This window comes from Labrus mixtus, chromosome 17, assembly GCF_963584025.1.
Source record: "Labrus mixtus chromosome 17, fLabMix1.1, whole genome shotgun sequence".
NCBI classification, from domain to species: Eukaryota; Metazoa; Chordata; class Actinopteri; order Labriformes; family Labridae; genus Labrus; species Labrus mixtus.
The window spans coordinates 19,301,382-19,371,921 of record NC_083628.1 but is presented as its reverse complement, the minus strand read 5'-3'; the positions used below and the strand labels follow the sequence as shown (position 1 = coordinate 19,371,921).

General features: G+C 42.2%; 4 protein-coding genes across 5 annotated transcripts; 2 read left to right on the top strand and 2 right to left on the bottom strand.

The window, feature by feature from the left end:
* The first annotated feature begins 12,631 nt into the window (after positions 1-12,631).
* ntmt1 (N-terminal Xaa-Pro-Lys N-methyltransferase 1) lies at positions 12,632-17,617 on the top strand. Its single transcript, XM_061061215.1, has 4 exons — positions 12,632-12,765; positions 14,960-15,119; positions 15,219-15,471; positions 16,487-17,617. The coding sequence occupies exons 2-4, from the start codon at positions 14,961-14,963 to the stop codon at positions 16,741-16,743; spliced, it is 669 nt and encodes a 222-aa protein (XP_060917198.1). The 5' UTR covers positions 12,632-12,765; position 14,960; the 3' UTR covers positions 16,744-17,617.
* A 1,142-nt stretch (positions 17,618-18,759) lies between these two features.
* On the bottom strand, positions 18,760-27,561 carry ndor1 (NADPH dependent diflavin oxidoreductase 1). Of its 2 annotated transcripts, XR_009676295.1 has the most exons (16): positions 27,463-27,561; positions 26,458-26,597; positions 26,260-26,337; positions 25,083-25,180; positions 24,904-25,002; positions 24,598-24,699; positions 24,286-24,480; positions 23,248-23,375; positions 22,779-22,990; positions 22,380-22,487; positions 21,264-21,378; positions 20,604-20,750; positions 20,375-20,493; positions 20,043-20,137; positions 19,006-19,431; positions 18,760-18,861 (listed from the first exon to the last, which is right to left on the bottom strand). XR_009676295.1 is itself a non-coding variant. In XM_061061214.1 (15 exons), the coding sequence occupies exons 2-15, from the start codon at positions 26,590-26,592 to the stop codon at positions 19,287-19,289; spliced, it is 1,776 nt and encodes a 591-aa protein (XP_060917197.1). In that variant the 5' UTR covers positions 26,593-26,597; positions 27,463-27,561; the 3' UTR covers positions 18,962-19,286. The 2 variants fall into 2 exon arrangements, 1 of the variants encoding a protein (XP_060917197.1); XM_061061214.1 differs by lacking the exon at positions 18,760-18,861 and having other exon boundaries at positions 18,962-19,431.
* A 413-nt stretch (positions 27,562-27,974) lies between these two features.
* lrsam1 (leucine rich repeat and sterile alpha motif containing 1) lies at positions 27,975-43,612 on the bottom strand. Its single transcript, XM_061061007.1, has 25 exons — positions 43,433-43,612; positions 39,208-39,389; positions 38,976-39,032; positions 38,593-38,637; positions 38,205-38,282; positions 37,631-37,699; positions 37,445-37,529; positions 37,243-37,364; positions 37,024-37,114; positions 36,686-36,795; positions 36,543-36,572; positions 36,170-36,292; positions 35,915-36,054; positions 35,740-35,784; positions 34,594-34,664; positions 34,043-34,142; positions 33,852-33,939; positions 33,685-33,759; positions 33,037-33,117; positions 32,624-32,719; positions 32,369-32,467; positions 32,156-32,287; positions 31,449-31,515; positions 30,973-31,181; positions 27,975-30,647 (listed from the first exon to the last, which is right to left on the bottom strand). Exons 2-25 carry the CDS (start codon positions 39,277-39,279, stop codon positions 30,525-30,527), a joined length of 2,208 nt encoding a protein of 735 aa, XP_060916990.1. The 5' UTR covers positions 39,280-39,389; positions 43,433-43,612; the 3' UTR covers positions 27,975-30,524.
* A 2,496-nt stretch (positions 43,613-46,108) lies between these two features.
* On the top strand, positions 46,109-62,331 carry lmo4a (LIM domain only 4a). The gene is made up of 5 exons (XM_061060633.1): positions 46,109-46,426; positions 55,055-55,302; positions 58,181-58,277; positions 58,388-58,546; positions 59,750-62,331. The coding sequence occupies exons 2-5, from the start codon at positions 55,061-55,063 to the stop codon at positions 59,756-59,758; spliced, it is 507 nt and encodes a 168-aa protein (XP_060916616.1). The 5' UTR covers positions 46,109-46,426; positions 55,055-55,060; the 3' UTR covers positions 59,759-62,331.
* The last annotated feature ends 8,209 nt before the right edge of the window (positions 62,332-70,540 follow it).

Genomic DNA, 70,540 nt, shown 5'->3' with positions numbered 1-70,540 from the left:
TGAGTAGTCAGAAGACTAGAAAAGTGCTACACAAGCTCAAGTCCATTCATCCTTTACTTTCTCCTCTTTTGGGACTGATGTGGATAATAACATTTTCTCCCCTCAGTCGATAGTTTAACTCTCCCTCTTTCTATCGCTACCTGCCCACTTTCAGTCGGTCCTGACAGCCCAGCAGGACAGAGCATATACTGTATGTGTTCTCTGGTGTGTATTTGTTGGTATAACCAGCAGCAGTTACACACAACCCAAAAGCCCTGAATGCACACACAAACCTGTCAAACCTCCCGTCCCAAAGCCTCGCAGAATGCTTTCACACAGACACAGGGAGAAGGTAAGGTGTGTGTGTGTGTGTGTGTTTAACAGGGGAGGGGAGAACATTCCAGAGAAGGTAGACAAAAAGAGAAACAGAGAGGGACAGACTTCATTGTAAAGACTGCTGCAACTCGATACTCTTGCATACTGAATATTCCCCCAGAGGTTTTTTTCCATTACCCCAGAACGGTGGAGTCGTTTAGCTGATCCAGCCCAGCTTTTCCACTCTTTCTTTTTTCTTTTCTCCCTCCCTCCCTCCTTTTTCTTTTGCTGTATTTTCACAGACACATTGTGCAAATGTAACCTTTTGCAAGCCCCAACTCCCCCCACCGCTCTCCCCACCCGTCCCCAGGAAGTTGGCTAGCCACTTTGCTGCCAAGAAATATGAAAAACTGGCAGGCTGCCCGTTTCATCTGCAAACACACAGCGGAAAAAGGGAGGGCGGGAGGATGGGAGCAGCAGGAGGGAGGGAGGGAGGGAGGGAGGGAGTGAGGAAAGGAGGGGGAGATTGGAGGTGACACAGAGGAGAAGGAATACTGCTGCTTTGCTTGCCACGAAGAAGAAGAAGAAGAAGAAGAAAAAGAGGAATGAAACGCAGAGCAGAGAGAAAGAGCTGCAGAGAGATAAGGATGGATTTTTCTTGCATGAAAAGGGGCCACATTACTGAGTGAAGATAAATCATGTGGAACATTTTCTTAACAGCAGCAGAACGCCACATGGCCGCTGATGAGGAGAGAGAGCCGGGTTAACACATGCACACACACGCAACCCAGCCCTCTGCGTGCCATGTGTGCAGTGGAGACACATGCACATACACGTCCCTGCATAGACATGTATAGAAGAATAATAAGCCCCTATAGGAGTGCTGTCTGACGTGCTTTACATAATAAGAAAATGTACAAAGCTGTAGCCCATAGGCCAAAGTATTAAACTGAATTTCTCTAAATCCATTCTCTTCACTTTACTGGTTCGGATGCATCTTCGCAGAGAGCATTGTGGGGACAACAGCTTGGGAGGTTGTAAACTTTACAAACTAGCGGTGCTTTCACACTTGCACAAAACTCCTGAAAACTTCCTGAAATTTTCAGGGAGAGCTGCATGTGTGAACGCACATACCCAGAATGTTTCCTGCCAGCCCCCTAGTAAATTTGCCGTATGAAGTCAGATTGAGCTGGTGTGAGAAAGCAGCAGGAAATTCACCGCAAGCGATAGGGCGATGGTAGGGGGTGAAGACGTTTATATCTTGCGACAGGCGCTCGACTTAATGCATGCTTCCAGTGAGAGCTCTGTGCATGTAATGAAACTCCATTATGTTTTCTATTGGCTCTTTGTTGACTGTGAATATGTGGAACTACCTATAGCACTGATATACTTAGATATAAATGCAAAAATTGTGAGCAATTCCTCATAGTTCTTTAAATGTCATGTCCTGCCTCCTGACATACCCCACCTTCCCTACCCCCAATGTCCGACAGGGATAGTATCTCGCTGTGAGGTGCATGGAAGCCGGCTTAAGTTTTCTAGAAATTTCAATCCTCTACGTGAGCCGGTTCAGCTTTTCACATAGTCTGTGCAGCCAGCACTGGAGAGGAGCCGTCCCCTGGCAGCCCTGCAGTGTTCTCTTCCAGAGAGCTGTCCAATCAAGAGGATGTGGGCACGTGGGGAGGCGGGCCTTAAAGTGACAGCACCTGAAACAAACCATTTTAAGACGAGGCTGAAATGACGTTTTTACACCAGTGTGATGACATCAGTATCAGATAAGTATGGACTTTTTTTGAGGAAATCATGCAAAGCCACTCTTTAGCAGAGTCCTGCACCGGGTCTGGTACCTGTTGGGTAACACACAAAAGGATTCTGTAACACGTAAAAAATGTAAAACGACACGGGTACGGACGTGGGTGAAAATGAACAGAAGGCGGGTAGCTGGTGAGAACAAAAGCAAAAACAACATCAAAAAAGAAAAGTGCTGTGGAGTCTGTAAGTAAAAAAAAGTATAACATGGGATCTTCAAGTAATTTAAAACAACAGTGACATGACTTAGCACAAGAACAGCTGAAGGGTCCTTCCAAAAAGAAGTTGGAAGAGGTTTTCAGAGGTACAATTTTAAAAACAAGTATCTAACAAGTACAGGACAAGACTGATATTCTAGTGTTGAGATCCTGTGATTGCTTTACAACAAGACACTCAGTACATTTACATGATTTGAAAAGGGGAATTTATTTTTGTCAAACTCACTAGACTGGACTTTGTTATTACATGTTAACATGTAAGTCCTGCTGAAATCGTACTATGTTGAATTTCTAACAAAGCTAGAAAATGCAGTTTGGGGTTGATTTACTCTTTCATGTGTACACCTAACAGTAGTCTGCTCCAGACTGGCCTAGGCGTCCTGAGAATGCTCCACAGTAACACGCCAGGCTTTGACCCGGAGGTCAAACAGCACAAATGTGTAGAGGAGAAAACAAGCCGTGCAACTCATGTGTACCAAAAGTAAAGAAGCAGAAATTAAATGGTTTGAATAAAAACATATGGATGTAAGAGCAGTGCTGGAGTAAACAGAATGCAAATAAACATTTAATACGCATGTAGTCATATTATTTTGTATCAAGGACAGAGCAGAGAGAAAAAGGTTTTTCTGATTCTTCACAGAGACTCTGGTTCCTCCTCTGAACGTCTGCATGATTCTGTCTTCCTGCGAGCTCTTCCTGTGGTTTTGACGTCTCCAAGTGATGCTCTTCCTGTCTGTTGCCTGGCAACAGAAGGGAAAAAATAGATGAGGTGATGAGTGAAGGTGAGCCCGAGGGAGAGGAGGAGGAGGAGGAGGAAGGGAAAGAGGAGAGATGGTGGGGAGGAAAAATGCTGGTTTTTATTTTCTCCTTTGCAGGATTGTTCCGTTTTTGTTCTCCAACGTTCCTTTTAAATGAGAAAAAAAAAACTAGGTGATGTGCTGCGCTGCTGAGTGCAAGGCTGTGAAAAACTCAGAATGTGATAACAGAAAATGTTTGACACTTTTGAAAACAAAGTTTCTTCCAAATACAAGGTTTTATTGACATCAGTGTAGAAAACTGGCTGCATATAATCGTATATCTCTGCACTCTCCTCTGATAGATTTCTCTCTGTTGCTGCAAAATCAGGTACTTTAGTTACAAATACTATGTGTTTGCACAAGGGAACATTTGTTTGTAAAAATAAGTTGAACCTTTTAGAAACTTGCAGTGAGGTAGAGATTAAGTTCTTATGTGGTGTGAGGACAATAACATGTTTTTTGGCCCTTAAACTAACCTGAAGAAAAATATATTACTCTGGAGGAGCAGCTTGCAAAAAAGTCTTCTGTTCACTTAAAGACAATTAAAAAACTTCAACAACTGTATTCTGTTTAGAAATTTGCCCAGTACAATGAAAGCTTCAGTAACATATGTGCCACTAAGACCCATGTAAATCAATTTGCATATAACAGAAGCCCCTTTCACACATGCACTACACTCCTGACAATGTCCTCATATTGTCCATGTGGACTACATGTTTGAACTCAGAAGGCAGAATCTTTTCTCCCTGACTTTAAGCAAACTTTTTTCATGCCAGGCCCCTGTAAAAAGTTTTTCCACCAAGCAGACCCGTTTGGTTCAGTCAGTCCGGTCCGGTAAACCCTGATGGTGATTGTGTTTCCACAGCCAAACCGTACCCTTACTTGGTAAGCAGAGTGCAAGTCAGATAGTGATAGCGGCGTCAGCTACATAAAAGTGGGAGATCACAGAGTGACAGAGTATAGCCCGCCTTTAGATTCAATGAAGAAGAAGAACATGACACAGTAAACAAAGGGCAACAATGGAGGATGTCCAGCAGAGGTCGTTACCTCCGAGGAATGTGTGCCTGGAAAAAAAAGTTTTAGTCAAAAAGTCTTCGAGGTGCTTTTTAAACATGTCTGTTTTTGTTCTGTCACATGTTTTTTACCGTCTGAGGTCCAAACTGCACAATGTTGCATTCAATTAATCTGATTGCTTGAAGAGTTCCTGAAATGTGGGTCATGCAGGAGGTTTCATGAAGGAGTTGGTGGTGGGGGGTCCTGGGGGTATACTAGTTAAGAACCACTGGTTTAGACTATGGACTGCATTATAAGAAGAAGAAATCTGCATTCTTTTTATTGGCCAGCAGGGGGACACTCCACTGGTTTTTACGATTCGTCCTGTTCAGCGTCGCGGGGGGGCTGGAGCTGATCCCAGCGGTCATTAGGCGAGAGGCGGGGTTACACCCTGGACTGTTCTCCTGTCAATCAAAGGGCTGACATATAGAGACAGACAACCAGCCACACTCACATTCACACCTACGGGGACATTTAGAGTCACCAGTTAACCTAACGAGCATGTGAGGTGACAGCGCTAACCACTGCACCACCATGCAGCCCTATGATTTTGTTTCCCTCACATTTCCAAATTATTTACAGTCTCAATGTTTAGTTTGACATCTTCTCCAACACAGCATGCTGTCACTTAAACATGGTCCCATTTAGAGTCAAATAGAACATAAAGCAGGGGACGATTAAGGGCGGGGCTACCTGGGTTTGAAACTCGTTGCCATGGCAGTCTGAAAACATCTTTTAGTGTTTAGTACTAAAAGACCCAAAGCTAGCATAACAATGACATCACAGCCACCGTCAGCTACGAGTGCACTCGGCTTACCACCCCCCTAAAATCCAATCTGCACTCCTGAACATTTCTAGAAAATTTCATGCAGGCTGCCCCCTGACAGTTTGCAGCTCAGGGGGCAGTACATGACGTAAAAAAAAAAGACGCGATGCGAAGCAGCAGAATCTGACGCTGTGATATTTAATACTCACTGATTCATACAAACACAGAGATACTGCAGTGCAGTGATTCACCACAGTGACACATTTCTGTTGTCTTAATGTGAGTGTGCCTGCAGAGTAGGGACAAACAAGTCATCATTACATGTTCAAACATTACTGTGCAGCAATTACCTTCAATTTTGTAAACAGTTATGTGGAAATGATAGCCAGGAAATTATATATATTCATCTTATTCCTCATTAAAATAACATTTTCAAAACATATTTTTTCCTGTGGTAAAAGATGAGCTCGATTATAGACACACATTTAGTCCTCAAACTCATCTGTAGTTGTTGCATTATTTCTTCCATCCTCAAATCTCATCCTAACATGGAGGATGCAAGTGATGAATGCAAGGATGCATCGATGACAGGAACCCTGATAGACAAAATTCCCAAGAGTGACAGAAGGAAAGAGAGAAAGAGAGAGGAGGACTTAAGGATAGAAAAGGAATCACCAGCAGGGAAGACGTTTGGTCCCAGAGCTACAGAGGGAGAGGAGGGGAGGGGAAGGGGGAGGATGGGGAGGAGAAGGAAGGATCAATATCTAATTTCAGTGCTGAGTTCACAGTGGACGGTTTTCCAATAAGAGCGGGATAAAACACCCAAGTTTGAATAGTCGTGCATCTCTGTCTGACTCGCTGTGCATCTCGCTCTCTCTCTCTCTCTCTCTTTCTCTCTCTTTCTCTCTCTTTGTCTTTCAGCCTGACTCTTTCCACTGCAAAGCCAAGATGTGAAGTTGTTTCTGACAAATAATTAAGTAGCACCTACAGTACTTTTAACTGCGGTTAATTACAGAATATATGTATGCATCACAGGTAAACATCCTGAACCCTCAGTTCAAGAGGACGTCACAACCTCTCTGGGCTTATTCAACTAGATCATTTATTTAAAGAGGACATATTCTCCCCCTTCTCCACCTTTTCAAACAGTCCCCTGTGGTCTAAATGAAACATCTGTGCTGTGCTTTGGTCAAAATATAACATGAATCAAGCACCAGAGGAGGTTTGAGACCCTGTATAAACCAGCTCTCTCAGAACGCTCCGTTTTGGTGTGTGTGTCTCTTTAAATGTAATGAGCCCCCCCTCAGTTTTCCACGTAGACATCACTCCTTCACTAGCAAGAATTAAAATGGCGGACCTGCACAAACGTTTTGTTCTAGTCTGGGGGTGGAGTCCATGGGTAGAGATACAAGGGGAGGGGATTTTTTTTAACAGAGTCCCACTGTGACATCACAAGGAGAGCACATTCAAAACTGAGCATTTTCCTCTGTGTTGTAAGATGTATGCAGACCACAAACAAAGGACTGGATGTATTTATTTCACATTTTATGTGTCTGTAGACACTCAGGTTACCAAATATATGTTCAGAAACACTGTAGAAAATGATTTTTTGTAAAATGTCCCCTTTAAGACTTAGCTGAAATAGATTAAAGGACAAGAAAGGAAAAAAGAATGTGATACAGCATCTGTGATGTCCTGACTTTAAGTGTATGTGAGGCTAGGAAAACCGCTGTCCTAACTCCTCCTACATTTCCTGAAATTCAACCATTTCTGTTGGACTCTTCATTCCTGTAATATCAACATCGACATATTAAAACTACTTGCTAAATTTTGCGGTCAGCAACGGGATTTTCTAGAGCTAAGATTTTCAGCTAACGCTTGTACCTTTGTTAGCAAGATGCGTCGTAATTCACAGTAACTGATGCTTATTCCACATGAAGGCTGGTATTTCGACTTTTCTGTGTGTTTTGGTCTTTCCTATGCATGCCTATCCTTAGCTTACATATGGTGCGTTCCAATTTGATAACTCCTTTGTGACCTTTGTGGGTTGGAGGTGTGTCACTGGAAGAGAGTGGAGGCTTCGGGATGGAGGAGGTGTGGCCTAACAGAAGTTTGTTTTGGTTTCATGCTGGTGCTCAAGAGCGACATCTACTGGATCAAAAAGTCACACGTTGTTCCTTTAAGAAACTTTACAGTGAGGGCTGGCTCAGGCTTGGACCAGCTCTCAGTCATGGCTTAGACTGCCGGAGGATCTGACACCCTGAGCTCTTCTCTCTCTCTCTCTCTCCCACTCTCTCTCTCTCTCTCTCTCTCTCTCTCTCTAGCCCAAGATTGAAGAGAAACCAATGGGCTTGGAGGTTAAGAGTCACAGAAAGAATAAGCATTGTTGTTTGATGTAAAACATAATAAAAATAATTTCCTTGATAAATCTAGAGACTAAAATGCGATGGATCCACAAACTCTCTGAAAGCACTTCAGCATGCCATGAAAAGAAAAGTGTAAAAAGAAAAACTGTAAATGGTTTTCAGATTGTGCACAGAAGCAGTTGTCTTTTAAATAACGTCAGATCGTACCCTAACAGTAGGTCAATTTATTTTCTCTGCCGCTCCCTCCAGTCAGTGAGTGCAGGATGGAGGTGTTGGCGGGGGAGTTTACCTCCCTGAAATATTGATGAGAAAATGCACCAATGCAACTTTGCAGCAGCCTCAGAGTGAGGCTCTACGTCTCTGCTCTCTCGCTCTCTTCCCGCCATGAAGTGTGTTTCTTAAACCTTCCTTTATCAAATGTTATTTTCTAAATCATTCAAATGGATCTTAATAAATAACGATCACTGCTTTTGTTGCCTTTGGTTTCTTTTCGCTCCAAGGAACCACAGAGGCGATACTACATTTGTTGTGTTCTCATTGATTCTCATTACTCTCATTTCCTGTTTTACTTTGTTACTCACCCTCGTCTCTGTCTTCCAGATCCTGCTCCTCATGTTTCCCGCCTTGTGTGTAAGCCCCGCCCTCAATGTGCTCACCTGCGTCTCGTTACCTCCAGATTGTCACTTTGCACTTTTAGTCTCTGGCTGAGTCTGAAATCACACGCTCATTCCCCTCCTCACTATAAAGTGAGTTATAAGTAGTTAACTATATCGTGCACTCACTCAGGAACATTTAAAAAAAACATTTCAGACACTACTCGCTCACTCGCCGGCCGCTGACAGTGATGTCATCAAAAACGTGCAGCTTAATAACCATAATAACGGTAAATAACAGCATTGGTATCCTAGCCAAAATTAGTAACCCAATTACAACCCAGCCCAATTAAAACATCACAGTTGTCATGAATACTGATGCACCTTGATAACCGAGCTGCTGACTTGGTGTCTCCAAGCCCCTCTCTACTCCTAAGCTTCACGCGTCTTGTTCAAATCACTTCGTGCTCCCCCCAAAAAAATCCAGACTGCAAAGGATAAAATGCCAAACTCAAGTCTTCAAACAATATCCCAGCTCTAAAAACTCTAAACCAGTAATGCAAAGTGGTTAATTAAGCTCAAATAAACAATAAGTTGGTAAAGGTTTGGGTTTCATGCCTCTTGGTTAACGCTGTTTTGGAGAGCGTTGGAGACAGTAAGTTAGCCAAAAGTGCACAACCACACATGTCAGGGGTTTCCACAATGCTCGTCATTTATTACTAACAATATAACAAACCTCACAAAGCCCGGTTGTACGGCTACTATTTTAATCATACATGAACAGAATAGTGTCCACACGAACCCTCATGACACTGTTGAGTTGAGAGGCAAAAGTCAAAAGTAGGAGCTCGGTTACAGGAATCCGTCCATCGCAGAAGTTCAGCTGTGATTTTAGAGTCTTTTAAATTCATTTTGGGGCCCCTCCAATCAGCATTCATCACCTTTATTTCTGCCAGTGTCTAGACACTTTCTCTTCATTCTCCTTCAGTGAATAACTTTGGTTTTTCACGGGAATGATGCAACGCTTAGCAGGGCAACGATTTTGAGTGTTGTCAGATGCAGGGGCCCCCTTAGGGAGGTTTCCTACTGTCATTGCGAAATTTGCACATTTGGAGCCACTGCTGTGGTTGAAAGTTTGAAAGGCCTTTGGGGGACCTCCTACTGGTCTGGGGCCCCGATCAGTTGCCTGCCTTGCCTCTGCAGAAGTTGCCGCTCAAAACTCATAACTTCAAGGATAAAAAAAACGAGATGCCGTGTAGTGACGTCACTCCCCTAGTAACTTAGCAACACAGTATTTCTTAAAGGTACATTACACAATTTCAACTGTTACAAGTTCCTCTTTGGAAACCAAACTTTCTCTCTGTATGAAGTCAAATTGGCAGTAGCATGTACACGTCATGGTTTATGTAACATCTTTGCCTGTTACACTTCCAAACCATTACAGGAATTAAAAACCCTGAAGGAGGACTCTAAAAGACCAAAGATTGCAGAGTATTCGTTTTGTTGCAGCGCTTTATTACCCGTGTTTATCGAGGTATTTATTATTGTCTTGTTTTTTGCCTTTCAGCGCTGCATCATATCTATACTGCACATATGTCTGTCATCCAGGTCATGGTAAAGCGAAGCTTGATCCTAAAGGCAGCTGGACTTGGTTAAAGATCTTGAAGACTTTCCCCTCTCCTAGTTTAGAACTGAAGAAGCCTTTCAGAGGAGCAGTGCAATATCTTCAAGATCTTCAACCAAGTCCAGCTGCCTTCTGGATCAAGCTTCGATATGCGGCACACACAAACATGCAGAGTGTTCATACAGCTTTCATGCTTGCTCGATTTCTCCCTCTCTCCAACCAGCAACACACTCTGTGTTCAGCACAGGAATGAACAAATCCTCAACACCAGAGACTGAAGATGAACTGAATCACATCACCGCTGCCACCAACAGATACAGAAACGTTTTACACTAGAGCTCCCCTCACTGGAGACAGATGGTACTGACATTCAGACAACCCAGCCTCGTTCTTCTGTGCGGTCCTCACTGCTGAAGAGCTGGATGGGAAAAAGCAAATACTGTCGTCTCTTGCTGAGTTGTACCGAGCTTGTAGGTTTTCTGAACTGAATGCAACACACTGAATGTTGTTAGAGTCAAAGAGAGAAGAAGGAAAAAGTCAATGCTGTCAGAAGCAGCTCCTTAAGGCTCCAGCATGATTCAACAAAGTGCTAATAAGATGAGGAAAAGCATCTGAAAGCCTCTTTTTCAGGAGGGAATTCCTGTGATAATATTCATAACTTTTTCAAAATGACAATCTGATATTTGTCCTTTTACGTTTGCATGAAAAAAAAAAACTCTAAAAAGGCAAAGACAGGACAAACATGACCTAGAGGTTAAGTTCAGTGAATTAATTAGCCAAGGTGTCACTGAGCAGACAGCTAGCTGCGCCCAACTTTTAGTCAAAGAGACCACGCCCCTTATTTTGCAAAAAACTGAATGTCTTCATATAAATTAATTATACAAACATTCACATTCATTCGGTACAGTCGTCATGAAGAGAGAAATGATCTATAGAGACCAAGACATTTCTACCAGGCTGTAAACATGTTTATTTATGTTGTAAAGTCTCTTTTTGAATGCTCTATGGAGACAGACCAAGCGGTAACCTTGTTGAAAAATAAAGCCAATGCGGAAGTGCGAAATCCTGCAGTTCATTGAGTGTCCACTAGAGGCTGGCTGCAGGAACACCGGAAGTCACATACACACCCATTCAAAATAAACATGTTTACAGCCTGGTACAGAAAACTAAATAGGTCTGATAAGTTATTGTCATCACTGGCGCACACTGTACGGGGGAGAATTTTTTTAAATGGCTCCGTTTTGATTTTATGAACGATACATGTTATCTATAGTTAGGCGTGTAGCTGACCTGATTGACAGGTGGGCGGGATGTAACGGATCTTCAAGAGGTTTAAAACCCGCCTCAGCTCCAGCTCTCAGCCTGTCGTTATGTCGACTGAAAGTTAGACTGAGACAGGATTTACAACATGGCGGCTGCTGCTGATGAGCCTCCAGAGCCCCCTGCAGGAACAGATGGCTGACGTCACTCAGGTTTCATCTGTTAATATTTACAGTTTATGGACTCACATATGGATCCAGCCACTAGTGGCCACTTAAGGGACTGCAGTTTTTGATACTTTCACTTTGACTATGTTTTTAATGCAGAGATTGCGTCTTAGATTTGCCTCACTGAGATATCTGATTATATCTGAGTTTTTACTGCCCCCTAGTGGTAGTTTTAGAAAAGACACTAGCAGATAGTCCATGCACAGCAACTGATTATGATTTAACTAACTAAACTAACTAAACTACAGTCATTGGCATATCATAATTCAATCCATCTTATCAAGTTCCTTTTTATCCGCAAATGAAACTGAATGCAAATCTTTTAATACCACAGTATGATTCAGTGAGGAAACATGAGTAAAATGATTCATTTCCACCTCTTATGTCTGATGCATTAATCATTATTATTGTAAAAACAAAACTCGTATTTAGACATTTATAATTCCTTAAATTCAATAACACGCACTTAACTTGTGTTTATCTTTTGTTTTATCCTGTTTTGTGACGCCTGAACTAAACTGCATCTCCTCTGTGCAACCATCCTTAGAATAAAATAAGAAGTGAAATAGTTTAGACGAACAGTATTTGACCGATCACTGAGGATAAAGACATATTTATAGAGATTGAGCTCTTTAAACACTGAGACTGGGCATCCAACCATCCTTACCCGAACCCAGCAAGACTTTGATGTGTTGTTGTTTTAGACAAAACAATGAAGGAACAGAGGTTGATCATTCATAGCTCGATACCACATTGCCCTCCTGTGGATTGTGTACGACACTGCAGCCCTCGCGCAATCATCACCACGCGACTGAGCCTCTGGTTTGTAGTTTGTTTTTTCATATTTATTACATCCCGTTTTTATGGTTCATTTAAAAACATATTATTTTTACATAGCGTGAGAAGATGCAGGTTATTAAATGTTTTAAAAGATGTATTTCAGCGCATTTTCAACGTGTCTTGTGTGTTTATCAGGAGGCCTACTGTTATTATGGAGTGATAATGATTTCTTTAATGTATATATGTGCATCTTTATCTACGTGTGTCGGTGTTTTTTCTTCCTTAATTAACATTAAAGTGTACTTGACGAGTCTATTTTTATACTTTATTTTTGTAAACAAACGTCAGAAAACGTCAAAATATTAAGATATGATGTCACAAAAGAGCAGGTAAAAGACCTTACTCTGTGTTATATTATCTTTAATGATTTGTATTATCAACATTAGCCTAATCCACCATGAGCACTAAGCAACATTTAGCAAAGTTACAAAGGAGAGGAAAAACTTCCTCTAAGGTCTCCTCCCAGTTTGGCCGAATTACTGGGAATTTCCAGAACATGTGAAAGTGGTCTGCCAGTTATTCTCCACATTTCCTCTTACGTAATGTAGACCCCTTCCAACCTCAGCTGTCTGTACACTTTGTATTTTAGGGGTTTTAAAATACCTGATATAATACCTTCAAACAGACCTCAGCTGGTGGAGGTGGACTGTACAGAGAACTCATCAAAGCAGTCTTCACGAGTCTTACTCAGACTGTAAATATCAGGGTCTCCACTAACCTTTCACCACCAGGTATGAGCACCGTGTTGGAGCGCAGTACAGAGTTCCTCCAGCAGGGGGCGTTGCTGTCTCTCCTCACGCTCAGAAACCCAAATAAGGAAATGACGTGGTGCGCGTGCAGAGATGGTCCCAAATAGAAAAGTGAAGCCGTGACACCGGGTCGAGGAGGGTGCTCGGACCTGGAGCTGAAACGAACCAGGTTAGTTTGATTGAAAATACTTTTATACAGTTAAGAAACACCTGAGATGTATATGATTTAACCGGAAAACGGAGGAGTTTGTTAGCGGCTAGCTTAGCTCGTCGGCTAAATGCTAATTACAACATCTAACTTGACACGTGTAGCCAGGGCCTAAAGCTTTTAATTACAATAAACAATAAATAAATACATTATTATCACTCGTATGTGAGGTATTAAACTCATATCATGACAGTTAAACGAAAAGTTTGGTTATTTGTCATCATTATTGTTAGCTTATAGCTTATTTCAAACTGTTAAATTAAACATTTTTATTGAGATTTAATTGCAGACAAATCAAAGTTCAGGATGTTTTAAATAGCATCAAACTGTGTGTAAATCACTGTAAAGATGACAGGGTGTCATTTAAGGACTGGTGCACTCGTGTTGATTCATAAAAGTGTTTAAAATTGCATTTAATTTGTGTTTAATGTGAAGATAATTCACAGCCCAAACACTGTATGAAGACACGTGTAGAAAACAAAGTTAAAACACTAGAAGCAAAACTAATACTGAACTTATAACAGGCTAAATCACTTTTATATCTAGAACAACTTCACAAAGTGGTTATAAACTAAAATAGATCAACATTTAACATAATGCAAACACACAACTAAACAATGAAAACAGTTATTAGAGAGCAGCAGATAGAAAAACGTGATCTGTATCTTGACTGTAAGAAAAGGCTCATGTAGTAATGTTGACACACGATTTTCCTCCTGCTGTGTTGAGATCACTATTCTTATTTTTTCAACAAAGACATGTCCTGCACTCTAATAATAAAAACACATGCTGTGAACAGACACATTATGATAAAAAGCAAGATGTTAAAGTTGACTTAAACTTTAAAAGTGTCCTGAAAATACAGCTCAAATCCTTTTTTATTTAACAACACTAAACGTGACTAACTTGTTTGTATGGCTTTAATTGAGATTGGGATTGAATCATGTAGCCTTATACATGAGAAAACAAACTTTCTAGTATCCAGACTCGCTGTGTGTCTGTAATGTTGGTCAGAGCCTCAGAGGGAATGTGTGCCCTCTGCTCTGCTCACCAGACGGGCGCTGACAGCTGAATTAGTGCCTAGTGTTGCCCAAATTTGGCTGCAGTCACCGCCTGCCCGTGTGTCTGTGACCTCTCCACCTGTCCTCCTCTCACCCTCTCTCTTAAACTTGTTGCAGTGGGAATGACAGAATATGGATGAATCAGCTCACGTGAAACATTAAGTCACCTGAACACAACACAGACGACGTCGGATACTAAACGCTTTCGCAGTACAACAAAGAACGACATGTCATTATTTATTTTTGGGCTTCTTTTGAGAGACAGGACGGTGGATAGATTAGAGAGAGAGAGAGAGAGATCTGAACCCAGGGCGCCCGCTTGGAGGACTGCAGCCCAGCGCCCCAATTTCACAGTTTTGTTGTTGTTTTATAAAGATATTTGTTGGGCCTTTTTGCCTTTTTATTAGACAGGACAGCTGAAGAGAGACGGGAAATGTTAGGAGCACAGAGCGGGGGGGGGGGGGGGGGGATGACATGCAGCAAAGGGCCGAGGTCAGGTTCAAAACCTATGGCCCACTGTGATGAGGACTATAGCCTCTGTACGTGGGGCGCGATACATAACCGCTAGACTATCCAGCGCACAGCGACTGTACAGCTTGTTACATGTTAGGGCTGGCCAAGTACTGTATCTCCATGGCAATAAAAGATGACACGATGCATGTCTGTAAAGAAGCAACAAAGTCAGCCTTAAGCCAGGTCTTCATGGGCCACTTTCCTAAATGTCACACAGGCACTTTTATTGACAGTCAGCTGCACAACGTCAACATGGACATGGGAATAAACGACCTGTTTGTGAAAAAAATTAATAACATTAAATAAAATGCTCCTTAGATTAAAAAACAGTACCTTTCCTTCTGCTGTGTTTGTTTTGAGTTTTGCTCAGAGAGGGAGCGAGGTGGAGCAGGGTGAAGAGGGACACACAGTGAGAGGAGAACTGGAAAGTTATTGTAATGTAACATAAAACTGTATTACCCTATGTCCCTTTTGAACTTATTTAATATCTCTTATAAAACTCCACATATGGGCATACACATATTTTACTTTGCAGTAGACAAGAAGTCAAATGTTACCGTGTTATTTGTGGACTCTGACAGGATGGGGGACATCGCAGAAAATGAGGGCAGCTTCTACTCTAATGCAGAGGGCTACTGGAAGGAGGTTCCCCCCACCGTGGATGGCATGCTGGGAGGATACGGCAGCATCTCCAGCATCGACATCAACGGATCCAAAGCTTTCCTGAACAAGTTCCTCGGCGTGAGTAACTCTTAAAAAAATAGTTGTATGCCGTTTCAAAGCCTTTCTAGTCGAAGGTAGCCGCTTGTGTTCACACATCTCTCTGCTCTTCGTTCTAAGGAAGGTGAGGGGAAGACGGGTACGGGCTGCGCTCTGGACTGTGGTGCCGGCATTGGGAGGATCACCAAGCGCTTACTGCTGCCGCTCTTCAAAACCGCTGACCTGGTGGACGTGACGCAGGAGTTCCTGGACAAAGCCAAGACGTACCTGGGGGAGGACGGAAAGAGGGTGGGGAACTACTTCTGCTGTGGACTGCAGGACCTTGTACCAGAGAGTGGGCGCTATGATGTCATCTGGATCCAGTGGGTCATCGGTGAGTCTCTATATCCGTGTTTCCATACCTGATGGTTGGTCATGACTCGGGACATGTTTGTCTTGACTAATCAGGACTTGACTTGATCTCAATATGTGACCTGACTTGAGACTTGTTAGTCCTGAATTAGGACTTGTTGGTGTTGACTTGGAAGCTGACCTGGGTTTTGGTCTTAACCTTGTCTTTTGCTTTGTGTGTCTTGACTTTGGTCTTGACCTGGGACCTGTTGGGTCTATGCTTCAGACTCGACGTCACATAGGCATACTTTTCTTGACTGTGAACTTTAATTATTAGTTTTTTGGCTGTTCTTCAGACTTGATATTATATTATATAATATATTGAGATTTGTTGGTCTTGATATGGGAGTGACATGGGGGACTTTTTCTGATTTCCTGGGACTTGGGTCTGGATCTGAGAAATGTTTGTCTTGTCTTGGGACTTGATGCTCTTTACATTAATCAATGATCTGCTGGTCTTGACCCAAAACTTGACATGGTTAATGATCCTCTCTTTGGTCTTGAATTGGGAGTTGACTTGGGACTTTTGGTTTTTGATTAGGGACTCAAAAAGTGACCAGCTAGTCCTGACTTGCAATATCATATTGTACTCTTAGGTCTGGATTCGGGACTTGATTTTTGACATATTGTTCTTGACTGAACTCTTGATTTGTTGCTCTTTACTTTGGACATGTTGATCCTCTTTGGGGTTGATTTTTGGCCTTGACTAGAACTTATGTTTGGATCTGTTGGTCTTGATTTTGACTTGAGCCCTTGGACTTGTTGATCTCCAGTTGGGACTTGATTTAGGGGTTCATTTTTCTTGACTTTTGACTGAACTCGGGATCTGATCCTGACTTTGGAGATGATTTGGGACCAACAGGACTTGGATCATGTTGGTTTTGACTTCTGACTTCTTCTTTAACTTGAGATTTTTTGATCATGACTCAGACCTTTTGGACTTAAATCTTAGACCCCTCTTCTCCATTAAACACCTTCCCTCCTGTTCTCCTTGTCAGGTCACCTGACGGACAATCACCTGGTGGAGTTCCTGCGTCGCTGTCAAAGCGCTCTGCAGCCGAACGGCCTCATCGTGATAAAGGACAATATTTCATATGAAGGCGTGGTCCCTGACGAGGTGGACAGCAGCGTGTGCAGAGACCTGGACATCGTTCACAGTCTGGTGGGCAGAGCGGGTCTCCGCATCGTCCACGAGGAGCAACAAATGGACTTCCCAAAGGAGATCTTCCAAGTCTACACTCTGGCTCTCAGATAGAGGACTTCAGGAGGAGGAGGGGGGGGGGGGGGGGGGGGGGGGGGGCATGTATACGAAGTGCTTCTTCTAGTCAGCGAGTCATTTATTATCTGCAGAGTGACTCGTTTAACTAGAACCGTCTTCATGTCTGGTGCGCCTTAAAGAGAACATTCAGGTGTTTTTAACCACAGCCCCATTTTTCCATACTTTGACGTCTAAATCAAGGCTGCCAGAATCTCCGATACTTGGATACTTTTTCATATCGCATAAATCCAAACTGTCCACTTTCTGGAGTTTGGTTGGACAGTTCCTTTAGTAATCACAGTTTCATATTCACCTTTTAAGCTTCTGCACACGGACAGTCGGCCAATAGGAACTCTTCTGCTGTTTGGAAATGGAGACGTCTCCTTCTTCCAGCTCTGTCGTCACCAGACCACAACCTGCGGCATCAATCTTACAGACTGTTTACACACTTTCATCACGCCACTCTGTATTTATTTATTACACGTGTTCAGTGTGGTGCCAAGTTCTCTGTCAGGGTGTGATGAGCTTCATTGGACTGACGGATGCTGGAAGCAGAGAGCGAGTCAGCTGCTTGTGGACTTTTTAATGTTGAACAGCTTATTGAAAACAGGTCAGTTTAGCTCTATGTTCTAACTCAGACTTTTAATTTTTCCTTAATTATTATTTATCTGTAGACACTGATGCTCGTCTAAAACTAAAAATCTAACTTAATGTTGATGACTGAATCAAGCAAAATGTTTTACATCCAACTTCTAAAGGTCCTAATTTAAACAAACTGTTTATATAATCAATGACTGAACTCATGAATTTTATGAACCTTGAATGATTCGTATGATATGGATTATTTTCACCAGTAAAAAATAAGAAGCTGCCTTGATGTTTTATTTGCTCATTTCCCCTAGTGTTTAAAATGAGTACTGCTGCCAAATTCAAAACATTGTAGAAAGCTGTCTCCCCTCACCCCCTCTCTAGAGTCGATGCTCACACAGGTCACCATGTGGTGAACACTGAAGCTTCAGTGTTTATCCAGCTCTGCATCAGTCTGTAAACCTTTCTGTGTTCTAACCTCTCTCCATTTTTCAAAAAGCATCTCCAATATTGATCCTAGTTTGAGCACGTTTCTGCTCGTGGAGCTTATTAGAAACATGCAGAGGCTTTTTAGGTCGGGTACAATCACTTCTATCTGAACCACTTCTCTTGCCCGCTTCCATCACTGCAACACCTGTTGACCTGATAACTGCTCTCATATCTGGCAAACAGAGGGGCGTCCAAAACAGCTGTGTGGGGGCGCCTTAAAACCGTCTACCTTCTCTGGTCCAAACAAATCCAGATCATTCAGGACCAGAATCTAAAGTTAGAAGGAGGACATACTGGCAAAGTTTACCCCAGTCAGTCAGGGCCAACTAGAGAGACTAGAGGGATGTCAATGTAGGAAAGTTTAGAAAACAAAATAATGAATAATCACATCAGCCTGATAATAATTAAAGATTATTTATTTATTTCATAGACTTAAATCAGATGTATGCTGCTTCATCATTGGTTCATTAGAGTGTTTACTCTGTCATCAAACACGTTTACATCATTAAGTTACAATTCAGTCACTCTGTAAGGTCATTTAGTTCACCTTGTTTCTAATATGTTTAACATTTTATTTTCTTCTTGGCATTTTTAGTAAATCAGTTTTAAATACAAAGAGAACGCCTTTCTTCTTGAGTTTCTTTATAAAGATTTCTTTTGGGCGGGCGCCTAATAGCCTAGCGATTATGTCAAGAACCTCATATACAGACACCTATAGTCTTCTTTGCAGCGACCGTGTGTTCAAATCCGACCTTGGCCCTTTGCTGCATGTCATCCCCCCCACTCTCTTGTCCCAACATTTCCTGTCTCTCTTCAGCTGTCCTGTCCAATAAAGGGAAAAATGTCCCGAGAAAATAATTAAAAAAAAAAAAAAAAAGGCTTTTTAAGCCTCCAGTGTAGAGGCAGGACAGTGGACAGAGTGGGGAATGACATGCAGGGAAGGACCCACAGGTCGAATTCAAACCCGGGCCACCTGCTTTGAGGACTACAGCCTCTGTATGTGGGGCGCGCACCACAACCACCGGCGCCCCAATTAGCCTCTTATTAGATGTGAAAATCACACAGCATATGAACATTTGACAGATGGTTATTTCTCTGGATTTTAGCTTCTTGTTTGGCAGACTGAAAAAGGCCCCTCACTCACTTTGACTGTTTTAAATCACGCGTCTCCATCATGTGAACTCTGAACAAGTTACTGTTTAACAATAAGTTGCTCTTTGGCCGAGTATAAGACACCTGTAGGAATATTTCTGATACCATTTGTTGATTATCAGACACTTCTTAAATAAGGCAATACTTCAAACTTTAACAGGGAGTCTCTTAAAGAGAGAGCAGTGAGTCGGACGGTATTTCCTCGATGTAACACATTTTTATCAAACGTGTTCAGAAACCTGGAGGATTTTACTTTAAATGTTTTGAGCCGTGAACTCAGCAGCAGTTTAATGCGACTCAAAGTGGTGTAATCAGGACCAGGTCTCACTCTGGAACCGGCCCGTCCTCTCCATGACCTCCAGCATCCGCTCGGCGTCCTCGGAGGAGACGCCCCCCTCCTGCTGGAACACCTCCTTCAGAGCGTCACACACGCTGTTGGGCATCTGTTTGGCATTCCTGCAGAGAAAGAGAAAGACCAACGTCGTGTTTTTTACAGTCACAGTCCCCTTTTGGACACAATAACGGAGAATCTCTGAGTAACTTTAAGATATCCTATGATGGGAAATTTAGTTTTACACTCTGTTGATGATCATGCTACACACACAGGCTGAAACACACAAACAGGATCCTGTGGACATGCACTGACGGAGAGATGTCAGAGTGAGGGGGCTGCACACAGCGAGCGCTCCTGAGCTTGCTGTCCTTGGTGGTGCTCAGGAAGTGAACTGTCACCTCTCCATCTACCATACCAATTTCCAGACTTGGTCCTTGAACCAGCGACCCTCCGGTTCCTAACCAAAGTCCCTACAGACTGAGCTGCTGCCGCCCCTTCAGCATGAAACACAAAAAACCAAAAGACTATCTTCATCTAAAAAATAAAGTGACCAGCTTTCTTTTAGGGATTTACTTTCGCTTAAATCTAAAATAAGGAAAAGAAATGTGTCACATTTCTGGGAAGATATCGCTTCATGTCCAGCGTGAACGAGCACGACCTGTTTCAGAGTTCACCAGACCAGAACCAGAACAAAATCCTGAAACACTGAAGTACAGCGACCCTTCAGACTCACCCTGCGATGTAGAAACAGGCGTTTTGATTGGCGATCAGGTTCCACAGAAGCTGAGCGTTTCCTCTCACTCGATGCTGCACGTACACCTTGTCCTCCTGGAAAATATTCAGTTTGATTATTAACAGAGGAGACTCAGACACCTCCACTGGGCTGCAGCAGGTAGCCAGGTGGAGTCAGTGCTGTATTATATTTTAAATATTGAAGTTTTAAAGTTATCACTGGCCCTTTGCTGCATGTCATCCCAACATTTCCCAGGGAGAAAGAGAGAGAGAGAGAACGGGGAACGACGTGCAGGAAACTGACATGTGTGATGAGTGTTTTATGGCTCTGACCTGATCTCTTGAGAAAGCAGTGAAGAGCGTCAGGTGTCCGGCCTTCGTCATCTCCTCCCACTCCGACCTGAAGTAGAAGTCTTTGGACTTGGAGCGACAGCCGAAGAACAAAACATTACCTTGACAACGAGGGAGACAAAGACGAGGAGCGTGAGGAGATTAAATTTAGTTCCAGAATAAATTTTAAAAAACGAGAAAAGTAAAAAAGACTGAAAGTAAAAGTTCTCACCATGTTTGCCCTCCGCGCTCCGCTCCTGTACAGCCGACATGAACGGAGCCACACCGGTCCCCGGGCCGACCATGATCACAGGAGTGTCTGCGTCTTTAGGGAACTTCATAGTGCCCTTCTTCACCCACAGAGGAACAAAAGTCTCCCCTGGAAGAAAGTTTACAACAACACGATAAGATCTCACAAGGTTTTCATTTCATTTGTAATGCCAAGTTACTGTAAACTCAGAAGGTTGTTACTCTCCAAACTATGCAAAGATGACAACATATCGGTATTTAAAAATGGCCCTCTTCTCATCCTGCCTGGCCCTTGTGGGTGTCATTACCCAAAGAGACCACACGAGGGTGTCAGCGTGCCAGCGCTCATCTCTGTCAAGTACTGATTGGTCTGTTGTCTCTGACGTCCTCCATCTGTTGTTTGTAAATGTGTGCATGGTCTGCATGGACTGTGGAACTGAATCCCCCTCTGGGATAAATAAAGTCTAAAGTCTAAGTGAACAGCTGATTCCAGTACCATCTTAAACTCCTCCCAGTGAGTGAGTGTGCAGCAGAAACTGTTCATACGATCTGTTCCTGCAGAAGCTGCTGCAGGGAGAGTGTTGTCATATCTGTGTGTACGCTCGTATGTAACCAACAGACCAAAGGGGGCATGCTGTGAGACCTTGTTCAGGGTCCAGGGAGGCCAACCAGGTGGAGCAGAGACCTGTTCGTGGTTTATGCATTTTGGTTTTGTAGCGGACTACAGCGACGAGAATCTGCAGCCTGTTTGGATGAGCCTGAGGAGAGAGGGAACAAAAACAAGATGTCACTGTGATTTATCGTGTTTCAATCTGTGAATCAATAACTTTTATTTACATGTAATTATTTTTTTTTTTAGAAGTTAAAGGGGGAGTATGTTGCTTTTAAACCTGGGCCCCATATTTGATTTATTTTGGGGTCTAAATTACTTACAGGTAAATTACACACGAGGGAAAATTTTGGGTGAGTTTTCCTGCACGTTAAAGTCCCCAAATAAACGATTCACTTGTGCACAGAATAATAATAATAATGGGAACTCCTTCAGGCTCAATAGGGTCCTCACTCTGAGGTCAGTGCTCGGGCCCTTAATATATCATCATCAATAAAATAGACATCAGCATCCAAACCATCCTAAATATCATCATCATCAATGTTTTTTTTAGCTTTTCCTAAGGTTCAAAGGGACTCTGCAGATCGAATGGAGTTTGGTAGTTTGTTCCACCACCGGGGGGCGACAGAGGAGAAGAGTCTAGCTGAACGCCGATGCGGAGCTGGCTAAACACTGAAGCTTCAGTGTCCACCACATGGCAACATGCGTGAGCATCGACTCTAGAGAGGAGGGGGAGGGGGGAAACAGTTCTCTACAATGTTTAGATTTTGAACTGCAGTACCAATTTTAAACACTAGGGGTCAGAGTTACATATTGCTCCTCTAAAGAGAGCTTTGTGACAGCTGTTTCTGGTTAAGAATAATCATCTCCCTCTCAAACACAAAGGTGTATCTCTGTAGGGATCCTTTAGTTATATATTTCAGACACTTAGAATAACAATCTGAGCCTGTCAGGGATTTTAAACAAGTTACAGCCACTACAGCAGGTTTTGTAGCCGCAGGCTGAAACATTCAACTGGAAAAGTTACAAAAAAATGTAGCACCTTATATTTATTTAGTCCCCAAAACATGTAAAAGAAAAAGAAACATAAGGCCAGGTTTAAGGAGAATATAGTTCAACTTTGAGTATTTCTCTTGAGTGGTGAAGTACCTGCAGAGAGGAGGCGATGGAGAACGAGCGAGGCTGAATCTCTGGGAACAGATCCAGCAGGTAGTCTGCTTTGAGTTCTGCTGTGGTGTGTGGGAAATCTGACAACACCTGCAGCAGAGGAGGAGAGAAGAGTATGATACGCTCAATAAGGATGTCCATCTTTCAAAGCCTCTAATGGTTCAAATCTGTAGATCTGGACATGATTGGCTCCCTTGGGGGTAGTTAGTAAGATGTAGGGGCAGAAGCCAAAGATGGCTGAATAAATACAGACTTTTCTGATTTAAAGCAGGAAGGAATATTTTCATGACATCACAGCAATTAAAAAGATACAAAAACACACAGAGGGGCTGTGAAATAAATCAGAGTCACTAGACGTCACAGGGTAACGGTAGTCATCACCTCCAGCGCGGTGCGTCGCAGGCGGTTGCAGTATCCGTGCAGGTCGTCTTGTCCGGCCGCCGAGCTGAACTCTTGCAGCTTTTCTCGCTCCAGCTCGTTGGTGGAGAAGGTGGACAGCAGCTCGAAGAAGGAGCGGCGAGGCACAGCGGCGATGTCCAGGTATGTCTCCATCAGGTGGCGCACCGAGCACGGCTGAGGGAGCCTGGCTGGAACTGAGAAGAAAGATACAGAAGAGATTCATCATCATCATGAAACCATTATGTTACCATCAAGAGTTCAATTTATGCATTTTTAAACAGATCAAGACCGTCAAAGGGAATAGGTTTCCACATTCTTGGAACGCTCTTACTGCTCTTACATCTGAATCCAGTCACAAGTTTACTCATGAAGAGATTCTTTACTACGAACACAAAGTTCTGAATTATGCACACTGTGAAACAAAAAAAAAAAAACACAAAAACATCCCAACCTGCCGTGTTGTCTGCGGCTCTGATGGTGAATCTATCCTCTGGATTTAATCTCAGCATCTGACAAAACAGCTCGACGTCCTCAGGTGAGTTATGAGGATGCATCATCACCACGTCACCGGCAGTAAACCTGCATCGCAAAACCACAACGAACACAATGAGTCTGAAGAGGCTTTAAAACTTTTACTTTGTGTTCAACAGATGAAAGAAGTAAATGAAGAATAGTTTGTGTGCTGCATCTGCCAAATATGCTACAACGCACCCTTAAAGGAGCATTATGTAACTCTGACACCAAGTGTTTAAAATGGGTACTGCAGTTGATATTCTAAACAACATAGAGAGCTGTCTCTCCCCCCTCCTCTCTAGAGTCGATGCTCACACAGGTCACCATGTGGTGAACACTGTAGCTTCAGTGTTTATCCAGCTCTGCATCGGTCTGTAAACCTTTCTGTGTTCTAACCTCTCTCCATTTTTCAAAAGCATCTCCAATATTGATCCTAGTTTGAGCACGTTTCTGCTCGTGGAGCTTATTAGAAACATGCAGAGGCTTTTTAGGTCGGGTACAATCACTTCTATCTGAACCACTTCTCTTGCCCGCTTCCATCGCTGCAACACCTGTTGGTTTGACCTGATAACTGCTCTCATATCTGGCAAACCGAGGGGCGTCCAAAACGGCCGTGTGGGGGTCGCCTTAAAAACGGCTACCTTCTCTGGTCCAAACAAATCCAGATCATTCAGGACCAGAATCTAAAGTTAGAAGGAGGACATACTGGCTGCTGCATTGTTGTCAGAGAAGCCAGCACTTCAACATGTTTCATTAATGTCTGATCATATAGTAAGATCACTTTATCATCTCACTCACTACACATCTCACTGGACCTTTAATTAACATTTCAAAGACTGCTTCGGGCGATATTCAGAGCTGAGTGTGTCCCAGATTGTGTCACAGTATTTCAGCACCTACAAACCTTTTTTGTTTAGCAATAATCAGAAACGTAAAAAGTTCATTACATGTTGGTGGCAGATGTTGTGTTACTCACTCGATGTTGGATCCGGTGATATCAAACTCGATGAGCCTCACTTCCTGAAAGTGCGACTCGGCTGTTACTCGTCTGTTTGACACAAGTCTGCAGGGGAAGGGACGAGACTGAGAGGGGACATCAGGACTCTGCAGCCGGTCTTCTGTCTTCTCGTTCACATCATCCAGGAAGTGGAAAGTGTACGACGGAGGGAGTCTGACGCAGAAACCAAGAAATAAACCCAACGGATTAGAAGTTAACAGGAGACAATGATGGGACAAACTTTCAAACTGAACATGCCACAGCAGACGGAGATATCAGTGTGAGACTCACGGTTCATCTTCCCTCAGAGGGGTCACATCAGACAGAGACGGGTACACAGCAAACACCTTCACCCAGAACGATCCGAGCCACGGGTCGATCACAGCGTCCGACCTGATGCAGACATATCAGGAGGTGAATAAGACACAGAATCCCAGAGAAATGTCCAAACGTTTTCTGGCACGACACCGCCTTCATTGTAACATGTTTGTGTAGAACCAGAGAGGACTGTAAGTCTGGAGTTTGGAGACAGATGTTGTCCAGGATAGGCTACTCTCTGACATTTCTTAAAGGTCCAATCAGTAAGATATTTCTCACCCGAGGTCGTGCTGGTCGTCTGCCAGTCCAGCGGGCAGCAGAGCGCTCGCCCCGAGCTGCAGGAGGCGTTTATGAAGCTTCTTTGCCACAAAGTTAAACCTGACGACACAAGAGGTTAATGCTTCTATAAAAACGAGGACAGTGAATGTGTGCGGAGAGAACACGGGAAGAGGACTGACTTGGGATAAGAGGAATCCCCCAGACCCAGCACGGCACAGTCCAGCCGGCTCAGAGACCCAGCAGGTAAAGACTTCCTGAAGACAAACCTCCAGAAGTTCTGTGACGGGAGAAGACATGGACAGAAAACAAATGTATGGATATTTATATCCATATCATATTATTATATTTGATGTATCTGTCTTCATTTAAAAAAATAAGACATTTTTACAAACTCAAGAAGTGAAGATTGAAGCCGCTGGGTTGTCACAAATGAATACCACAATTTGAACTTTGATACAATTTTATTAAAAAATCCAACAATATCAATAACTGACTTGATACCATGGCAACGAAACTTGAAGTCCTGGGCACCAACACTGAGTCATTTCTAGTTTTCAATCAACAAAAATTGCAGGTGAACTCCTGCACATTGTCTAAACTGCACAAAAATGTCGGCAAGGTTTGTTAATGAAACGTGGCTGACATATGTGAGAAATTTAGACAATAATCACTCGCCCTCTCTCTCTCTCTCTCTCTTTGGCCACGGCAGCTTCTGGTCAAAATATGACTCAAGAGTTGAATTTACTTTTAAAGCTTTGGTACTTTTTTTTATACTTGTTGTTAAAGTTAAAGACTGTATCGTTTTCAAACACGTGGTACTGAAAGTATCAGAATATGAAGAATTTAAACAACTTTAGAAACACATCCATATTCAAACACATCTGAGCGTTTCAGCGTTAAATTCTGATCACGTCTGGGTTTCAAAAAAAAAAGTTGATTCAGATGACATCACTGCATTTAGCTTGTGGGGTTCAAATATCTGCACAGAACGTTTGGTGCTTAGCTCAGCTCTGACGTGCAGATTTACCTCTTCAACTTGTACAGGAGCAAGCTGTGACAACGCTGAGCATTAAGAACAATCAACAGCAGCAGGGCCCAAAATAGAGGCAGCTAATATAGCTAGCTAGCTTCTCCTTTTCCTTTTAACTTTCTCTGTTAGAGTTTAATGCCCCCTAAAAAAGTGTTTTTGAGTGAATATATTCTATTTTCTTTCCTCCTCTGACAGCATCGACGTCATCTGTGTCTTTTGCGAACAATCACATTTATAGACCAGACAACTAATCAGTGGATCGAGAAAAATAATGAGAAGACCAAAAGTTAATGAAAAAATCATCGTTGCAGCCGTCGTTTCTTTACCTTCATATTGTCTGGAGGGTCTCCTTGTCCGGTGGTGGAGCAAACAAAGACAACCAGAGACTCTGAGATCAGGTTGGCCTGAGTGAAGAGGAAACAATGAAGAGAGGAAACATGAGGGGTAACCTGTACATGATCTACACCTGACCGTCCAAACAGATGAGTAGAGGGTGAAACCCCCCTCCCCCACCTCACACTCACCACGTTGTAACCGTCCAGAGGAAGAACTTGAACCTTCATCTTCCTCCTCTGAGCCTGGCGACCGATCCTCTGAGCCGTGTCCTGAGCCGTCCCAGTCTGACTCCCGAACAGGACCAGCAGAGTCGGCGTCGACATGATGACTGGAAGAAAGAAAAAAAACAGTCATAACTTAATAAAGGAAATGCCTTCATCTTTAGACTAGTTCTCAGGTTTTTCACTCTGCCTCATTTGTTTCTTATAAGACCAAACTCGGCAAAACATATTTAGATCATAATTCATGTTCAACAACTTCCTGACACACGATCAATAAGCAGTAATTAGGAGGGAAAACTCTTAGTGAATGACCTGTTAGCTATTTATTATGGTAGAATAAAGTGCTAATAACCCCTTAATAATGACTAATAAGGAGCCAGTATGGTACTAATAAGCACGCTAATAAGCAAGTAGTTAATGGTGAAGTTATGACCATAATAGTAATAAGGATGACAACAAATGTTCATTTATAAATAACTTAAAATCATAGAAATTCATCCAGCAAAAGTGTTTAATATTAAATAAAACAAGTGGAACATCCTTTCTTATTATTAATAAACCATTGTCCATAAACTACTGTCAGTATTTTAATTAATCTTTAACTTGATTTAGCTCTTTCAGATGATCATCTGTTTGGGGAACTCTGAAATGTAGTTTTATAATACATTTAGAGACTTTTCTCTTATTTTCATGTGTTTTCCATGACTGGAGAATTGATTTAACTGTTTTATAAGTCTCCCAGGACGCGTTGGGACCTTGTTTCTAAGATGACATGTCTTATTATAGTTAATAAAAGACTGAAACGTAGATAAATAACATCCCGCTTACACAACATCACTGAATGGTTAGCAGTTAGCTGCTAGCAGGCTAGCTAGCTGTCCAGGAAACATGCTGATTAATATTTGTTCGCTTGAATATTTTCTACAATAAAATCATCTTTAATGAGAGAATCACATTCAATATGATACTTACGCTGACTGTCGTCGTCAACAAGAGTCTGAAAAGATTATAAAAGTGATAAATAACTCTACTCACTAAAGCAACGGGCTGCTCTTACAACATGAACGTCACACTTTACGGCAGCACTCCGTGATTGGCTCTTCCGTTAGTGGTACGTTTATGTTGCACAAGGAAAATCGGAAATTTCTTTGTGGAAATTCACGGCAGAAATTGCGTTCAATGGCTCCCCAAATATGCGGTTTAAATACATTTTTCATGTAATGACATATAATGAATGTATTTATGATGATGTTGCCCTTTAATGAGTTAGTGATTAAAACATTGAGTTGGTTGTTTGGGATCCCACCCAGAGTCTCAAGCCCTCTTCAGTAGACACAGTAGAGTAAGAAACCAAAAGTGATCAACATGGGGCTTGTTCTGAAATCCTTACCTACACAAGGTGAAAATATTAAAGACAGCAGGTATCCTACTGTATAAAGTATTCATATATATTGTGTATAAAAGAGACTAAACAACACATACAATATGTTTATATTCGGTTTATTGAAGTACATTTCCAGACGTGTTCTCCCGTGAAGGATCTGTGAATATTTTACAACACAAAGCTTTCACATCAACAAGGTGAGCACATGAAAATGACGTATATGTTCAGATTTATATAGAACAAAATCTCTTAAACGTTACATTAAACACACATATACAAATATGTAAAGATATTTCCTGAAACATGCTGAGATGTTGAAGTTAAGAGCACTTGGTTATAATTGCATTAGTGAGAGCTACACACAGGCGATGTGTTGTTAGTGAATACATGATTTTATGCATCGTATATAGCAGTTCAAAGACGAGTGACATCAGGGGATGTGAGCAGACAAGTGGAAGAAACACTAAAGTGAGGTACAGGCGTGGATCACGACAGGATAACCAGGCGCCTGTGCAGGAGACTCGCAGGAGAACAGGTGCAGCTGGACTGTGTAACAAATGATTGTTGTCGTTTGATTGTAACGTCGTGTGTAGAAATAAGAATATATGCATCACTTCACAAAGTCGGTCCTGCTTTTCTGTCTGATCTTAAATTCAAAGGGGAACCTGTGGCAGAAGTCTAGTTTCAAAAGACCACTACGCTAATTTAGAATTGCACATAAAAAAAGATAGAAAACTAAAGTAATAGAAGCTGAGAAAACCAGACTATCCGACCCTACATTTCCCACAATGCAACGCAACAGTGTGTTCTAACAAAGCAGCAACCCTCATCGAGTGTCCACTAGAGGATGGCTGCAGAACACAGGAAGTCACATACACACCTATTCACTTAAGCCTGTTTTTACAGCAGAGATTAACATGTTTACAGCCTGGTTCAAAAAAACAAACAGGTCTGATTAGCTCATGTCTCGATCGACACACACTGTACGGGGGGGGTGAATGTTTTTTATAACTCATCCATTTTGATTTTATTGACAATACGTGTTATCCACTAGTTAAGCGCTTAGCTGACCTGATTGACAGGCGGGCGGAGTGTAACCGTTTGTGAGGAGGCTCAAAACCCGCCTCAGCTCCAGCTCTCAGCCTGTTGTTAGGTTGACTGAAAGTTAGACTGAGACAGCATTTCCAACATGGAGACCGCCATCGATGGGACTCCAGCGCCTCCTGCAGGAACAGACGGGTGACGTCGCTGAGGCTTCGTACATTAATATCCTACCAGTCAGAAAAACTCTCCTGATACTATCCGGCTTATTATCTCGAATAAAACAGTTCCCTCAAGAATAAAACAGTTCCCTCAAGAATAAAACATAACTTAGTTAAAACTTTTTTTAAATCACAACTTAAAAAATAACTTAAATTAAAACAAAATAAAAATAAGCCTCCCCTAAAATTTTAAATGAAACAAAACAATAAAACAAAAACCTTTCTTCAGAGGCGCAGCCATTAGACTACTATATACATTCATATTTCAGGATAACAAAACTAAATCTGTGTTCTTTGTGTTTCAGATTCTCACTCTGCAAACAAGGGGCCGTAAACTACAGTATGGAATGTAATAAAACATAACCGGTGATGCTAACAGGGGTCAAACAACGCAGAGTGTGTCTCCCTGTTTATTATCTTAACAGTCATTATTATATCATTAGGATTTATTTTGCAGCAGGCACAGAGCGACCTGGATGAGACGAGACAGACGCCTCACCCCTCAGAAAAGGGGAAACAAAGCTGCAGAAGTGATGCAAAGAAAAGTCGCAGCGATATCAAAAAGGAAAAACACTCAACAGATGATGTGTTAGTGAATGAGTATTACAACAGTTTGACCAATACAGAGGTCGTCATCAGGTGTTATAATCCGATATGTTCAGCGTATGTGCCTTCATGAAAACATTTCTACAGAACAAAGAAAGCAGAGAACAATGTTTGGGGTCTTTTAGAAATGATGTGGACATGTACTTTATGCAACAGAGCGCATGTTGAATAAATAGTTTACAATCCTCTCAGCACTGTCTGCAGCACACGAAGCAGAGCGTCACAGCTGAATGTGAAGTGAATCATCATGTTTCATATCCTTTTATAAAGACATTAGTCTGAGAGAGCAGCCGTCAGAAGAATTCTAAGAGTCATGTCGGGGCAAAATAAGCGCTAAATCCACAATCTGACTTTAAATACTCACAGTATTTGTGAATCGGTATTCCCTTCTGAATCAGTATCTCCCCGGTCTGAAATACCCTGTACAGGAGGGACTCTTCTGTAAATGTCTGACGTGTTACTTTGGTTGACAAGAGACGTGTAATATTATTTAAAGGAAGAGATTTCCAGAAAAAGGCACGCAGCGTTTAAGAATCTATAATAAGGCAAAGAACAGTTGGTCTTTAAAAAGTGAGGAGTGTAAAACACTTGGCTCTAAATATATCAAACAAACAGAAACAAAAACAGAGTAACAGCAGTGAAATTAAAACACATTAACTGTCTGGTTAATACAGGGAAGTGGCTCAGCTACAAGCTCGTCTACATGATGGCAGGTTCGCTCACAGCAGCTTGATGACCATGCAAGGATATAGAGAGCTGTGGTCAGACGAGGAGGAGGGGCTTCAGCTCTGATAGAGGCGTATACGCTGAGATATGTTGCTACGACACAGAGGGCAGTTCTGCATGGCGTCGCTGCACACCTGACAGCAGCACACGTGACCGCAGGGCAGGAAGATGACCTGAGACTGAGAGACGGGAGGAGAACACAAGGTCAGTGCTCTTTTTTTGTTTGCTTGCAGTCAGTTATTGGACGGACTTTCAAAGGTTAGGTAGGGTATAAATCTCTTTAGTAATTGTTGAACAAAACTCAGCAGTTAGAGAGTTGAGTGTGGTATCTCTTTGAAGTGTTACAAAATCAGAAGTGATAAAAGTTTAAGTGTGAGGAATTAGTCAGGGTGTAAGTTTGTTCTAAAACAGGGATTCTCAAAGACAAAATCAAAAGAAACTTAAAATCCTTAAAACAACAAAAACACAAAAGACTGAGGGTAATACTTTGAGGGTTTTTCTTACCCCGGTCTCCATGCACACCACACACTCCGAGCTCCCTGGACCCTCCACAGGGCTGGGTGCTGAAGGGGTGACGGGGGTCCCCGGGGTGAGTGGAGGGCTGGGGGTGTGGATGGCTGAGGTGGTGGGAATCGATGGAAGGGGGGAAGGAGGCGGAGCTGAGGGTCTGACCTCTGCCTCCTCCTCCTCCTCTGGTGCAGCCTTACAAGCTCCTGGTAAAGGAGGAGATAATCAACAGACAGCAACAAGAAGACTTTTCAATGACATCACTAATACGTTTAAATGACCAAAACATTGATTTCCCTTTCTTTTTAATCTTAACTCTCTTTCCTGTTTTGTTTCAGCACTTTGTGTTTGTCATGATTGTTGAGGCTGCATAGATCACCTCTTTGCTGTTTTTCTTTACCAGTGAGGGCAGAGATTCTTATCGGGGGTTTGAAAACACTCACATCAGGTTTGTCACAGTATGTAAAATGTACCTTTAGGCTTGTGATCTCGAGCCCATTTCAGGAGAGCTTTCTGGATTCCTACTTCGTTGATGCCGAGCTGAGAACAAAGAGAAACAAACTAAACTGATTATTCTGCACACTTAACATTCTACTTTTTCCTGCATTATTTTCTTTGGCTACTTGGGGGCAGCACACCAATCTGTTTTTAAGCAGATGTGGCTCACATGTAACATAGTTATGATCAAATGTTGAAAAGAGCTGCTTTAGAAACATTTTTCTTTCGGTTGCAAAGTATTGGAAAAGACAGAAAAGACTTTTGTTTCAGAGTAATATTTGTGGAAATGGTTTACAGGAACATAAAAAAATCTAGAGCCATGCGGATATCCAGAGGTCTTTTTTTGCAGACTCATGTCTTAACAGAAAAACGTTTTTTTTGTTTTTTAATTGTTGCTGAAAAATGTCCTATATCAGCTGATGCATGGTCAGGATAATCAGAGAGTTGTTCTCCTCTAAACCAGAGGTGCACTTGATCTCCTACTGATAAATCTCTCATGATATTTTTCTAAAAAGCATTTACTTGATTCAGCTTTAAAAGAGAAGAGTGAGAGGAGTATGAGAGTAAAAGTGAGAGATAAAACAAAGGTTTCCAGGTTAACAGCTGTGTTCATTCAGGCTGGTGTTCAATCTGTTCAAAGTGAAACAGGTCAAATGTTTTAGTGATGATTTAGCAGACAGACCTTCTTGAGGTCCGATGAGTTCATGTGGCGAAGCTCCTCAGTGGTCACTCTGTGGTGAGCGAGGATGGGCAGGTAGTGCTGAACGGACAGTCTGCACAGCAGGTTCACTAACTCCTTCTCCACGCCCGCTTCCTGCAATGAGAAGACAGTTAAGATTCATCACAGGTTGGTTTCCAGATGATTCTGTGCCTCCCTTCTGCTCTGTAACTGTACCTGCATGCGCAGTGAGAGCGGCTTGGCGTCCAGCAGTCTCTGGTACTGAATCATCCAATAGTTCTGCTGGTTGGACTCTGACTTCTGCTCCATCTCCGCCTGAGGAACACAAACGACTTTTATTTAATGACTTATATATTGAGGTTTAAAATAACCACTAACAGATGTTTGATAGCATTAATACAGATGTTTGTAATAAGCTAAATTTAATCAAATATGAAAGATGAATGGAGGTGAAAACAGCGTTTTCCTCACCAGAACCACCCGCAGCTCCTGCTCTCTCTGGTCTCTCTGCTTCAGCAGCTGCTGCAACAAATCACTGAGAGCCGAACGCTGCTCCACCAGAACCTCCTGCACACACACACACATGTACACAAATACACACTTATAGCGTCACTTGAGGTAGGAGCGAAAATACTCACAGATCAATAAAGACTGTTGAGAGCTTAAACATTAAAAAACACAAGCCTGGCTCTGTTCTGCTCCAAAAAGAATAATTAATATCCCTTGTCGTATCTGTTTAATTGTGACTGTTATTTGATCCTTAGTGTGTTCAGTGATTGGTTATTCCCATGGAGTAATGACATGAAATTTGCCAAAACAAAATAAGAGGCAGAAAATAAATCTGGCAATGTGGGAGGGCAAAGTAAGAAGGCGGTGACACGCACCTGCAGGTTCTCAGCGTCCAGATTTCTTCTTTTAATCTCCAGTTTAGTCAGCTGCATTAACTCACTCTCTATGAGTTTGATCTGGGGACAGTGGAGAGGCAAACATGAAGCGAGCAGGGAGTCAGGATGAAAACGTAGATGAAATGATTTTCTGTCCGTGGGAACTGTTTCACCCAACCGCTAACCAAAAGTATAAAACGTATTTAGCAAATGTGAGTGCAGATGAATTAGTTATGGCTGGATGCAGCTGAAAGACACAAAATATCAGAACAAAAAGAACAGACTTTATTCTTAGTCTGTGCAGGTTTTATACTCTTCTTTACCTGCAGAACTTTGTCACTTTTAAGAGCCAGAGAAAAAGCAAAAACCAGACCCCTAAATCATAGACTTTATACAGTGTGCTAAGTTCAACCTTTTTTACAATGACCATCTTAGTTTTTTGTAGCCAGAACTGAACATATTTCTATAAGACAGTATGCATTTCTTCTCCTTGATTTACCAATCCCTGTCCCATAAAAGTAGGAAGAAGAATATGTACTTTGAGTGTTTGTTGAGGTTTTCCAGCTTGTCTCAGACTACCATTAAAAAACCAGAGACCAGTGACAGATCTGACCCTCCCCAGACCCATTTCCAACCCTCCACACAGACCTGGTTGCGGATGTATCCGTGTACAGCGTCTTTCTGCAGCTGCAGAGCCTGGAAGGCAGCTTTCTGCATCTCTTCCTGCAGAGAACAACAAACATGACAGCTCATAGTCCACCATGCTCTCATGATACAGATAACAACCACAGGAAACGAACCCCGGCTTTACGTACCTCCTGTAAGATCTGGGCGATGGCCTTGGATTTGTCCAAAACTTGAAGGGACAGCATCTTGTCAAACTTCCGGTCCAAACTCTCCATACTGTTTCAACACAGAAGAGGAGAAACCAGACGCAGAGTGTAAAACATGTAGCTGACCTGTGTGTGTGTGTGTGTGTGTGTGTGTGTGTGTGTGTGTGTCTAACCTCCTGTAGGCCTCATTCACCAAGCTCTTTCTGCGGAAGTCGCTGGCCTCCTGAAAAAGACTCATAGCACAGCTGTCTGACAGCATCTTCTGCATGGCCGCTAAAAACAGAGAGAGAGAGAGAGAGAAGAGGGGGAGGTTGAAACAAAAAGAAAAGAACTGCAAGGAAACGAGCACAGATCAACCCAATTGTTGAATGAACTGTCTTTACTGTAACAGAGATCAGAACATGAACTCTAGTACTCGGACACTCTAGGACTGTCAGTGTGAGATTCTTGTATGCAAGGCTTGCTTTTGGTCCTCAGGGTGGAGAAAGCTCCCAAAATTAACTGTGTTGAACCTCTGTGGACCTTCAATTTACACAGAAAAGAGCTCTAGATTTCTAGAGTTAAAATGGGAGTTTTGTCCTGACAACATTCAAAGAAATGTAAGTGTTTCCCGGCTTAAGTAAACAAGTCAGAACCTAATCAAGTATAAAGAGTTGTGGCTGGCAGGACAGTTATGGGATTACAGAAAACTGTAAAGGTAAAGCACATGAACAAAGCTACGTACCTGCCACTTCCCTCTTCCTCAGTGAATTGGTCTCCTCCTGAGTGATGGCGGTCAGATGCTCCATACGAATCCTGAGGGAAGAAGAGTCAATAACAGTTTTTATCCGCCCACAGTGACTTCATATCCAGTTATTCAGAGTCTTCAATACCAAGAAACTTTTTTGAGCATCACTGAGTTAGATTCTATCCCTATGGGCAGCTGGACACCTCGCAGAGCAGCCTCTGTCATCATTAATGTGTGAAAGAGGGTGAAAGGGAAAAGTGTTGAACAGCACTCCCAATGCACAGGTGGGTTGGAGAAACTGAAATGATACACTGCACACTGAAAGTGAGTGTACTGTGACTGTATTGTGAGAGAACAACTTATTCAGCTGAAGCTTCCTCAGGTTCACCCAGCTTCATCCTGCATAATAAGTATTGTAAAGTGATTGGAGTGATCAGATGATTAGAAAGAAGCTTAAAAGTCCATTAACTTCTCTGCCGTATCAGGATCATCCAAAAGTTACAAAATTATTGCAAATCCAGGTGAGCATTTTTTTACATTTACTTCTTGTTATTGATCTGCAAGTAATTTAAGTGTCCCAGGAGAACAGAATAAAGATATGAACACTTCAGACTTTATGTTTACCTTTTCAGTTCATGGCTTTAACATGAACTCCTCATTTGCAGTTAACACAAAGAAAAGCTGAGGGTGATGGTTTAAGTTATTATTTGTACGATTTGGAAACATTTTTGAATTTGAACTGAAGATGGAACTGGAAAAGTAAAGTTGCAGGCCCTCCTTTTACAGCCTTTCAACAGGATTTACCTGATTTCTATTTCTATTCTAGTGTTTTTGTGGCTGGTTACATGTTTATATGTTTGTGTTCTGTTTGCTTGTTTTAATGTGCTTCTATTCTCCACAACATTTGGAATGATGGTAACATCATGTCCTTGTGAGAATAAATCAAGGTTTGAATTGAATATGTGTCCCACGACCGAGGAGAAAAGATGTCTCTATATCGTCCTTTCCCTGAAAAGTACTTTGTGCATCTGACATAGACATTGTTCTATAAATAAGATCTGAAGTGGGAGATGATTGGATGAGTGCTGCTCTGTGTGGCTGTAATAGATCTGGATGTTATGTATCAGTAGTCAGTGCACTCACCGATCCTCCTCCATGGCCTGAAGAAACTCTGCACTCTTTTTCTGCCTGCAGAGATCAAAGTAGTAACACTCTTTGTCAGAGAGTTGTATGTGTAGACGATGTGCTCATTAAGCGCTGATCGAGTGACACAAAAGATACCAACAAAAACAAACAGTCCAATGATAATATAACCCACCTGTTTTTGTCCATCAGCATGTTGCTGATGCGGCCGCTGATGTTGTCTTCAGCGTATCGGACTCTCTCCAGCACCAGCAGCCTCTCGGCCTCCTGAGCCCTCTGCTGCTGAGAGACGCCCAGCTCCACACGCTCCTGCTCCTACACGGCACACAGAGCACACACACACACACACACACACACACACACACACATCAATACAGGACAAAGAATGGATACAAATCCTGTGTATCCAGCAGGTGAAAGTTTTGCGTACCTGTCGCACTGAGTTGAGCATGTTTTCCTTGCGTGATGTGTTCATGAGAAGAAGCTGTGTGTGCTCCTTCTGCTTCTCCTCCAGGTGACGCTCGAAGGCAATTTTCACCTGTTTCTTCTCCTCCTGAAAGACAAAGAGAAAAGTCACCATTATTATCTTCACACTGTCAACTTCTCAGCTTTGCTTCAGGCCTTTAAATGACTCCAACTCTCTTCAGGGCTTCACATCTTATCTGCAGTTTCAAACACTACCACTAGTAGAACAACAGGCGGTCTAGTGTCTAATCATTTTGGTTTGGGTCTTCAGAATTCATTCCAACATCCAACATGAGACTGACTGAATCTAACAGCCTTGTCTTTCTGACGTCACTCACCTTTCTCTTCTCGTAGTCACTGAATTTGTTCTGCAACAGAGAGTGTGAAGAGAGTTAATTAATTTTCTGTTTTCACAAACAGTCATCAGAGTTAAAGCAGCAATCAGGTCAGTGTGGTGATGTGAGTGTCAGTGTGACTGTACCTGCCAGGCCTCCTCCAGACCATCCACACAGTCAGAGTTCTGTTTGCCACAGTCACTCTCCAGGACAGGGAGGAGGTACTGGGACGGGGGGCAGTACTCTTCTCCCAGCTCTGAAAACCATCATCAACCATTAAGTCACACACTGTTGTCTTTTAAAGTCTGATGTAAGGACACATGAACACCCTTCAACGTAGAAAGTGCTCAGGATAACAACAGATAAGTGGCAGTTACATATGAGCAGGGGTGAAAGTAGTTGGAAATGATTGCTTGTGTGTGTGTGTGTGTGTGTTGTTGTTGTTGTTGTTGTAAGCCTTTAGCAGCATAAATTAAACCCTCACCGTCGCAGAGAAAGCGTTGGATACTCTCTGTTCCTTCTGAGCACACAGATGCAGGTGGATATGACATCATGGCAGCATCCAGGGTAAAGCTCTGTGAAAACACACACACACACACACACACACACACACACACACACACACACACACACAGAGAATGTAAGCTCATATCAGATTTCCTAGCCTCGTTTTATTCCTGTACGTCTGGCTCCAGAGACACACCTCCAGCGTTCTGATGTAAGCGACAGCTTTGGGCAGCTGGGTGATGTTGTTGTCGCTCAGGTCCAGAGTCCTCAGGCTGCTCAGAGAACCAACTAAAGCTGGCAGCTCACTGAGACTGTTACCTGCACAGATAAACACATAACTTATGTTTATTGTCTTGTTCAGGTTATGGAAAGTAAGCAGGAAGCAGGGAACAGCGTACCTTTTAGATTTAGAGTCTGCAGAAGCCGCAGGTCAGCAATAGAGTCTGGCAGAGTCTTTATACGGTTCTTCTCCACATTTAGGATCTGACAGGACAGAAAAATAAAAACAGACAAAAATTGATTATTTCAGTTTCATTCACACACGATTTCCTTTGTACCAGGAGTCAGGGTTAATATGGTGTTACCTGCAGTGACGCCAGCTTCCCGATGTTATCTGGCAGTGAAGTGATTTTGTTGTCATGCAGGTCTAAAACCTTTTAAAGCAGAAACATTCAGTCAGACATTCAAGTTTCTAAGAGATATTAGATCAGGGTTTTTTGTCCATTTAGGCAAACACTGTAAATTCTACATCTCCAGGTGCGATGCTTGCTGAGAGTTTGACATGAAACGAAAGGTTCAGAAGAAAACAATCAGACTAACACATGATCAGTCTGAATTAAAAAACAGTTAAAGCTTTTAGGCTCGAGGCTCAAATGTTTTACAAAATACTGTGAGGCCACCATCCCTCCAAAATAACCAAATTCAACTCGAGCCAGAAGTGGGTTCTATCACAAACTCAACTCGGCTTGCATGAGGAATACAGTACACGTCCAAAAGAGAGGAATATCGATTTTTCTCAAGTGAGTTGAAGTAAAATATTGGATACACAAAGTTGAAACCTGTTCTGTGTCTATATATTGCGCTTTCGGAGCTCAAACTGAGTCCAACATGTGTTGTCGATCTTCATAAATAACTAAATTGTTATCCATTTTTTATTACCTTTAAAGTGGACAGATTGCTGATGTCACATCCTTTGGGCACTAATGACCTCAGCTCGTTGTTATGAAGGATCAGGACCTGAAGGAGAGCAACAGAGGAGATGTGATAAGTGACCACACACACACACACACACACACACACACACACACACACACACACACACAGACACACAGACCCACAGACACACAAGCACACACATTAAAGATGAAGGGTAGTTGTTTTTGTACAGTAAGATAAATAGAATAAGAAAATCTGTAAACTTTCACTTTTCAACATGAGAGAAATCAGACTACTTCTCTAGACAATAATAGCTGCCATATATTCAAATACACATCATAAAGAAATCCCTCTGTTCTTCATGGCCATCATAACCATATTTTATTCTTACCTTCTTCTGCAGCACTTTGCAAATGGAAAAGATACTCGAGGGAACCTGCAGAAGAACAGATCATACATTATATTACCTGAAGTGCTAACATGGATCATATAAAGAAAGACATTAAAAGAGGAAAAAGCTGCAGGTCTATACTAAATCTATAGTAAAGAGTTTGCCGTTCTTTTGTCTTTCATGAATTGAAATCCCAGTGTGTCAAAGATCATTTGTCCACTGAGTTTTGCAGGAGAAACATGGATTTTAAGCAAAGTGTCTGCACAATAAGAAAGAAGGAAGCATCTAAAAATCACAATGAGAGCTTCAAACCAGAAACATAGGGAGTTAAATGATTAGACTCTCTGTTTATCAGTGAGGCCTGCTGACAGGAACATACTCACCTCTGAGAGCTCACACGCTGAGATGTCCAGGATGTCATCAGCACCAGCTTCCTTCGACTAGAGTACAAAGAAAAGTCTTTGTTATGTTAGCAGAGAGAATACTTCCACGGGCGAGGGATAATGATATTTAAAAACTGTCTTGTTATTCCAAAAACATGGCCCTGTGTTGTCTCAGTGATGTCATACAGGTCGTTGACCCAGCAGCATGGTGACATAAACACGCTCTTCTTACCCGGCACAGCTGATACTCCAGCCTCTTCTGGGAGTCCTCGCTGGGCTTCCTCTTTCTGAAGAACAGAGGCATGGTGAATCCCCCTGCTGTCTCTCTGCCTGCTGTGTGTCCCTCCTCTGCCCCCCTCTTTAACTCGATCTTCTCCAGCGGGCTGATGGACAACAACAACTGCACACTGGAAACTAAGAAAGAAGAAAAGGAGGTTAAAATGGAGAAATAATGCACATTTAGGGCAGAATTGGTTTATCAATTTTACAAGCTAGGAACAAAAAGATATCATGTTTAGAAAATTCAGAAAAAACACGTTCAGAAAATGAACAGCAGCATTAGGATTCAGTGCGAGTCCTGTTTCTGCTCCACTGTTTACTAACTAGTCTCTACCTTTGTGTGTTTGTCTGCTATTTTGATGCTGGTTGATTGTTGACATGTTAGATGATTAAAAGCCTCATCTGGATGCTACAGGCTAAAACATCTCTGAAGAGCTGTGGGAAGATGTACAGTCTGGTTTTACGCTGGAATCAAGAATTGATCCTACCAGTGGCACCTTTTTTATTACAACATGCATGGTCCTTTGAGACATTTCTAATATAGAAATATCTATTCCTGCAGTTTGTTGTACAAAAAAAACAATGATTTAACTCAGAAACAGTTGGTTGTACACATTCAACCTTCAGCGAGGTGGTCTGGCACTACTACCACCTCACGTCCCGGACACCCACCATCGGACTGTGTCGTCCCCAGAACCACTGCCGTCCTCATTCATGCACGGCCTTCTCCGACCTCCACCACCTCTCACGTCACACTAACACTCAGCGTGGAAAGCCCAAATTAAACTGTAAGTTTGGAAGTGTGGACAACAGGAACGCAAGGAATACAAAGGAGAAATCCTTCCTGCATCTTATCCCGTTTTTCTTACTTTAACCTGCTAAAGCGTTTTAAGATAACACTTGTTGTGAATTGGCTCTATACAAATAAGATTTATTGACTGAAATAGAATGAACTCGTATTGATGTTTGTCAGGTTACATAAAGTGTGTCACCGTGGTGGAGAGACATTTTGCCTGAAGTAAACAAAAACTCTACTACCTTCATAAAAACTAACATGATCTCTAGCAGACGGCCTCTTTAATGCTGCAAATGCCATATACTGTAATGACTGAGTACTTAAGGAGCATTTAGGGCACAATACTAACTAAACTGATCATGAGACAAGACAGCAGAGTTTTGACAGGCTTTCCTCTTTCCACCACATTGTGTAGGTTTCTTCATTGAAGTAGAGTCTGCATATGAACGTGACATGAAAAAGCAGAAGCAGACCTCCATTAGAGCTCCCAGGAAAGAGATTGATTTTGTGCCAGCTCTGCATAAACTCATTACAGAAAGGTTTCTATTTCTCTGTTGTGTCTCAGTCGACAAGAGGGAGAAATATTTGTCTTACTTTGATTTAAAGCCAGAGCCCGTTTCTAAACAACCCAAGCATCGTGTTTGTTTAAAACAGTTTCCATGTTTCATCACATAGGTCAGAAAAAAAAATCATACAGAGATACTGATTTTTGTGAGCACACATCGGTCGATGGTGTTGGTCTGCTAATATCTGGGTCAGGCTCTGGCAGAAGTTCAGTCAATGTGGGGATTTTAAGACCAGTCAATGTTTTATTTTTCATATTTCTTCTTTGTTTGACACCTCAGTGAGCATGTTTTCTGTTGAGCTCTTTGTAAAACGTGTAACTTATGTAAACGTTACGTACTACTTGTATTTGGTCTCTTGTCATTAATCTCTTGTGTTTTTTTCTGATGTGCTATAAAAATAAAGTAACAAGTAAAGCCTACTTCATGCAGACGTTATTATCTCTTAAGATGCTTTCCTCCGAAAACTTAATCAAAGACAATAAAAAGAAGACCTATTATGCACAAAAGGGGACATAACTGAAGAAAGACACGACCCTAAACTCAAAATAACAAAACAGAGGAGCTTTTCAAAGAAGGTAAAAACACGGTCTGAAAGTCAGTATTATCCTTACGAGCATATTTGGCACATCGTTTACATTTTTACCTGCTCAGTAGGGCTTAAAAGTTTTATTTATTCTTCACTTTTTAATTTTCATATATTTCTTGGTTTTCAAAGTGTTCAGAATGGTTAAGTGCAATAAAGATATTTGATGCAAATCAATGAGTAATCGTGTTTAATAATCATGATCTCTCAATATCAAACAAAATATTCATTATGATTTTTTTTTTGTTTCCATAATCAAGCAGCCCTTATGTGTGTGCGCATGTGTCTGTGTCTTCCTCAAAATATTTAAGCTGAGTGTGTCTATCATCACTTTACCAAGATCTGCCTTTATCTGGTCTTATTTTTTTTATCAAAGTGTAAATTATAAGAACTGGATTTTGGTTATAAGTACCTCAAATCTGACCCACTTAAACCACCATCTTTTGGTCAATGGTAACTACACTGCCTGGCCCAAAAAAAAGTCACCACCAAAAAAAAAGGTCACACACTCTAATATTTTGTTAGATCGCCTTTAGCTTTGATTACGGCACGCGTTCACTGTGGCATTGTTTCGAGAAGCTTCTGCAATGTCACAAGATTTATTTCCGTTTTTTTATTGCATTCATTTTTCACAAAGATCTTGTATTACTGATGGGAGAGTCCAGGCCAATCCATGTGTGAAAATGATGTCTCATGCTCCCTGAACCACTTTTTCACAATTTGAGCCCGATGAATCCTGGCATTGTCATCTTGGAATATGCCCGTGCCATCAGGGAAGAAAAAAATCCATTGATGGAATAACCTGGTCATTCAGTATATTCAGGTAGTCAGCAGGCACATAATGTTGTTGAACCTAGACCTGACCAACTGCAGCAACCCCAGATCATAGCACTGCCCCCACAGGCTTGTACAGTAGGCACTAGGCATGATGGGTGCATCACTTCATCTGCCCCTCTTCTTACCCTGATCACTCTGGAACAGGGGAAATCTTCCTTCCAGTTTTTAATAATGCGTGGGACAGTTCTTAACCCAATTTTAGTAGTTTCTGCAATCTCCTTAGATGTTTTCTCTGCTTGATGCATGCCAGTGATTTGACCCTTCTCAAACAGACTTAACATTTTTTCCACGACCACAGGATGGGTCTTTCAACATAGTAGTTTAAGAAATGAGAAGCTACTCATAGCATCAGTTGGGGTTAAATAACTTGTTGCCAGCTGAAAGACAATCGCCCATGCAGTAATTATCCAATGGGAGGCTCTTACCTATTTGCTTAGTTAAATCCAGGTGGCGACTTGTTTTTTGGCCAGGCAGTGTAGAATAGAGCTTGTATAGCGCTTTTCTAGTCTTCTACTCAAAGTGCTTTTACACCGCAGGTCCATAGGCTGCAGGTCCCAGTCATTCACACACTGATGGCAGAGGCTGTTATGTAAAGGGTCCATCAGTGTAAACTAATCCATTCGTACACATTCATATAAGCAGCGGAAGCAACTTGGGGTTAAGTGTCTTTTCCAAGGACACAACAGAAATGTGGCTCGAACCCGCGACCTTCCAGTTGAGAGATGACCGACCGTACCACTGAGCCACAGCCGCCCCTTTTGTAGCCTACTGTATCTCCTCATTTATAACTCTATAAGTTATTCTCTCCGTTTTTGTTGTTTCCTGTTTCATTTGTTCCCATGACTGTACAGATGTGCTGAAGGATTTTAACAACACCTGTATTATTATTTTACATCATGGCTGCTGTTTATTCTGTAAAGGTCATGTTTCTTGTGTTAGCAATTCATTCATCTTTGATCTGAATTTTGTAGCCAGAAGTCTTCAGTCTTTTTCCCCAGACTTGACTGAAGCACTTTATTTATTCTCATCTTATAGATGTTTGAATGTTTGTTATCATGATGAGTGTCAGCCTCAGGGGTCCTGTCGGGAGAATGTGGGCGGGGTTTGACCGTAAATCACTTCACTAATGTTACATAGTCTACATAGCTATCATTAAAACTGGATAGTTACACAATATACTTTAAAACAACCGCTCCAAGCTACACATTAATAACAGAGATGTGAACATTAGCTATGTTAACATTAGCTAACCTCACATTAAAAAGGCTTAAATGTCGCTTGGCTTTACAACTTAACAGCAAAACAGAAGCTAACATGTAACCTCAAGCATAGGACGTCTCGTCATAACGTCATAACAACACAGCAGAGTTAACATTATTTAATATTTAATACTCACAGGCTGCTTGTTGGTGTTTTCACTCCTCTCGTCACGGAATAAATTAAAGGTCACTTCCTCGGTTTGCTAACGTTGAACATTAACGTCCGTTATGACGTCAAAGGCAGGAAGAAAAGGTCAAGTAGGTTTATATTTTACGTTACCTTTCTATTAAGATGATGAAAATACAGCGACATATCAATTATGAGTGAAATCCAGCTGATTCATCTCCTCCTGCTAAACGAAATCATAACAGATCCAGTAACAGCTCGTCTTCTTCTTCACGTTCTGCGCGGATTACAACAAAACGAACATCGCCCCCTACAGGCAGAAGTGTGAGCTGCACGACCGGAATATGTCCGTCTGGTTTGAGTGCATACTGTAAAAAGAAGTCCAGAGTGTTTTAAAACAAGGAAACGTTATAAATTGATGCTACAGATAAAACAAGATTCTGATATTTACAGCGGTGGAAGACGTTTTCAGATCTTTTGGTTATTTATGACAGGTAAACATTTAGTGGCAATGTTTCTGTACTAGATCATCATCGCAACACATTGATGGACATATTACTCCCATGCACCTGCTCATGAAAAAAGATGTGTGAAGGATTTTCTATTTTGAGTTATAAAGAAAAAGGAAAAAAAGGACCAGTGTGCGCACATCCAAGCAAATTGCATACAGGTTCAGGACAAAGAAAGGTCGGCACACTGTTCAGCTCCCAATGAGCAACTTTAAGAAGGGCAACGTGGGATCTAAACTTTGCCCTTCATGAAGTTGCTCATTGGGATCTGAAAAGTGTGCAGACCTTTCTCTTTTTTTTGTATTTTGAGTTATTAAAATCAAGAAACACAAACAATAAAATGAAGGGCCCTCGAAACATTTTCTTTAGCAAAGGTTAAAAAAAAAAAAAAAAAAGTATAAGCATCAAATTCTACCTTTAGTTCCAAAATAAACATTTTAAGCGATCAAACTGCAAAATAGTTTCTACATTTCTAAGACTTGATTGCTTTTTATTATATACTCCGGATCTTCTGTATAATAGTCTCTTATTGCTCATTGTTTTGCAAGAGTACTTTGAATATCCTCTGAGTTCAAAATGTGAATAAATATGTAATTTCTTTGATTCTGTATTTTTTTTATCCTCCATAAAAACTACATTTCAGTAATTGGTAAAGCATTAAAGTAAATTCTTTAGCACTTGCATCTTCACAGTTTGTCCAGCAGAGGTCACTCTCTACAAAAACTTTGCCAGTGGAAAAAAAATACACCATGCAAACATCTGGAAATGATTACAATCCCATTTTCTCTCTTATTTAGTGACATGACAAATGAAGCAGAAATGTAATACATCCACCCTTTAAAGCAAACATGACTCACATGTTTTCACGTGTTTGGATGTGGTTTTAAGTCACACCACATTTTAATGCTGTTTGGTCACTTCTGCTGGTTGGTTTTGGGGCAAAGAGGACAGTTGAGTAGAGTCACATGAGCTGTGTTCTTCCTGCACATTAACTAATACAAGATTAAATCCTCTTCTAGTAGATAAGACGATCAACATGACAAGCTGTGGGACTGTGGATCACTGAGCAGTGTAACGTGACCTCAGCTGGTGTGAAGTACGACGACTGTGGTTCAGTCTGAGTTAGACCACCAGAGGAACACACAGCGACTATAAATAACCACATAATTAAAGGCGATGACGGGGAACAGACAATGTGGTTATAACTGTTTCCCCTGACATCAGCTTTAGTATTAAAAAGTCTAAAAACCTGCAACCTTAAATGTGTGTTTTTAAGATGTGCATGGAGCGGCTTATGAAAACTTTGACTTGAAACTATTTCTATTTAAGCTCACATTAAACTTCATATTGACAATAAAGTGATTTTTCTATTCATTGTGGTCCTACAGAGTACTGGAAACAAAACATTAGAAAATCTGTATGATGATGATGTACATGCTTTGAGTTTTTCCTGAAACCAGATTTATTTATTTTGTATTTTTTAGGCCACTTGGGAGCAACAAAACAAAGACAACATCAATGAGCAGAAACGTGCTCAAACTAGGATCAATATTGGAGATGATTTTGAAAAATGGAGAGAGGTTAGAACACAGAAAGGTTTACAGACCGATGCAGAGCTGGATAAACACTGAAGCTTCAGTGTTCACCACATGGTGACCTGTGTGAGCATCGACTCTAGAGAGGAGGGGGCAGGGGGAGACAGCTCTCTATGATGTTTAGAAATCAGACTGCAGTACCATTTTAAACACTAGGTGTCAGAGTTACATATTGCTCCTTAAATACATTTCTTTGCATTTGGATTTTCCCTAAATATATTTGGATTTTATTTGAAATGTCTGTGCCTATAGAGAAAAGTTTTTGCATTTGACAAAATGTTTTTGTGTTTTATGATTTTTTTTGCATTCCACCAAATTTGGGGTTTAACTGAATGTTTGTGTAGTTGTCCTTCAGGGCCACCATAGAGAAGAATGGCTGTTTTCCTCAAAGCATGGAATTACGTCTTCGAGCACGTGTGATAATATTTGTTTAGAGAAAGAAATTCTGTCCAAGATTCTATAAGGAGGCTGATTGTGAACAAAATAGCAGTCATCCATTATCCTGACAGGACGCGAAGGCCACGCCCCCTTTCTACGTCAGCGGAGGAGTGAGTTATTAAAACGTTGAAGTGACTGTGAACACATCTCACTCTGTTGTCTGAGAGCTCTGCTGAACAGGAGCAGAAACCTAAACCGATCCCGGACTGTCAGTCTGTGTCCAGCTCTAAAAGCCTCCTGAATGGGAGAAGAGAGGACGAGTTAAAGTGTTCAAGCTGATCCACGCAGACGGACGAGGAGCGGGCTGTGGAGAAAAACATTGAATCTGAAAAGTTTTTCGGATCTTTCTGCTGCTTCGAGTCTGGATCCCGTTTGAACTTCAGCTGCACGAGCGAGGAGCTGTGAGACTCCGCGGATTCATAAACTAGTCCTCCAACCAGACCTCAAGTCCACAGCAGGAAGGTGAGTCCGGTACCTGTCTCTAACACGTCACTCCTGACAGGTCTGTCATCCTGCCGCCAGATGTTTATTTACGTTTTATCCTCAGTGTTGATGAAAACATTGAAGCTGTAATATTCAGTTTATTTCATCTTATTGACACAGTTAGGATTGTAACAACACGTTTAAAACAACAACAATGGTCATAATAACGTCATAATCAAATCATTGCAAAACTATTCTAATGGATGTTATAATAATTAAACTGCATATTTATTATAAGTAGAAGGTAACAATTTTTTTTATAGTATTTTATAGTATAGTAATAATAATTTCTGTTGCTCATCATTTCATTGTATTCATTGCAAACTGGATATAGTTGGGGTTTTGTTTTGTGTTTTGGAGTATTTGACCAAACAAGACATTTACAGTTGCTACCATGGGCAACCTTTTCCTAAGAGCTGCACAATGAATCTTACAGTCTGAATCTCTGTAGTTTTAATATGCAGGAGCTACACTCTCTTAAGAGGTCAAATGTGCCGGGAAACAGTTCAATGATGATTACTACAGATCTGCAAGAGCTTCAAAACAAATGTCTATCATCGTGTTTTTAATGTTTTGTTTATTGAGGGGGGAGGACACGTGATGCACAAATCATCCTCACCTCTGTGGAAACTTTTGTAATCAGAATATCTGACAAAATAATTTAAATATATGTATATATTTTGGTCATATCAACGTCTGAACCCGTTAATTTAATGTGCTGTGCACTGGGGTTGAAGTTCATCACTTTGTCTATCTGTTGTTATTTTTCTTTATTTTGTAACGTCAGCAGTATTGCTTAAGGTTTGTCCTCTGAGCAGGGGCGATTCTAGAGTCTGTTGGGGCCCTAGGCAAAAATGAATTGGGGGGTCCTCCAACCAGCGTTCATCACTATGTCTTCCAGTTTGGGTTGGAATCTTTGGGTGTCTCATGATTTCCATTCTTGGGGTCAAGATTCGATTGAGAATCTATTTTCGATTCAAGACGATTCTGGATTCATGATTGAAAGTATATTTTTGAATTAGTACATACTTCAGGATCTACTGGCTGAATTTGTTGCTGCTCCGTTTGGTGTTCTGAGTTAAAGAGCTAGCCTTAGCACTTAGCAGGGAGTGACTGATTAGCCCCAAAAAAACGATTTTGGGGTTATGAATCTCGATTTTTACATAAATACATTTTTTTGCCCACCTCTACTGCCAGTGTCCCGACGCTTACTCCTCTTCCTTTTTCTTTTCTTGTTTTTTTTCTCTCATGTATACAGATAATTCTCCTTCATTTTTCTTTACTGTCAAACTTTGGTTTTCACAGGAATAATGCATCCAACGTTTAGCAGGGCAACGTGAATGAGTGCTGTCAGATTGGGCCCCCTTAAGGAGGTTTCCGACCGTCATTGCAAAATTTGCCCATTTTCGGCCGCTGCTTCGGTTCAAAGTTTGTCAGCTTACCCCTACTGGTCTGGGGCCGCAAGCTGTTGCCTGCCTTACCTGTTGACAAGCAGCGCCTCTGCCTCCGAGGAGTTAGAGCACTGTCCAGCTCAGTCACAGACCATACCAAATGTCACACCATCATTATTTGAATTTTGATTTAACCTACATTTAAAAACTTTCTTACAAAAAATGATCATTCCAACTTTTCCTGAATCAAATCACAAGAGCATATTTGTCCAAAATCTTTCAGCGCCTATTCTTTTCTTCTCATCAAACGGGTTTCTGCTGGTTTGGATGCTTGTTGTGAGTTTTTTTTTTTTTCTTGTTGTGATTGAATCATTTTGCTCAGCGTGCATCTACAGCACTGAAAGGTCATCATGACAAATGTGTGTGTAGTCTGCCTCTGCAAATGATCCGTCTGCCACAGGAGCTGGTGTCATTGGTGTTAATTAAACAAGGGAGACAGTGTGTCTTTGTGCAGAGGTGGAAATCTGTGCCGTCCCAGTCTGACCAGTCCCCTCTCTGTGGTCCTGGACTCTGGTGTCTCTGCTGCCGGCGGTCATGCTTACTTAGGTAGTCACTCCCCTCAGACATGACTGAGCTGAGGTTATTTGTTAATTATCCCTCTGAAGGAGAGTGTGTATGTGTGTGTGTTTGTGTGTCTGTGTGGAGGATTCATGATTTAATTAGTGTATGAAAGAAGGAAGGAGGTAATCACTTCTGGAAAATGGAAAATGGCCCAATGCCCAAATTTCAACTGCTCCACATCTAACCGGCTGTAAATTAAGATGTCTTCCCTCAAATTAGGGAAACAGCAGAGCTGTGTCTGACGGCGGACTGGACTGATAGAATGAAGCCTTTAAATGAGTTTTAAAGCTCAGGTATTTATACATCAGAGTCATTTAAAGAAACCATTAAAATAGATATTTGACCTCAAGGCAAGGCAAAATAAATCAGTGCACACTGTTTTGCACTGCTCGCAAAGCACAGCGAATGTAGTGACTTCCAGGTAAACGTCAGGCTGACAGTGAATCTGCAGCAGACGTAACACAACATACTATAAGAAAGAGAAGACATCATGACGAGTCGTGTCTCGCCCTCAGCTTCACTTGTACATCAGTGGGTCATGAAGACAGCTACACTCTGCAGTCGCTTCAATCAAAACAAAACACAGATCGAATCTGAACATTGACCTGAGAGTGTCTCACAGCTGAACCAAGACGGAGAGGATCTGTAGCATGAAACACAGCCACACTACTTATTATAACCATCGCAGGACTGGAAGAATATCTCACAAGATTATCCTCATATTTTATTTTTAGGGAGGTGTTTATCCTCAGAGACTCAGTTTTAAAAAAAATCTGTTTAAACCTTTTGACTGTTGTTTAAAAAAAAAAAGAATCACGTTGCAGTTTCACTTTTAATTGCTTCCTCTGTAAAAAGCTGCTCATTAGTGTTTTCAGTTTGTTGTCACACTGAAGTTCCCTTTCTTCCGTTTCTTTGCAGACAATGTTAAATTGAATTAAATAAATATAGAGGATTTGTTAGCAGAGAGGATGACTGACAGTGTGATTAGTGTACATCGATGTATGTTGATGTGTTGATGTGTAGGGTCAGGGGTTTGGGGGGCTTGAAAATATGTTCATCCGTCGCCCGGCAGAAAAAGTTTAGGAGTTGAACTCGTCTCATGGAGCTCATAGTTAGCCTTGTGTGAGAGCTGATGTTGTCAGAGGCATCAGTCAGCTGTGTTCAGCGTGGGGTAAAACGAGACGTTAATGGTTCTGTCGAGCAGAAACAGCCTGTAATTCATCAGTGTGTCCCGACTGCAGTGAGCGCTGTCTCTCTTCATTAGCTCCTGTTTTTTATCGACTGCTGCATCAGTCAGTTTAACCGGTTCAAAGCAGGGTGATGATTCACCAGCACGTTGTTCTGTGTGTGGAGGGTTGCTAAACGAGAGTGAACATGGGGATTAGCCCGGTGGTCCCCAACCTTTTGTGGGTCTTGAGTGACCCCTCTCAGACTTCACAGAACTCTGACTACCCGAGACATCCGAAACACATTCAGCTTCAAGCTCAAATTCATTTGTTTTTGATCATGAATTCATTTTTCTACTGTGTTGCAGCATTGACTTTAGACCAGTGGTTCTCAACTGGTGGGTTGGGACCCAGAGGTGGGTCGCGGAGCCATTTTCAGTGGGTCGCAACTGTGTGCCTGGAAAAAAAACTTCTGTGAAGCACTTTTTAAACCTTAGTCGTTTTGTTCAGCTTCTTGCTTCGGCCACATTTGTACCTGATTTGCATCTACTGAGGTCCAAACTGTACAATTTTTCAATAAATAAATCGGATTGGTCAAAAAATATCAAAACATTTGGGTTGCGATTTTTCACGGAGGAGTTGTTGGTGGGTCCTGACGCTAGACGAGTTGAGAACCACTGCTTTAGACCACATTAAGGCGTTTTTGTGTATTTTATTGTGCTGCGATGATGTTTCTGCACAATGGATGAGAGAGAAGTTTGATAGACGCATACAGGATTAACAAAGTGTTTTGTATCGTTTTGTGAGCGAGCAGAGGTGCAAACGACCTGCTCCTTTTCATGATCAACACCCTGATCTTTTGCAGCAAACAATAATACTGCCCGATGCTACCATCATCAGCTGTACTACCTGATGACACTGAAGACGTTGCCTCAGCTTTTGCCTGCAAAAATATGTAAAACTCTCGCTATTATATATTACTTCAGATCAATATTCCTGCAGGTCATTTTCATAGTGTAGGGTTGTTGGATTCAGCAGGTTTCTGAGCCGCATAGAAAAGTTTAAGTTTTGAGTCAGATCATAATTTTAGCCATGTACTTGTGTTCTCTCTAATTGTACACACCTCAGTAATTTAACTCTGAACAACTTGTTTTTGAGACTTTCCAATCTGACTCCACGTCTGAGAGTGGAACCAAATCAAGTCTTTGCTTTGCAGAGGATAATTAAATGCAGGATTTACATTTTAATTGGATAAGAAATCAGAGTTGTGTTTGGCAGATGTGTGGAAACGTCTCGAATTATCACAGGTGTCTGCAGGATGATTACTTTGGCTGCATTTCTGCAATTAGTTTCACATGTGGAACAGAATATTGAAGTTGAGGAAATGCTTGAGGTTCCACCATACTCTGAGAGATTTAAGGATTCCTTAACCCTTAGGTGTCTTACCCTTTTTGGTTGAACCTTGACCGCCGATATTAGGGATAAATGACAAAAAAAAGAACACAGAGAGAGGAAGCAGAAGTCCTCATGTCGCTGTTTGCTCCAGCTACATCCCACAGTGTTGGATGAGGTTGTATTCTGCACGCTCGGCGCGCTAATTGATTTCACGGCTGGTGATGTGCCGCTCAGAGGAATCTGGCACGGAGGACAGAGAGTAGATTCAGGAAAAACAGCCAGAGTCCACAGAGGCGCAAAGTGACATCAGACATCCAGTGTACTCTGTATGAATGTATATTCATGTTACAAAACAACCCGTTACATTCATTGATTCAGATGTAGAAGTCACAGTGCAAATATCTTTGTGATAAATTCAAGAATCTGAATGAATCCTTGTAGACGTTGGATTCATTCTGCAGGTTTCTGGCTGAGTTCTGTTCCTGCCCCCGCACAATGATGTCACAGCTCTGGCACTAGGATATTTTTAAAGATCATGGGAAATGTATTTTTTCCAGTAGCATTTGGCAATTTACAGATATAAACGTCCACCCATAGACTGTAAGTGTTAACGGTCAAAGCCTGAGTTATGTCACCCGTCTGTTCCTGCAGGGGGCGCTGGAGTCCCATCGATGGCGGTCTCCATGCTGGAAATCCTGTCTCAGTCTAACTTTCAGTCAACCTAACGACAGACTGAGAGCTGGAGCTGAGGAGGGTTTTAAACCTCTTAACAAACTGTTACATCTCGCCCACCTGTCGATCAGTTCAGCTACACGCCTTATTGTGAATAACTCTTATCCTTCATCAAATCAAAGCGGATGAGTTGTCAAAAACGTCACCCCGCGTACAGTGTGTGTCGATCACACAGCTTTGTATCATTAGAAACCTCATTTTCCCCTGAGATGGGAAATCTTTGTATTTCTAACTCTGAAAAGGATGACGATTTTTGCTTCATCGGAAGCTGTTGTTGTTAGCAGGGTGAAACTACATCGCTAGTTTCTCATATTTTCGACCACTGAAGCTACAGACCAATCACAGATCAGTGGGTGGGAACTCACTCCCAGAATCGAAACTTAACGTCCGCCATAGTGCTTGGAAGCTATGCTAACAGGCTCTATGGAGAAAGCTGATAATGGCGAAAAAATAGAAATATAGCGTTGTTGGCCTCCAGGGCCGCCGCTGGCTGCTGGCCACCGGGGCCGCTGCTGGCCGTAGCAGCCGAGAAACAAAACCAGCCTGTCTGCAGCAACCGTCTCGCGGCTATACTGCCGGCGGCGGTGAAGATGAGGAGCCGGGGCCGGCTCGAGCTGGGACGGACTGGTGGTGTCGGTGCTCTCACTGTTTGCCTATGGACACAGACATAGAGTCTGTTTTCTGCCAGGAATTTCCAAGATGCTAATTCCTTCTGGAAGAAATCTTGTAATCAGTTGAGGAAATGGCCTTATGTCTTGAAGTAAATATGTCTGTAAACCTGACCTTAGTGGGAGTGGCTTGCGGTGCTGTGCATTCTGGGATTTGGTGTCTTTCATCCACATGAGCCAAAAAGACACTTTCTGCCTTTTCTCAGCCAAGAAGGCACCAACTTCAACATTTATTTCACATTTCTACTACATGACCCAATGTCAATACAGAGTAATGTTTCAACGGGTGAAGTATCCCTTTAACCTAGAGTTGAGTAAATTGCACCTGCTGGACAAAGTCAAGATCAGGTGAAAAGAACGTTCAAACATCAAAACATCACATTGAAATTATCAGCTAGCATCATGTAAAAGGTTTTCTACCCTGAAGTTAAACATTTTAGTGAAATTCAAACAACATATTTGTCTTATATATAAGAAGGAGTTATAATGTGAATCCATAAACTTTAATAGAAGTGGAACCAAAGCTTCTCTTTCTTTAATCAAAACGTGGAAGAAGCTGAGATGGCTTTGACCCTCGGAGAGATGTTGATTTAACTTTTTAAGAGTTCTTTTCAAATGTTGTTTCAAGTTTAATGTTATAAAAAGGACCATAAGTAATACTATAGAGGGATCTCAGCCTCAGGTGAGATTAACGCTGGCAAAGAGCCCGTGAGGATTGAAGTGGTTGGTTTTTTAAGGTTTAAAAAGTGAACAAAGTGGTCGGCCTCCTTTCAGTCATTCATAGATCAGCTCATTCATGAATAATCCGGCTCTAATAGCAAGGTTTGGTCCTTCTGCAGGAGTCTGTTTGTGGTTAAAAGCAGCCTTGGGCTTCTTAACATGGTGTTCCTGTGGCTGATTAGAGCCAGGTGTCTCTGCAGAGCGAGGGTACTGAGGGCGGCCCGCCTCGCTGCAGAGACCAGCTGCTGCAAGCTCACTTAATCTGTGGGAAGGTCGCTCGTAAAGCTAAACATGTCTGCGCTGAAATGAGACGCTCGGAGAGGACCAATTCTGCTGCTCGTTTGGAAAATGAAATCTGGACCCACAATTATTTTCTGTTGTTGTTGGCGCTAATTATAAAATCCTGGAAACGTCTGAAGAGGCTCAATGCTGAGTCATTGCGTGTGTGTGTGTGTGTGTGCGCACACACACACACACTCTGCGATTGTTGTACTAAAAAGCAGTATCATTCCCAGCTGTGCATGAAATCAGAGCAGTGTAATGGAAAAACGAGGAAAGCAGAAGTACTGTACATGTTTCTGGATGCAGCTATAGCAACTGTACTCACAAGCATTTCAGTTTCTGCAAGTCTGAGGTTGGTTCCCGTGATGTTTGAAGGAGATCATAGAGAAACAAGAAGGCAGCAGGCTGGCAAGAAAAGCTTGGAATAAAGAGTGAAGAATTTGGCTGTTTGCGTTTACACAAGCAGCTCAACTCGAAAAACTTGAGGAGATTTTTCGGAGTTTTGTGCTCGTGTGAAAGCACTAATACACACCCATTCAAAAAAGCCAATTGTTTATGTCAGAGAACATTAAACATGTTTACAGCCTGGTTCAAAATACAAATTTGGTCTGAACAGCTCATTTCTCTATCAGCACACACTCGACTCGACAATTTTCTTTATAACTCAACCATTTTGATTTCATGAAGGCTGAGAGTTATTTATAATAAGGGGCGTGGCAGATCTGACTGACAGGCAGGTGCCCTCCTCTGCTTCACCTCTTTTTCTCTTACTAAGTTGACTGTTAGTTAGGTTGGGACAGTATGTTTGGGCTTCAGCATTCTGCTTCAGACGACAAGGTTGACATCACTTAGTATGTCCATGTTTATATATGATTCAATATTTATATAGCCTACAGTCTATGGGTTCAATGCAAAGAGACAGTGTCTAAATAGGATATCTATAGAAGTTCATAAAGTAAAGGAAGAAAGTGAGCTTATTACAAAAGTAATGGCATTGTTGACAGTAATATTGGCAGTGATATTTAGAAATTGTAAAAACATATATCGCACCAGATAAAGAAGATGAAACTGCTTCAACACTTGCACAAAACTCCTGAAAATTTCCGGACATTTTCAGAGTGAGCTGCACATGTGGAGGCAAACAGAAGATATTTTTCACCCTGACTTAACTGGAATTCTTCCTGCAAACCCCCACTGGTTAAAATTAAGCGTGGCGTCGAGTGAGCGGACGAGAGAAATATTCAGAGCATTCACCAACAGCAAGCTGGTGGAGGTGATGATGTTGGTAAAGTGCGACCTGTGGGTCATGCCCGCTCGATGTGCAAACAATGAAACTGCTTTCTCGTGTTAACGTCTCGTATGTTCTTAACCACTTGTTGATTTATACCGTGGATACATCCAATGATACGTAGCATTGATGATGTCACAAAAATATTATTTTTTTCTTGTAAAAACACAATTTTAAATCTGTTACTTTGACAGTAATGAATATTCTAAATGTACACAATTTTATTTATTATACATGCACGCTCTTACTACAATGATACACATACTTCCAGTGCAGATGTGTGATGGGATCAGTTGTTTACAGGAACTTAAACTCACCTGCTTCTCCTCTCTCTGTGTCTTCAGGTTGCCATGGTGAACAGCAGAGTGGAGGCGCCCACATTGGCGGTGATGGGCGGTGGCGGTGTGACGGCAGGCAGGTCGTGTGCGGGTTGTGGAGATCGCATAGCGGATCGTTTCCTGCTCTTCTCCATGGAGCGGTACTGGCACACGCGGTGTCTGAAGTGTTCCTGCTGCCACGCGCCGCTGGGAGAGTTCAGCAGCACCTGCTACAGCAAGGGAGGAATGATCCTGTGCAAGAACGACTACATCAGGTCAGATATACCGCGCTGTGATGACTCTGTGGTCATCACTATGTCCAGTTAGGGCTGAGCAATGTTCTCTCGTGCATGTTCAAATGTTCCACTAAAAAAAGTTAATGAGAGGGTTGTTTGAGGGACATGCTCAGTTCATCGAGCTCAGCGAACCCTCGGAGTTAAGCTGTTTCTTCCCCCAGAGACGACCCGTCTGTAATGAACACTAACATAAGAGTCACTGAACTTTCCATAACTGTGAGGGTCTCTTTCAAACCGAAAATCCACCTGAGGGAGCTTTAATTTTTAAGTTGTAAGTTAAAAGCTTAATATGCGATTTTTCACACTTAAATATAATATAAATCAAGTATATCCTCTGAAAATAACTCTGTGAGTCATGACTGTCTACAATGGGTGTAACACCCGAGTCCCACTGTCTGTGATGTTTTCAGAGTCCTATCTTCAGTTTGTTTACATCGGCGGGACAGCCGGCCGGCTGACTCCTCCCCTCGAGTATAAAAGTTGTTTAATTGAGGGACTAGAGAAAAGAAGAATAACTTACTGTACTCACTGCTTAACTGTGTTTCTAGATCACGCTCATTTCAGGTAAATTTACATGCAGTGTGAAGATACGAGCATAATAAAGATAGCTAGCATTAGCATGCTAACACAACAATGCAGCGCAAGTTGTTTTGGGTTCATGCTGGTGCTGAAGGGCGACATCTACTGGATCAAAAAATTGCATATTAAGCCTTTAAATGTTGTTTTTGGCTCCACCCACCGATATCAACCATATAGACTCTGGCTACAAATCCACAAAATGTCAGCGCCCGTCAGGGGGGTATTTTGGCTTCAATTTTGTTCAACAGTAGGAAGAGGATACGCATCCTCCTTTGTGTACACTTAATGGTCTTCACCATCAACAAGAACTCTGGGTCGGTTTCCTTTTGTACAGATATGTCAGCTGACCTTAGATCTGCTATGTGAAACTTACCATGAAACTTATTAAAAATGGAAGTCTGTTTGAAGCTAGTAGAAAACCTACAGGGATAAATAACTGAAGCAGGAGCACAAAGGTTTGAACACAGCAACACAGAGTTATGGATTAAAGTTAATTCTAGAAAAAACACTTACTGTAATTCTTTCCTGATGTACCTCTTTTCAAAAGAAAAACATCTTGGCCTGAAGCATTCATCCTGCGTGTGTCCAGTGGTGTTTCAGACTCTGTGTGGGCCCCAGGCTAAAATTCCTAGCCCCCCTCTCCCAACCAGCATTCATCACAATTGTGTCTTAAATAAGTTGGAGAGGAGCCTCTCTGTGTGGAGTTTGCATTTCTCCACATGCATGCATTCTTGGGTAGATAATGGATAGATGGTCATTCACAATTATTATTTTTTTAAATTCTTTATAAAGAACATTAATAACTTAAATGTTCTGTTGTCTTTACATTGACAAACTGAAGTCTCCACAGCAATAATGCATGCAACGCTTAGCAGCACAAGAGGAAGTGCTGGGGCCCCAAGCAGCTGCCTGCCCCGCCTGTTGACAAGCAGCGCCTCTGCTTGTGTCAAATATAACATAATCTATACTCATACTGTACCTGTGATATTCAAGGTCTAAATCTAGTATGCAAACATCACTTAATTTAATCTAGTTAGCTAATATGAGTTTGTAAGAGTCAGAACAGAGGAGAAACAGGAAGGAGAGAGAACCAAAGTATTAGTCATCAAAGACAGAAAGGTTTGGAAATAATAATGAAAATAATGATGGTTGTTAAAAACTGGCTTCTGCTAGCTTGTGCTATTTGTAGACGGTGTGCTGTTTAGTGTCTAAGAGCTGGAGCGGTGTAAGACAGACGCTGGTTTTGTGGGCGCCGTCATCTCCGGGGCAAACATAGAGGTGGATGTGGAAAAACCACAGCTGAGGAGAACTGGAACACAGCAGACTTTATGTATGAAGCCAGGAATAATAGAACGGCTTCTCAGGACAACTCTCACAAGATAAATGAATCTAAATCTGGATTCACTGCACAGCGAGGCTGTGTTTCCAAAGATTTCCACATTTATTCGGATTATTTGGTATTAAGATAAACGGGTCAGTAACTCAGACGTTTATTCAGGTGGATTTTAAAATGCTCCTGATTGTCTGTGGTGGTCGTCTTTTAAATTATAAGATGGATGTGGAGACTCTCTTGCAGCCTGTTACATCAGCTAAATGGAAGTTTTCTCCACATGTAGACTGTATAAAATGTGGACGTAGACTCAGTGATGTCACACGCTGATTACTGAAGAGGCGTTATGAAGGCCTACGATGGCGGTTGCCATATTGGAAGAGCTGCATCTCTGGCTGAATCGAGAATGGTAAATGGACTTGAGCTTATGTTGCGCTTTTCTAGTCTTCTGACTACTCAAAGTGCTTTCACACCGCAGGTACCTCCTACACATTCACACACTGATGGTAGAGGCTGCTGTGTAAAGAGTCCATCAGAAGTAACTAATCCCATTCATACACATGAATTCATACGCAGCCGATGAAGCAGTGGGAGCAACTTGGGTTTTAGTGTCGGACTCATCTGCATTTCGCATTTCGCAAGCCCGACTCTGCCACTGAGCCACAGCCGCCCCAAGCAAAGGAAGAGGTGGAGCTGAGGCGAGCTGAATGGATATCTTGGTTACTGAAACAAAAAAAAACTCAAGTCTGACTTTAATGACTGGATATCCCCGAGCGTCCAAAAATGGTAAAAATAGAAAAAGATAAGAAAAAGATTCAGAGTTTAGATTTGTGACAGGAGGTATTCTGGTTTCTGGCTCAGATGCTGATCATTTTAAATACAGACGGCTTTGTTGTTGTTGTTGTTGTTGTTTATATTGACAGTCTGTTGCCGTGGTTTCACTTGCAGGCTGTTTGGACACAGCGGAGCATGCAGTGCTTGTGGACAGTCGATACCTGCGAGTGAGATGGTGATGAGGGCGCAGGGTAATGTTTACCACCTAAAGGTGAGTGCGATCATACATCTGTTTCACGTCATGTATATTACCACACTATCATGCTGCTATGACGAGTTCAGATCCATCGATTGACTCTGTAACGCACTTTTTTTCTCCAGTGTTTTACGTGTGCGACCTGCAGGAACCGTCTGGTCCCCGGAGATCGTTTTCACTACATCAACGGGACCATTTTCTGTGAGCACGACCGGCCGGGTGGAGGTCTGCTGAGCCGACATCCGACTCCACTGCAGGCCAACGGCATGATGCCCGACCAGAAGGTGAGGGGACGGGTGATGCTGAAGTTAGGACAGCAGATCTAGGGCAGTACCAGGGCTGACATATAGAGACAGACAACCAGCTACACTCACATTCACACCTACAGTACAGGCAATTTAGAGTCACAGATTAACTTAAAGGGGGCATGTTGTGAAAAAATCCACTTGTACAGTGTTTTTGAACATATATTTGGTAACCTGAGTGTCTACCGACCCACAAAATGTGAAATAAACCCATCCAGTCCTTTGTTTGTGGTCTGCATACGTCTTACAACACAGAGAAAAATGCTCCGTTTCAAATTTTCTCTCCATGTGATGTCACAGTGGGATTCTGGTTCAAAAACAAAAACCTCCCCTCCCCTGGTATCTCCCCCCATGGACTTCACCCCCAGACTAGAACAAAACTTTAACGCAGGTCCTCCATTTTTATTCTCGCTAGTGAAGGAGTGATGTCTACTGGGAAAACTCAGGGGGGGCTCATTGCATTTAAAGAGACACACACACCAAAACAGAGCGTTCTGAGAGAGCTGGTTTATACAGGGTCACAAACCTCCTCTGGTGCTTGATTCATGTTATATTTTAACCAAAGCACAGCACAGATGTTTCATTTAGACCACAGGGGACTGTTTGAAAAGGTGGAGTAGGGGGATAATATTTCCTCTTAAAAGAGTATGTCTTTGGACTGTGGGAGGAAGCCGGAGTACCCGGAGAGAACCCACACATGCACTGTGAGAACAAGCAAACTCCACACAGAGAGGCTCCTGTCAGACGGGGAACCTTCTAGCCGTGACAACAGCGCTGTGCAGCCTGCATTGCTTGTAATGCATGTTTTGTCAAGTGTCTTGAAATGGGATGATCTAAATATAACAAAAGTAAAATTTGCTCAGTGCATTGGCATATTTGTTCATTCATTACGAGCGATTCGGGGCTTTGTTTAGCTCGTAATATCCTGAAATAAGATGCAAATCTAGATTGATCAGGTGAATGTGGCTGATGATAAGTGAAATGAGATATTATTGACTAGAAATCAAACAAATACTCTGGGTAAGATTTGAGTTTTTGCCGTGTTTCCCTCCTCAGCCATGCTTCAAAACATCTTTTCTTCTGCAAAGTAAAGGCGTCTTTTCAAATCGGTAATTGAAAACAGGTTGGAACAAATCGATAGAGGTGTTAAAAGTAACATGCTCTTCTGACCTCTGTTTGCAGGTCTGCTGAGGACGAGGACGTAAATCAATCGTGTGCCTTCTCCCCCACCTTTCTCCTGTCTCTTCATCATCATCCTCCACCTGTAAATCCTGCCATTGACTGACCCTCCTCACCTCTGATGGACCTTCACTGCTGGTGGTTCAGATTTCAACATCAGGGGAAGATCTGGACCAGGCCTGTGCTCTAGCAATCGGAGGAGGATACTGAGACTGGTGGATTTTATTTATACAGTAGACTCTTTCTTCTTTGTGACTCTTCTCTGCGGGGATTATTGTGAACTACAGAAATATAACTGAGAAGAACTAGTTTGGCTAACGATGCATAAACACTATAATGGACCTGTTATGAGCTAACCAGTCGCAGTGGACCTTGAATAAGGAGAAAACGCTGACAGCTTTGTGACTCCTGCAGGAGCTGGAATATATCAGCAACTCCACAAAATGACAAATTGGATTGATTCACCGGACATGAGATACCAGATTTTTCATTCCGCTCTCGGACTGGCCGCTGAACAAAAACACCTCTATTGATAACTGACGCTTTTACTCTGTGTGATTCTTTGTGAAACATGCAAATGTTAGGGTGGTTTCACACTAGGAACCCCGGCCCAGATCCGAGTACGCTTGACCCCAAAGTCTGGTTCATTTGATCAGTGTGAACACAAACATACCGTACTCTTGCCAAGCACAAGTCCGCTTGAAGAGGTGGTCTCAAGCACGATTGATGTGTAGTCGAGATGCACCGGTTGCTCAAACAAGAAAGTGAACCGCTAAATAACTTCTAAACATCTCCTGTCTCTTCCCCTTTCCTCCTCTGAGCTGCACGCTAGATGTGGAAGTAGGATGATGGTCGTTGTTGGCGTCTCAGAAATAACAAAAACATCCACAGAAAGCAGGATGGACTCAGCCCGCGAGTGGTTGCCATGGTTGCTTCTTCTTCTTATTTCTGCTTTTTAGCCGATTTGCAAATCAACTATGTGCATACTGACACCTGCTGAATCAGACTGTGTACTCGAGTCCAGAAAGATGTTACTAATGTGAACGCAGACCGGAGGGGGGAGTTATCGTGCCTAGTGTGAAAACACCCTTAATCTCTGCTTTGTTTTTGATCACAGTGTGTCTCTGATGTTACATTCCTGCCACCAACTGAAATCTTTAGATGAAATCTTTGTAGACAACTGATATCTTTGTCTTAACTGCAGCTAAAGCATCACAGGGCGGATACAAACAGTGCTCCATATGAACAGCGTTTCTTTATGTTCTCGTCCTCTTCAGCTGTTGATCGTAGCCTCAGACATCATGAACACTTATCAGGCTGGAGATATACACACCAGAGAGGTCAGCCTTAAACGGGACGTAAACATCAGACATGGTGACTCTAGAGGAGGTTACTATTATTTTAATTCTGAGGTCAGAACGTATAAAACAGTAACATCAATAATGAATAGTAACACCTGTCCTCTCTCCGTTTCAACAACATTTTCCTCCCGGCATGGACATAACGACCCGGTGTTTAGGTTTAACAAGTGACCCTGTTAACTGGTGACTTTTAGCAAAATGTCTCTTTGTTTAGTTTTCATGATATTGGTCAAGTGTAATAACCAGATTTGTATTGATGAAAAACTCAATAAATAAAAATGCAGCATCAAATGCATTGGGCCCAGAGTCGCCAGTTAACAGGGTGACTCGTTGAAACAAAACACAGACAATGTTTCTATTTCGTTTTTCAGGTTTCTGCGACTTCCATTTTACAGAACTGATCTGTCGTCAGCTAGTTTGACAAAGTGACACAACAATCTGATGTGGCTATCGGGGACTCTGTTTGTCAGCTTGTCCTTAAAAACGTTCTGCCGTTGATGTCCCCTCTGCTGTTGACTCTGTCACATCCAAGCGGCCACCTCCTGTGTCAAAAAATGCAGCCAAAGCGGATAAGCAAAATCCTGCAGTTCATCGAGTCGCCACTCGAGGCTGGCTGCAGAAGCCCCGAAAGTCACATACACACCCATTCATAGAAGCAGAGATGAACATGTTTACAGCCTGGTTCAAAAAGTTAAATAGGTCTGATTAGCTCATGACTCGATCAGCACACACTGTAAGGGTGATGAATTATTTTAACTCATCCATTTAGATTTTAAGTTTTTCAAAATAAGGCGCGTGGCTAACCTGATTGACAGACGGGGGCGTGTAGCTGTTTGTCCGGAGGCTTAAGTCCCGCCTCAGCAATTAGCCTGTCGTTAGGTTGAGACTCCATTTCCAATATAGTGACCGCCATCGACGTCACTCAGGCTTCATCCACTAGCATTTACAGCCTACGGTCACATCCCCTCTGCCTCTACACTGCCCCTTCTGTTCATGTACAAACAGCGTCTTGTGTCTGCATCGTTTTAAGCTAGCTTGACGACACGCGCACCTGATGATCCAAACAGACACAGGTGACTCGAGGCAGCCATTATGCAGATGCTTATGCAAAGTTAAAATCAAATGTATCTCTGACCTCGAGGTTCATTCAGTGTTTAAATTGTGTTTTGAAATAATGTGCTGCAAGAGATTTAGCAGCAGCTAAATAAACTGTTTTGAATGTTTTATGCAGTAGTAGTCCCGTTTCTGTTGATGTTTTATGAACATGAGAAGAAAGAGAAAATGTTCAAAACGACTAATAATCTGTTGTGTTTCGTGCTACAGTGTTCAAATTAAGCTTTCTGTGTCGCAATTTGTGTTTTCAAAGTCAAAGTTAATGGATTTAAATTGTTCATGGAAAGAAAGTGATTGCGTACAATAATAATTCAGCCGTTCAGCTGCGTCTGACACGTGATGAATGTGTGATTGCAATTTGGCTAAAGCTACAGTTAGCAGCGGGTAACAGTTAGCCGCTCCAGCCTGAGTGAAGAGGTAAGAAACGCTCTTCTTTCCTCAAACAAACATGGCTGATTACCCACAGGAATGGGTTTTCAAAGGCCTGAGTCGAGACCATTACAGAAGCAATTAAAGCGAGATGCGCTGCAGGCCTGCATGGGCTTTAGCTGCACTCCAGTGCTGCAGCCTAATGAGGCCTAATCTGGTGAGCTGGTCTAATTAAAAGGGAGGGAGACTTTTCCTGTGGGCACCAGGCAGCCCACGGTTTGTGCTCCCTGTAGCTGTCTGAGGGGAAAAAACAAAGTCAAACTCAGAATATGTATTGTTTTAAACCATAAAAAGTTCATTCCTTTGAAATTAAAACATTTAACTCCACATTTTGAACATGTTTGCTGGTCTGTGATCTCTCCAAACTCTCCTCTCTGATTGCTCTCTGGCATGAAATCTGCGTCTCTTTTTTTTTAATTAGCCTTTTTTTTATATGTATGTTTGGCATGGAAACTACAGGATCATCTGTTCCACGCTAATTTTAGGATCGCTCCTGTTCCATACTGTTGGTGTGGCTTTCCACAGAGCAGAATTAGAGACTGAAGCACACATGAGTAGCCAGCTGTGACTCTTCAAATTAACGGGGCCCGGAGAGCCGAGCGGCTCCTCTCACAGGGTTAGTCCAATTAGCTTCACATTCACAGCAACAATGAGGCTTTTAATGGTCCTGTTTCAAAGTGCTCTTTCAGAACGACGGCCAGCTCAACACATTCCTCTGCTGCTCCACTCATGACTCCAAACCTGAGTCACACAAAGTTCCCTCTGCAGAGCTTTAGTTTAGTCTGGCTGTTTCTCTTCTCTATAAAAAGGCTCAGAGTAAATAATGAATCAAAGAAAGTGCTGCTCCCATCGGCCAACAGAGCTACATTCACTCTCAATTCTCGTTGCTTCTTTTCAAGCTTTCAGCAGTCAACCTCCTCACCTGGAAAAACGAGTAAAAGCAGCAACCTGTGATGTTCACCTCTTAACATCTGTACACTCTTGTTGCATTAGCAGCAAACATGTGGACATGAACGTGTTGCACTGAAACGATTTGCTGCTCTGTGAGCATCTGGTATAACAGCAACATGCTAACTTTGTTTTTCTGCTATTTAGGCTCTGAGTGTAGATGGTGACACTTTGTTTGCAACACCTGTAACCCTTTTATTTTGCACTTAAACACTCGCTGTTTCTACTTTTACCCTGGACGCTGTTGATCCAAAATAATCAGATGGAATTAAAGCTTTTTTTTTGTAAAAGCAGTGCTGCTCAAAACAATGAAGATATCTAACAAAAAGAGGGAAAGTAGAGTTCAAGATCGCTCCTCTTCCTCAATAGGGAAACAGAAAATGGAAATGAGATCTAACTAACTTGAACTGAGGCCACATTTACACAAAAACGATCCACTGCACTGAAAACTGAATCGTCTTTTGTTACCTTTAAAAGAAGTTCAGCGTTCAGACGACAACGTTTTGACAACAACGGCCGTGCACACAGATCTGTAAAAATGACTTAAATCGCTGTAGTTTAAATGTCAGGCCAGTATTTGGCGGCGAGGCGTAAACATAAGAAGATAGCTAACACATGCACAGACAACGAGGTGGGGTTGCTACTCAAACTGACCCTAAACTTCAAAGCGAGTAAATTTAAAGAAAATGCTGAGTGGGAGTCATGCCTGTTAAATTTTTCCTGATTATTTCCAGCTGCGTTGTCACATCAGCTCACCCCGACTTTGATCGGGAAGTTTGGTAACTAAGGGGGGGGGCTGATGGGAAAATTCTGGAGAGTCGGAGTGGTACGACATGCAGCAGCTCACCTTGAACATTTCAGGAACTTTTCAGGAGTGTTGTGAATGTGTGAGAGTATCAGCTGAGACATAAGGAGGGTCCAACGGGAGGAAGGTAGACTGTCTTTAATTTCTGAAGTCTGAGGAGGCTGATGGGCTGTAAAGTTAAACATTTTTGGTTTCTAATATTATTTGTCGATCCTTCGATACAGACACGTGTGTAACTTTGTGTTTTCTAAGTCATCATGGCCTCTCAGAAACTCTATGACATTGCACAAAGCTGATGTCTTTGCCGACCTCTGGTAGAGACCGCATTTCCAATATGATGACCGCCATGGCTGGGCTTCATAACCACCTCTCAGAAACCAATGAGTGACATCACTGACACTCCGTCCATGCTTTATTTTTTACTTTGTTTAACCTTTATTTAACCAGGTAATTGACCCATTGAGATCAAGATTTCTTTCACAAGGGTGACCTGGTCAAGAGGGCAGATAAAGTGCAGAGTCGTGATCACAGATTACACATCAGGCACGGTCCAATTGTCTCGCGTTTGTTGTCCTTTAAGATCGAGACAAAGGCTTCAAGTGAAATGAGATCCGCCAGTTTCAAGTCATTTTTGGAGAAAGTTCCCTGCAGAGGGAACAGCAGAACTAAACGCTCTTTCCCCGAAGCATAGTGGCTTCTGGTTCTTTGGAGGTTTTAACATAAATAAGAAGGAACTAAACCATGAAGAGCTTTATAAGACTCCAGTGTGTATACCTGTGTACCTTTAAGGATGGGCATTCAGAGTTTGTGTACAGGTCACAGTGATGAGTAAGGCGTCTACAACCAGTAATGAATATGTTTCATATCCATACTAATACTGGAGAGCCGGTCTGATCTCTGCTGTGTCTCTGAGCACAAAGGAGGCTGACTGGATGTCGTGCCCTCTGAAAACTTTGACTCTCCTTTGACTCGCCTCCTCTCGTATCTTTGCTCTCCTGCTAATTGCTTCTTGAATTTGTTCGGGTTAATTAATGAAATGCAGATGAGGCTTGATTGGCTCGAGTGTGGGATCCAACTCGCACCATGGAGGGAGGCGGGGAGACCCCCCCTCTCTGCTTATCAAGATATGGAGATAATTGCAATTAAAGTCATTTGCATGTGTTAATGAATTTGTCTTATGCTTGTCATGATCACAGACACGGAGTAAATAATTGATTTCCTATCAGCTCTGAGGCTTTGTCACAATGTGTGAAGTCAACAAACTGAGAGCGGCCTGTTACTCCTCCACTGAAGTTAGGATTCCTGCTCGGAGAAATGCAGGTTAATAAAGTTGATCCAAAGGGTTACCTGAGTCCTGACATTGACCTCGGCTCACCCTGCAGCTTCTGTTCTTCTTCTGGTCATTCCTCTGAGGTTTGGCTGCACTCATGATCAGCTTGATGAAATACAGCTGTGCACATGAGGTGACTTTTTGTGAACACAGGAGGTGCTTGTTTTCACTCGAGACATTTTTCAAATCGTAATCGAATCATAAGAATGTTGGAGCCCACAGATCTGAGGATAGTTTCAATTGATTTTTAACATTAGAATCGTCTGAAAGCACACACTTAAGACGGTGATTCTACCAAACCAGGACACAACACACTTGCCATTTTTAGTAATGATTTTACAGCGCTTATTCCACAGACACGAGATCTCACAGAAACTCACATGATCTGAAACGAGACTTCAGCAGAAAAAAAAAAAAGATATGGATGATCAACGACGTCACCTGGCTGTACTGGCTTGCATTCTGTTTTGCAGCGAAAAACAAAAAAGAGAAAAAGAATATGGATGAATTCCTGGCTGAGGAGACACTGTTCACTGCCATGTCGGTGAGCTGTAAAAGGACGCAACATCCGTTTGGTGACGCCTCCTGGTCTGCTCGCTCTCATTGGCTAACGAGAGACCTACAATCGTAAATATCAAACGTGTTTACGATTCGAGATCGGGGAGGCTCTGACTCGATTGGGAGCAGTAAAATAATCTTATTGACACCAAACCCTTGAGGATTATTTGGACGAATAATTGGTTGCGACAAGCCTCCAATCAGGCCACGCCCCCAAATCGTTGGGATTAGGGGAGCGAATTTGCAAATTTGGAAACATGCCCAAAATTACAGAATTTACATATACATAGTCTGATAATCAAAAACTTCAGAGCCTCGTATAACTTGACGATTAAAGACTGAGGTTCTGCAACAGCGCCATAGTGAAGATCCACCATCGCTCCTCCTACTCATTGTGTCCATAATGACGTTAGTTTGGTGTCCCTGTGTGTGCATCAAGGTTTTAGGAACAACGTTAAACATTGCCAGCTTTCGCTTTGGCACTACCTCTGTAGTATTCCGCCTTCAAATGAAAGTCTGTAAGAGCCAAACTCTCTTTCTCTCTGACATGTTTTGTAGTGTTGTGGTACTTGAAATCGGCCTTGGTCTCAAGACTGGTCTCGAGACTGGGCGGACTCTGGCTTTTTATTCCCCGGTTACGGACGCAACCTTCCCGGTGTTACGGTCTAAGTGAGTGACACGCCCCCTGCACACATATTTATGGTCTTGGGTCTTGGTCCTGACTTGGTATCGACCCCTAAAGGTCTTGGGAGCACTCTTTCTCTCTCTCTCTTTCTGTGCATTTATAATGTTTTGTTTTTGTCATTTACATTGTTTCATAATTTGCAGCCTGTTTCTTTTGAGCTTCATCTTGTAGGAGGTTTGTCCTTGAAGGCTGCCGTACACGTCCTGCTGGTGTTTTGACGAAAAGGTCAGAGCGGCTCTACCCTTCAGTTCCTCTGATATGAAATGGATCCGCTGTAAACTTCAGGGAGTTAAACGGGGAGTGTGAAGCGGGGATGTTTTCGCTAGTTGATGAGGGGGGGATGGGGTGGTAATTTCATCCAATCAGAATACTTTGAATAATTAAACTGATCAACTTAATTAGCTCAATTAAGTTGATTTGACCACGGAACATTGCCATATGGCGCAAGGAAACAAAAGAGGGGGGAACTAATTAAAAGTAAAATAATGAGGATTTTAATTAACTGGTTCCCCAGACGTCAGCGAGCGGGGCTGTGGAGTTGTAATTAAAAAGTCCTGTAGAGCTGGCAACACTCTCTGCCTCTCTGTTTTAATAACGGCGAGGGCTCCATCCATCTAATTAAATCTGTAAATGAATTAGCAACATTGAGGGTCCCTGCCTGAGTTTTACACCCCGAACCTCCCACAGCAAAGCTTCCAGAAAGTTCTCCTCCTTCTGGAATAACAGCGAGGACGAGAGGCAGAGGATCAAAGAGGGGGAGCGACCGACTCACACACAAGTCCTGCAAACATATGAGCACACATGCAGGGACACTGAGCCTCACACAAATGTGGATGAGGGTCACGTTGCAAATGAGAGATGACCTCATTTAACCTTTTCATTCAGACGTCTTCTTGTCCTGTTTTGTGCTGCTGCAAACGTCTGCTGCAAACGTCTCCATCATGTGCATAAAGCTGGAGGTCAAACTTCAGAGTATACTTGAAATATTAGGTTTTATTTTGAAATAGCAATAAGGTTTTGGATAACGGGCTATGATAGGAACGCCCACTTGCTTGACCACTAAGTTCATGGTGTCGGTGAGGGTGTGTTCAGTCATAAAGAAATCGGATCAATCAACATATTTCATTTAGATTTTGTACAGAACAATATGGATTCTCTTTATCCTGTACAGGGGTTAAAAATATCCTCAAATTTCTAGGCAGAGCTACATTTGTGAAAGCAAAATGGCAAACTTTGCACCCCAACTTTTAGTGTTTTCACAGTTGTACAAAACTCTTGGAAGTTTTCAGGGTGAGCTGCAAACAGCAGATCTTTTCATCCTGAGTGTCTCCTGCCAGCCTCCTGGTATTTTTTCCTGCAGAAAGTCAGAGTGAGCTGATGTGAGAACACAGCAGGATATAATCAGGAGAGTTCACCTCGAGCGGGTGGGAGGGGGTGGTGATGTTAACTCCCTGCGATCCGTGCATTTACCTTGTCATAGGCAGGACTTATATTCATATATAATAGGTTTATATTTATATAAACCCACATGCCCACTTCCTTCTGATTGGCCAGCTCTCTGGAGGCCTTTGGGGGGTCAGAACGCTGCAGGGCTGCCAGGGGAGGGCTGCTCTCCAGTGCTGGGAGAAGAGAGTTAGATTTTTGGGGTTTGGGCTTGAAGCCTTCGGTATGAAGAGAGGTCGTCTAACAGAAAAATAAAGATGGGTAGAAATATAGTACATGGCTGTTGTCACCTACACTCTGAAGACTAATTAGCTTTGGAGTTATAATTGAGACTTGGCAGCAGCCTCACACAGAGGCTCACACATTGTACAGAGTCCAGCAGCTGTCCTTCAATGATCCCTCCATCGCCTCTCCGTCACTCTGCAGTGTGTTCTGTGTGTATTTCATTTTGTTTATGACTTCTGCGTGTCATCACTCTCCTCCCTCCTCTGAGTGGCGGTGAGGTGCCAAACCCGTCCTCAGCAGGCCCACCAGGAGTACAGGCTTTCATTAGCACTCTGTAATTAGGAACAGATGCAATTTGCAGCCCGGCACTCAGCTCACACAGCGACTCACACACACACACAGAAACCTACACACACAAAGTTCAACACACACAAACTGTAGTTCAGTCACTGACACAGACCCGGGTCCTGTCTCACCTCAAACTATCACAGGAGAAGAAATGTAGTTAGACACATTTTTAGACATCTTTGTTTCCTTCATATCAAGTACCAACATTTTATTTCATTCCTAAAAAAAACTTGCTTCAACACTTGTCGAACTTAAACTTGTGATGTGTTTTATGCAGATCTTAAGCAACATGGGGAATGTGCAACATATGTTGTGTTTTTTGGTTTGCCCTGGTATCTGTTTACACGTGCTAGATGTCTTTGTGCTTGTTTTTGTGTAGACGGCTGAATGTTTGCAGCATTTTGAGTCGAACACAAATTTCCATAAGGGGAGTGTATTCCACAATAAAGTGTATCGTATTGTGTTGTATCGTGTCACATTGTAAAGTAACTACTCACTGTTTGGAACTTTTATTTTGAAAATAAGGACATTTACAACATTAAAGGAAGAATATGCAACTTTTTGAATATGCGACTTTTTGATCCAGTAGAAAACAAAACAACTCGAGCTACATTGTTGTGTTAGCATGCTAATGCTAGTGCTCTTTATTTTGCTCGTAGCTTTAAATTGCATGTAAATTAACACAAAATGACCATGAAGTAAAAACACTTGCATGACATTCAAATAAGCAGTGAGTACAGTATGTTCTTCTTCTTTTCTCTAGTCCCTCAATTGAACAACTTTTATACACGAGGGGAGGAGCCGACCGGCCATCCCGTCCATTTAAACACGATTCAGACAACATCACAGACAGTGGGACTCGGGTGTCACACTCATTGTCGACAGTTATGACTCACAGAGTTATTTTCAGAGGATATACTTGATTTATATTATATTTATGTTTAGAATGTCTCATATTCAGCCTTTAACTTAACCACAAAAAATGAACTCGCCATGCATCGAAAAGTAAATGAAAACATCTAAAGGAAGCAGTAGGAGTGAAATGTGTGATCACTCAAGGTTTGTATGACTTTAACTCGTCGTCTGAAACGTTTTCTTTTTAAAGGGAAATGAGCGATTTAAAGGCGCAGGATGCCGTGATCTTGCATTACATAAAAACACAATAAATTAAAAAAGGATAATGCGTTAATGTCAGACCTTAATCTCATTTTAAAGCTCACAGCCCTGCTTTTTACAAAACACGACAAACTTTTCTTTTGCAACAGCTGGTCACTCCTGGAGCTGCAACCCTACACTTCTGTCCTCTGTCTGCCCCCTCAGCCTGCACTACACTACCCAGCACCCCCCAAAACCTCCTGATAGTCCCGATACAATATCACTAATATCCCTAATTGGCTCATTAAATTGACACACAAGCCCGGACCGAGGCTGAGGCAAGGACCCTAATTAGACACCTAAACATGAAGCCAAGGGCGTTTTATGGAGGGGCACTTTGGGGAATGTTTTAATGAGGACACGGTGCTCAGAATAGCTTTAGAGTCATTTGTTG

Excerpts from the sequence above, each read along its gene's own strand:
- lmo4a (XM_061060633.1), top strand. The coding sequence starts at position 55,061 with ATGGTGAACAGCAGAGTGGAGGCGCCCACATTGGCGGTGATGGGCGGT. Across the intron at positions 55,303-58,180 it reads TGCAAGAACGACTACATCAG|GCTGTTTGGACACAGCGGAG; the intron begins GTCAGATATACC and ends TTTCACTTGCAG. Across the intron at positions 58,278-58,387 it reads GTAATGTTTACCACCTAAAG|TGTTTTACGTGTGCGACCTG; the intron begins GTGAGTGCGATC and ends TTTTTTCTCCAG.
- ntmt1 (XM_061061215.1), top strand. The coding sequence starts at position 14,961 with ATGGGGGACATCGCAGAAAATGAGGGCAGCTTCTACTCTAATGCAGAG. Across the intron at positions 15,120-15,218 it reads TCCTGAACAAGTTCCTCGGC|GAAGGTGAGGGGAAGACGGG; the intron begins GTGAGTAACTCT and ends CTTCGTTCTAAG. Across the intron at positions 15,472-16,486 it reads CTGGATCCAGTGGGTCATCG|GTCACCTGACGGACAATCAC; the intron begins GTGAGTCTCTAT and ends TCTCCTTGTCAG.
- ndor1 (XM_061061214.1), bottom strand. The coding sequence starts at position 26,592 with ATGTCGACGCCGACTCTGCTGGTCCTGTTCGGGAGTCAGACTGGGACG. Across the intron at positions 26,338-26,457 it reads CTCTGGACGGTTACAACGTG|GCCAACCTGATCTCAGAGTC; the intron begins GTGAGTGTGAGG and ends CTCTTCACTCAG. Across the intron at positions 23,376-24,285 it reads ATCACCGGATCCAACATCGA|GTTTACTGCCGGTGACGTGG; the intron begins GTGAGTAACACA and ends TTTGCGATGCAG.
- lrsam1 (XM_061061007.1), bottom strand. The coding sequence starts at position 39,279 with ATGCCTCTGTTCTTCAGAAAGAGGAAGCCCAGCGAGGACTCCCAGAAG. Across the intron at positions 37,365-37,444 it reads GCAGACTCTAAATCTAAAAG|GTAACAGTCTCAGTGAGCTG; the intron begins GTACGCTGTTCC and ends TTATCTGTGCAG. Across the intron at positions 31,516-32,155 it reads ACTCATCGGACCTCAAGAAG|CTCGGCATCAACGAAGTAGG; the intron begins GTCTGTCTGCTA and ends CTTTGTTCTCAG.